Raw genomic sequence first — 72,089 nt, forward strand, 5'->3', positions numbered from 1 at the left:
AATGGAAATCTTTCCTAACAATGAGTAATCTTCCTCTTTGTATTTAAAAGTCCACTTGATTCTTTACTTCGTCATTAGTTGCTTTATTTATTTTTATTTAAATACTCATAGCCAAGCGGCCTTGTATATAAAACATTAAAACACAGGAAAGGAAAAGGAAAGGGATCCGTGACACAATATAAATAAACATAAACACATACCATATAAATCCATGAGCTAAGCGAATAAAACAATCTGAAATCCATCATTTCAAAACAAATCTAAAAATCTCTTTACATTTCCAATAAATTTTACAATGAAATATATAAAATTGAGGTCCTTGCACTCCATAAATGTAGGCCAGATCAAAGATGTATCAGTACAATTCACTTGATTGCTGTACGATTTCATAAACATTTCTCTTAGGGGTGCAAGAAAGACTACTGCAGTTTGTAATGATTTGTTCCAAAGATTCCATTTTATTATCACCACATAGTCTACACATAAGTTTACAATGTGGGATACCAATGTTTCCACCCTTTATTTCTAAGACATCACATACATTAAATTTTAATGAAAGATACTGTCTGATGATGCCACTCCCGGGGAATGCAGTTATGTACGAGGGCTTACAGTTCCAGTCTCTTCTGTAGCAAATAAACAGTCCACTGTTAATCCTCGTAGATAACTGTACAGTATGATTGTCATAGCTATAGTTGCTTAGCTTCTTTTATCACATGGTTGGGGCAAGGTACAGGGAGGTTGTCCTGTCCAACCTGCCATTTATTGTAGAGAGTTATTATCTTTCCCAAGGTCCCCAACGTGTTGCATTTGTCAGTACTTAAAAAGGCCTGAATGTATTTCACCTGTATTGTTCCACTGTTGAGAGCGCGTAAGTTTACCAGACACATAATTGTTCTGGAAACAAATACAGACAGTATCCCAATGAGATCAAATTCAAAATATAGGAATTCAATGGAAAATGCTTGGGGCATTCTAAATAGCTTGCGCAATATTTGTGTCTCCATTTCCATTAGTTCAGCTCCATACGCGTGACCCCATAGCTCTATGCCTTATGTCAAAACAGGCAGTATTGTCGAGGTGTACAAGAGCAGGATGACGTGGACAGAGTAACCATCATTCTTTCCACTAAATGTGCTTATGGTGTTTGCCATTGACATGCATTTTACATTGGTTTTGCGCCAGCGTATGGTCCACTTTAAAGAATCATCCATATATAGGACGAGATATTTATAGGATTTAATAAATTCAAATTTAGCGCCATCCAATACCCATGTGGAACTCATTTTTGATTTCTGCTTACCCGAAAACAGCATGATCTTACTTTTTGCTACATTTACTTTTAGGGCATTTTGGAGTGCGAAAGCTCCAAGAGCACCAATCATAGATTGTAACCCTTTATGGGTATGGTCAAGCCATACAAGATCATCACCATAAGCGAGCCAACTTATAAATTGTGTACAATGGACAATGGTGTATGTAGTATAGGTTGAATAATGTGGCTGCAACAATACAACCCTGCGATACACCTCTACTAGTAGGTATGGGTATGGACAATTGTCCAGCCCCCATCTAGGCGCACCCTGACACTCATATCATTGTGAAGCAGCATGATCATTTTGAAGAACCCATGCAGCATATTCCAAGCCACCAATTTCCGTCATAATTGGTTCCGCATCACAGTATCAAAGGCGGAACTAAAATCTATGAGTGCACAGTATAGAGCTGACTCTCTTCTCGGCAACAGAAGACACCAGGGTAAGAATATTGTAACTTCTTCTTTGTATTTAAAAGTCCACTTTGTTCTTTACTTCATCATTAGTTTCTTTAGGATCTATACATTCGCTTCAGTCAGTATCTCGGGACATCGTGCATACTTTTAATGATGTCACTAGCTTCTTTTCTTTGCTCTTTCTCTTATTCCTTCAGGGAGTTCCTCCCTTAGGTTGTCATTACTTCAGGGATACATTCTGTAAGGTTGTCTCAATGGGTATCTTCTTTCAAACACATGCTGCGGTATTGGCGCACCTGCTGGTGTCAAACACGGCACTGTCTCATGTCTCCAACATATGGGAGGAAGGGGGGCAGGATCTCCTGCAGAGGAATACAGCTGCCCCTCCTTCCTCTGGTCGATGCCTCAACCACTTCCTCAATTCCTCAAGTGTTTATGCATCTTGGCATTTTCTCTTGAAGAAGTTTTTCTTGGGTGTCCATATTTTCATCACTCCCCTCAGAGTGCCTGTTGATTTGACATGTACAGCTATACTCCAGATCATATACTTACATTGTCCATTTGGGGTACAATAGACCCATCATCCTATGTACTTCTTATGATTCTTTGGATACAGAAACCTTGTTCCCTCAGATGCTACAATGCTAGCCTTTATGTATTTTCTGACAGCGTCATCAATCACCTCCTTGCTGTGTGGTCCATCTTTTGCATCAATCATGATCTTTATTCTTAGTACCTTCTTTTCTGTTTTCTTGCATTTGACAATCACCATCCTGACTATACAGAATCCAAACATGACTAGCACCAGTATTACTCCAAGAACCTTGAATAGATTAGCCAACCACTGACGAATCCATGAAAACAAGGAGGTAAACCAACCATCATCTTCAATGTCCTCTGTCTCATCTTCCATCTTTGTAAAGCATATCTGTCAACATCGATATGGCCTCTGCCAGGGTCCCATCCTGGCCATCATGAGAAGGTGTGAATGTGCAACATGATGACCCAATTTTGGCACAAACTCCTCCTTCCATAGCTGTCATGATCATATCAAGGACATATCTATTGTGGAGGGTCATAAATTGTATGGCCCGCAGCTCTTCTTTAATGGCGTTGAATCCCTTCACGGTAGCGTTGATTGTCTGCAGAAGCTACGATCTGGTGATTTGCAACCATTGGGCGTTCGCCACTGTTTGAATTCCAGGAATAAATATAGCTGTCATTATCATAGCAGTCTTAATGAAAACCTTGTGCTCATCAGGAATAGTTTCATATGATGTTATTGATTTGGCTGAGAAATAATGTTCTCTTTTCGTCTGTCGGAGTTCAAGTGATTTTCTTTTTCTCAATTGGTAATCCACGTTTGGAAATTCACCAATGTTTAGATCGCTCTGAGGAATCACTAATGCTGGAACACAGATGAGCACCAGGGAACACACCCCGCCCCAATTCCTGGGCAACTTCATATAGGCTTTAGATCCACTAGACCAATATCGATCCATAAGGATAGCTGTCGCTTTTCTCATTCCGGTAACATCAATTGTGGGATTGCATCCTTTTTAATGTCCCACATGGTTCTTTCCATGGCTTTGGAAACATATATTCAATTTAAACAATGGGATTACAACTACTGGGTGTAAAGCTCACCTGGTATCCACGGGGACATCACTCAGCCTGTTCTGACCTCTTATGACCTCAAACCCTTCCCTGGAGTCTACTCGACTGGAGACTGGGCCTGAAACACAGGATTGGTAGAGTTTAACTCCCTATTGTCTCGGTGTGCTTGAACCCCTTCTTCCCCGGGGTCCAACCCTTCCCTTTGATGCACAGCTCACCTTGTTTTCTTGGAAAGTGTGCTCTCCATCCTGCTTTCAGTGCAGGGGCGCGTTGATTGATGCAGGCTCGTTGCTGCCTAGTTACTTCACTGGCAAGAGTCCGACAGGTAAGTATAATGAGTCTTTTGAACATTTCTCTAACTTCGTTCCTTTCCTTCCTTAGATGATGGCCGGCGTCCGGGGATGGCGACGTGCTGCTGAGATGAGTAGCGCTGAAGGTGAGTGAGAACCCGATGCGCGATGTGGCCCTTTTGTATTTGTATTGAACTGAGTTCTTTTCCTGTGTCTTTTAGGTGCCGCAACGTTTTCAGCGTGGATGCCAGTTTTGAAGAAGAAATGCGGTGAGTAAGAGCGGTATGCAGCGCCTCTAGATGTTGCCACGCTAACCTGGAGTGTCTTTTCCCTCTTGCAGATGGATGAGAAGTTCCGGAGACAGAGTTCCCCCACAACGGCTGGGATTCAGGTAAGCGTTTGAAGCTCGAACAGTCTTTAAAAATAAGCGAAGATTTGCTGAATGCTTACTAATGCCTTTTTTCTGTTCTTTTCCCTTTTCCTTAGGAAGCAGCGTGCCGGGATGGGAATGAAACCACTGAAGATGCCCGCAGAACAGAAGAAGAGATGAATGATGGGTAGAAGCGCTGCAAGGTGAGGCTGTTCCTAACAGTGTTCTTGTTCTTGCAGGAGCTGAGCACAGAAGAAAGATGCAGGCCTACTGGAGACCGATCCGAACACGGTGAGTGTCATGCTGCACGTGCAGAAAACACAAAGCATGTTTCTCAGCCTGGGGCGTGGCTTAAATAGTCTCTGGGTATGCCAGGTGTCTCTGGGCTGAACCACACCCAAAAGACTAGACTGCACATGCAGTTCTGGGAACCAGAATATGTGGGGGCATCCATCTTGTCCCCATCAATGCACTACAAGTCTAATCCCCAATGTTATCCTATGGGAGTGAGTGAGTCTGGTGCCACAAGCGCCAAGTCTGACTCCAAGTGGGTCTTTGGAGGGATGGAGAGGCCCTTGAGGACCATGCAGGTGATCGTGGCCTGGCTCCAGCCTGACATCTTGGAGGGCTGGGGACGTGAGGGGCAGGAATCATGACACTGGGCCTGATTCATCTTCTACCCATGTCAGTAACTTGGAGTGCTTGGCCCATGATTGTAGGCATCCATAATTCACTCTCTGCACTTCTTGTACGTATTCCATTTTCATCAGATGAGCTGCACAGCACATCATTCCATCTTGCCATCCATTCTTGGTATGCACTCATCCATAGACCAACAGTTGTGATTGTTCCCAACATCCAGGCAATCCTACTATTTCCGTTATATCAGAACAGTTAATTCTCTTAATTTCTTCAATGATCACCTCATCCTGTCCTGCAGCAGGATACACAAGCATTGTGTACGTCCATCCAAGCTCCTTCTCCATTCGTATGGTCTTGATATAGTCAGTCTGGCATGGAAACAACCATCTTGATCTCCATTGCAAGGTCGGACAGCTTCCATGGAACTGTCCTCAAGTAGTACATGCTGCAAGATGGCTGAGGCATTTTGCATTGTATGCTGATAGCTCCTTCGAAATAAAAGTCCTTACTGTATTCATGTCATAGGGGATGAGAGAGCAGGCATAGCAACTCTCATCAGATGCTCTTTCTCCCAGATTTTTCATGTGCTGATACCACATGTTATTCCCCAGGTGAACTAAATTATCTAGATAGGTATTTATCCCTTCATTATCTTCATCCGCATCTCCTTTAAGTCTCCTAACATACCCAGAGAGATCAAAGAAATTGTCATCATTTGTACTCATAGTGGGGAAAATCATAGGAACCATTTCTTCGGTAGAATCATTAAGATAATAGAGACTGTGAAAAAAAGGAACAATCATGCAAATATATATCATGCCTAGAAATCTGGACACACAATAAACGTAGAGAGACCAGAGGTATTATTTTTAACGACCACTAGTAAACAGCCCTCTACCGAATATTTTGTTTAACATTACACTATGTTTACAGGGTCACTTGCTTCCCCACAATCATATTGTGATTTTTCCTTTCTTACATATGATTTATACTCATTATATTGTCATATGCCATACCAGTTTGTATCAAAAATATTCATTTATTATTTTTTAGCATATTATTAATAAAAAACTTTTTTTATCTCTTATGTTATACAATTTTTGAAATGTGTCACAAAAAGTATACACAACAAACATCATCTCAATAATATTCAATTTGAATATGCACGTTCAATAACATGTAGTATTTCATTATTTAACAATTGTTTAGAATACAAATTTCATAGGGATCTGTTATTTGCTCTCCTCTCTCATAGAGAAGTACATCCCAGTCCATAAAACATTTCAATCTATGTTCATATCACCCATGCTTACTCTCATACTGCATTCATACCATACTCGACATGTTTCATTCCTTTCACACTTTCATACAACTCACAAGGAAATTCTTCAGGGGTAATAAATCTACCACATTTCATTGACATGCACAATGGTGTTTGTCTTCTTATAGGTTTTTCCAAGGGATCAACTGTCAATGAGGTCCCGTTTATCCTTCCATAAGTTCCAACCATCAAGCGGATAGGTGTGGGAAACAAGTGTGGGATATTCGAATTTTAGTATGCAAATCAACATCCCGGCCGACATTTTTGTTATGTACAACCTGCTACATCAACTAGCAACATCAAGAGTAGAGTATTCTATAGGCTCCTAATTCACATCTATTAAAAACATCATCTCTCCATCTTATTCAGTACAGGTCACTACGCGAAATTTCATTCGTAGCAAGCTTTATATTACTCTTTTTGATTACTCAAAGAGTTATCTCGCCCTATGTATTATCGATATACATTATTGTTTGTCTTGGATGAGTTTACATAAATTACCTTGATCTTGTCCACTTCTTTTTTTTATCTTCTTAGTATAGCCCATCTATTTCTCTGTCAACTTTTGTAGGTTACTCTGTTATGTCGACCTGGGTGCTAACTGCCAATTGCAATCTGAGGGGACCACTATGCTCTTCCCCTGTTTAAAAAAACAGTACTTAATTACCATGGATTTTGTTAGCCCATTTTTCTTTCTTTCTTTACTTCCATCCTACATTAAGTCATTTTGGTATTTCTCATACTGACCTAATATTCTTTTCAATCCGGTTCCTGATTTTAGTAATTGTTTACAGCTCCTGCAGTGTTTCTGTCTACTGGCTGGGCCAGGTTAGATCGTCTAGTCATTCCTTTGTGCGAAGCGCTCCACTTCTGTTTTCCTAAAATAGAAAAGCAAAGCAGGCACAGAGTTTTACTCTTTGGGCGTATGTGCAATCTGGTGCACTTCTAATAGCTTTATTACTAAAGCCGTTCTTACCTTGGCATTGTCTTCATGCTCCTGCTCTTTCCAGGCTCCGGGCATCAGCTTTCATCCCTTCTTTTCGAGCCGTCTCACGGCTGGCGTCTCTATCCGTTTCTGTTGGTAGCCTGCGTTCCTCAATGTTGTCCATCTTTACTTTTTATAGTTTGCCACTGTCCATGTGACTAATTTATCACGTGATCCATGGACGCTACGTAAGTCAATCGCCTTCTTATTTATTCTTTTTTGTGCATCTACTGCCTTTGGCCCCCTGTTCTCCACACTCAAAGGCTCCACAATTCAAGCCAAACGACGCAGCCCAACCTCGCTCTCCAGATAGGCGGCGCGACGCCCGTGTTCACTAAAATCCCTTCACGTGTTTCTTGCTCCGTATGTTATTGTGAACGCTCCTCGTGTTCATTCGTCTTCAGTAATGCCAATAACTATGAGTCTTTAAGTTATACCTGGCTTTGTTCTTGGTCATTCTAAACTCTGCACATAAATGTACCCGAATCGGGTTCCTATGTGAATCGGGTTCCTATGTGAATCATTAATTCATGCTATTTTGCCATCGTTGACATATAATATTCAATTTTCAGTTTACTACTAATTTATATGCTGTGCTTGGTGTACATTTGTATTGACGCTAAAGGAGAGGTTTGTCTTAAATTCTACCCTGCGACACATTAGCAACACTCAGGGAACAAATTAAAAATGCCAACTAATATGTTTCTGATTGGTTTAGCTTCTCTAACCCTCACGGGCTCATTCTATTTGTCGTTTAAGAACGCTTTGTAGTAGTGAACACACTATATATTTCTAATTAGTTTGGCTTCTATAGAAATAACGGGCTCATTATTTTTATCATCTAGAATTGCCTTGGGGTGGTGAAAACACGATTATAACTCACACTGTTATGGGATGATATATTCCTTATTTAGATTCTGTTAGTATCTGACTCCCTTTCCATTATTGTGTATACTTCTTGACACACAATGGTTGCTACTATCCCCATTGTTTCTTTTTCTCGTAGGGTCACTCTGCTGTTTTAATCTATTTTGCTGAGAGACAGATGAATTGTCATTCTGTTTTCTCATTCAAACCCAATTCTGTGCTTTTAGTTAAGAGAATTAGTTCTTTCTCTTTCTGTGCTAGTTTTCTTCTATCAAGGTTTGAGTCATTTGTTTGCCTCATTGAATATACAATCAACCATCTCAAATCTTCCACTTTGTGTACCATCTCTATAAAGTGTTCAACTAGGGGGGGGGGGGCGGAATGCACTCTGTTTTTTATGCAGCTTTTGGTTCTGTGTTACAAGTCTTAATTTACAATTTGTCAGAACTTTTTGTTTCCAAGGATTCTTCAGGCCTAAGTCTATTTCCGTTGTTTTATTGGTTTGTTGACAACACACACAGGATCCGCATGGGTAATGTCCCTCTGGTGCCCGCATCCCCCATGTTTCTGTTAGGGTCAACTGTGGTTTAATCTGCTTAGTGATGTCATTTCTCATGATCTGATCTTTTATAGACCTACTTCTTCGGAATGCCATCAATGGTCTTTGTAATGGTACTTTCCCTTTTTCGAGAATTCTCCAATTACGATGAATAATCTTCTGTATTCTATTTGAGAGGTTGCTATAAGTGTTAACAAACACTATGTTTTCTTTATTTTTATCTCTAGGGTTTTGTTCGAGAATTGGCTCTCTATTATTGTTGTCAGCTCTCTTCATGGCCCTTTTTGTTAGCCTGGTAGGGTAGCATCTTTTATGTAGGTCACTACTCAATCTCTGGGCTCCTTCTTTGTAGTCTGCATTCTTAGTGCTGTCCTTTTTAACAGTAGAAACTGGCCAAAAGGTAAATTATCTCGTGTGTGAATCGGATGAAAACTTGTATAATGTAATAGGGCATTACGATCAGTGGGTTTTTTGTAAGGTTTCACATACAGTTCTCCCATCTCTGGGTCCACTTTGATAGTAACATCAAGGTAATTAAGCTCCACCTTACTTAGATTTTTGGTGAATTTTAGGTGTTGGTTTTGTTGATTAATCCACTCGAAAAACCTGCCAGCGATGTTCTCTTCTCCTCTCCAGATGATCAGTACGTCATCTATATACCTTTTCCATAATAGTATATTATTTTTGTATGGATTGGTATCATTATAGATGCAATGTTTTTCAAAGGCCTCCATGTATAGATTAGCGATACTCGGGGCCAGGATAGCACCCATGGCTGTTCCTTGTATTTTCTTGTAAAAAGTGCCATTGAAATGGAAATAACTTTCCATCAGTGTCATTTCGGCACACCACATTATGAAAGACACTGGGGTGTTGGTATTCATTGTCTCTGTAAGTAATCTTTCTTCCAAAACTTCTAATGATGCTCTCTGTGGTATATTCATGTACAGGGCTATTACATCCAAACTGATCAGGATCTCTGTAGTGTTATCAAATGGTCTGCCTTCAATTTCTTTTATAATCTGTGTGGTATCCTTTACAAAGGACGCCATTTCCCTGACCATTGGTTGCATAAAATGGTCTGCAAATTTGGATAACGGCTCTAAGATTGAGTCACACCCCGACACTATGGGTCTTCCTGGTGGTCTAGTGAGGGACTTTGTATTTTTGGGAGTATGTAGAATTGTGGAATCCTAGGTTTATCTACTATCAGGAAAGCCGCTTCTTTTTTTGTAATCCATCTTCTTTCTTCCGCTTTTGTAACTTTTTGATGGATTAGCCTTTCCAGTTTTTGTGTTGGATTACCTTCCAATTGCTGATAGTTGTTTTTATCACCTAATTGATTCATACACTCACCTATATAGTCTTTCCTATTCAGTACCACCGTGGCCCCACCTTTATCTGCTTTTGAATAATTATCGAATCATTGAATAGCAGTGTCTCCAGGGTGGCTTTTTCTTTCTGATTTAGATTATGAAACGTCTTCTCTGTCTTAGTTTTCTCTTCCAACGCAGCGACTTCTTGTAGTACCCTCTTTCAAAGACCCTGGCTTCTGCCATTTGGGTTTGTGTTGGAGGGCAGAAGTCGAAATATCCTGTGCAGCCGACTGTCTTGTTCTCTAATCTCGAACTTATCTTCGAAAAATTGCTTTAAATCTTTTTTTTCATGAATTCCGAGAACTCTTCTCGGAATTTGAATCGATTGTGTATGTTGGTGGTTATGAACCCTAGGCCTTTATTCAGGGCCTGTGTTTCTTCTGAGTTCAATACATAATCAGATAAATTTACCACAATGTCTTCATGCTGCAGGTCATTCCTCGTTGGTCTGGGTCCCATTCCTGTTGGTCCTGTTCTAAAAAATGTTGTTGTCCGATTGGGTTTCCTTTATTGCTATTCCTCTTCTAAAACCCCTCCTACATGTATTGTAATTGGAAGCTTGTCCCCTTCTACCTATGTTGTTGCCTTCCCCCATGCTATCATCAGTGGAGCTATAGAAGGTTCCTCTGAACCTAACTCGTCTTTTTAGAGTTACCTTACTTTTGTGCTTGTTCTTCCTGTTCCTTAGTGAAATAGTTCTCTTGAACAAACGGGAAGGCTTTCTCATGGGTGAAATGTTGTATGTCTTTTTTTAGACGCCTGATCCTTTCTTTTTTTAGATCTTCTTTAAGTGTCCTCATCTCATTCAACAATTCATCCAATCTTTTTTTATATTGTTCGATAGGGACGATTCTTTTGATTTCTTCCTCCAATTATTTAAGGTCTATGGCTATTTTCTCTGTTGTCTGTTTTGCGGTATCGATTATTAGGATAACCCAATCCCTGTCGCATTTATTACCACTATAACTCCACTGTAGTAAAAACTCCTTATTATCTAAGAATATCCTAGGCTCGTTTCTCACTACAAGTCCCATTGGTAGTGTACTATTTCTGAAATATTCTAACATGATACTATCATGCAGTTCTGATCTGATTAGTCTCGTTTTGATCTGAGTTAATTCATCCCAACTGGTGAGGTTAGATGTATCACCTAATTCACCTCCAAATAGAGTTGAATTACTAAGTAATTCGGTGATGTACTCATCATCATAGCTTTTACACTTTTCGGCAGCCATATTTGTCCCTATATCCTGTATGATCTACGTGACCTGCTCCTTCCAAGTGGAGGATGATGTCCTTCAATAGAAGTGCTAACAATCAATGTGTTTTGTCTCACGGGCATGCAGCCGTGCAAACTCACAACAAACTTAGAGAGACCAGAGGTATTATTTTTAACGACCACTAGTAAATAGCCCTCTACCGAAATGTTTGTTTAACATTACACTATGTTTACAGGGTCACTTGCTTCCCCACAATCCTATTGTGATTTTTCCTTTCTTACATATGATTTACACTCATTATATTGTCATATACCATACCAGTTTGTATCAAAAATATTCATTTATTATTTTTTAGCATATTATTAATAAAAAACTTTTTTTATCTTTTCTGTTATACAATTTTTGAAATTTGTCACAAAATGTATACGCAACAAACATCATCTCAATAATTTTCAATTTGAATATGCACATTCAATAACATGTAGTATTTCATTATTTAACAATTGTTTAGAATAAATATTTCATAGGGATCTGTTATTTGCTCTCCTCTCTCATAGAGAAGTACATCCCAGTCCATAAAACATTTCAATCTATGTTCATATCACCCATGCTTACTCAAATACTGCATTCATACCATACCCAACATGTTTCATTCCTTTCACACTTTCATACAACTCACAAGGAAATTCTTCAGTGGTAAAAAAATCTAACACATTTCATTGACATGCACAATGGTGTTTGTCTTCTTATAGGTTTTTCCTAGGGATCAACTGTCAATGAGGTCCCGTTTATCCTTCCATTAGATCCAACCATCAAGCGGATAGCTGTGGGAAGCAAGTGTGGGATGTTGGAATTTTAGTATTCAAATCAACATCCTGGCTGACATTTTTGTTATGTACAACCTGCTACATTAACTAGCAACAACAAGGAGTAGCTTATTATTCACATCTATTAAAAACATCATCTCTCCATCTTATTCAGTACAGGTCACTCGTCAAAATTTCATTTGTGGCAAGCAAGAAATATGGACAACCATTTCTCGTGCCATCCCACTACTTGCTGAACTTGTGCGCTCTCTATAATCATGTCATCTTCTTCAATAATCATTTTCAATACAATCATTGATTTATTGATTGATATTTTATTTCTATCGCGCTCGTACAAAAGTGTTTCAGAGCGCGACAAGACAAGGGAGGGGAACAGGGGAGAACAAAACAGCGATCTTACTAGGCCCAGTGACATTGAGAAAGCGCAAGTGCATGGGAGAGGGGGGAGGGGAAAAGTGCATGGAAGGGGGAGAGGTGGAAAGTGCGAAGCAGAGGAGAAACAGATAAATAACAATAAATAAATAATAATGGCAACAAACAGCGGTAATGCAGCCAGCAATTTGCAAGTGCTAGGTTTAAGGCAGCAGACAGGGTAGGTCTGATAAGTGCAGGAAGAAAAAGGAGGGGCTGTATGGGTACAGATACAGACCCCAGTGCAAGGGGTGGCCCGGAGGCAGTGCAGGAGGGTGGCAGGATGGGCAGGTACCTGGGCCCAAAAGACAGAGGGTGGCCAGGTACACGGTGCCAAGAGAGAACAGATCAGCAGAGGAGAGGGGGAGCGAAGGCAGAAGAAAAGAGGAAAGTCTTGAGGTGCTTCCGGAACCGGAGATGGTTCTCCTCAAGTTTTAGAGTGGCAGGGAGGATGTTCCAGAGGGAGGCCCCAGCCGAAGACAGAGATCTACCCCCAGCTCGTTTCTTAGAAAAACGACTGACCCTGAGTGAGTTGGAGGCAGAGGAGCGAAGAGCTCGAGAGGGGAGGTATTTGCGGAGGGATAGCTGAAGGTATTTTGGACCCAGGCACCAGAAAGCCTTCTGGACAATGCAGAGGGTTTTGAATTTAATCCTTGCATCCACTGGGAGCCAGTGGAAAGATTTCAGAGCTAGAGAGATGCGATCTGAGGGCTTGAGGCCAAGGACAAGTCTCGCAGTCCTGTTCTGGATTAGTTGCAGAGGGCGGAGAGTAGAGGCAGGTAGATTTAGAAAGAGGCTGTTACAATAGTCCAATCTAGAGAGAATCAGAGCTTGAGATACCATGAGCTTCTGGGTGAAGGAGAGGAAAGGCAGAGTACCTCTGAGGAGGTGCAGTCGGAAATTTGACTTTTTAGAGACCTCAGAGATGTGGGCGGAGAAGGAAAGGGTGGAGTCAAAGATGACCTTGAGGTTCTTAGCCTCACAGGTGGGTGTAGGAGGAGGGCCAAGGGAGGCCGGCCAGAGAGTGAGGGGAAAGGATGGTGAAGGTGTGCCGATGAGGAGGATCTCAGTCTTGCTGGCATTCAGACAAAGATCATTGGCGGCACACCAATCTTGAATGGCAGTTAGGCAATCAGAGATGAGAGAGGGAGAGGAGGTGGCAGAGGGCAGCTTGAAAATAAGTTGAGTGTCGTCAGCGTAGCACTGGAAATTTGAGCAGAAAATGGCAATGCAGAGGGCGAGAGTTGCCAGGTATTGGTTGAAAAGCCAGGGCGAGAGGTTAGACCCCTGGGGAACACCACAGGTAGAGAGGAAGATAGATGAAAGGAAGGACCCAAGTTGGACCTGGGAGGGTCGATCTGAGAGGAAAGAGGTCAGCCAGGCCAGAGCCTGATCAGTGATACCCAGGTTTTCACAGAGACGGTTGAGCAGGATGGTATGGTTGACCGTGTCGAAGGCAGAAGAGAGATCGAGGAGGATGAGGACAGATGGAATGTTAGAGTCAAGGTTGGTGAGCAGATCTTCACGGATGTTTAGGAGAGCAGTTTCCGTGCTTCTGGCAGTTCTGAAGCCAGACTGGTAGTCATGGAGACAGTCAACAGAATTGGAATGAAGGTTAAGCTGAGAGATAGCCAACTTTTCCAGGAGTTTGCCAAGAAAGGGAGTAATGGAAATTGGGCGATAGTTAGCTGGACAAGAAGGATCAGCTGTGGGTTTCTTGAGAAGAGGATGCACAAAGGAGTGATTCAGAGGGGAGGGGAAGGCTCCAGAGGCAAAGGAGTGGTAGCAGGGGCCAGAGCGAGGGTGTCCATGTGGTCCTTGATGGTTTTAGCAGAACAGGGATGAACCTGTTTTGAAGAGGCTTTCATAGATCGGACTTGTCTAGCAACCTTGTCAGGGGTGAAAAGAGGAAAGGACGAGCAGGATGGTGGGAGGGTGGCTAAAGGAGGGTCAGCAAGCACAGATGGAGAGGGAAGAGGAGGAGTGTGGGTGGAGAGGGTGGACAGGATGTCCTGGGTTTTTTAAATGAAGTGAGAGGCAAGGACATTGCAAAGAGCCTGGGAGGCAACAGGAGGAGTAGAGACTGCAGCAGGGTTGGCCAGCTCCGTGCAGATTTTAAAGAGTTTGGCCGAGTTGTTAGATGCCACAGAGACACAAGCTTGAATGTGGACTCTCTTCTTGGTGAGGACAGAGAGTCAGTATTGCCTTTGTAGCAGGCGGCAGGCCAGTTTGTCAGAGGATGAACAGGAAGTCCTCCATTTCCTCTCAGCTGCCCTACACTTATGTTTAAGTGTAGCTAGGTCATACCAGGAATTGCACTTGGCTTTGGACTTCAAATGGCTCCTCATGACAGGGGCAAGAGCATCAAGCGTATCAGAAATTGAAGAGTAGAGCAGAGACAGGGCTGTATCAGGATGAGAGACAGCCAAAGATTAAGGGGGGGAGAGAAAGTGGCAACAAAAAGCCTCAACTGACACACGCTTTAAGGGCCGGATGTCCAAGAAGGTAGGTGGCAGTGTTGGGGTAGGCTTGGCTTGGGGGGAAGAGAGGGAGAGATGAGATGAGAGGAGGGAGTGATCACTCCAGGAGAGAGGAGTGGTCTGAGGGATGGAGAGGGGGAGGTCAGAGGAGAACAAGACATCGAGTGTGTGCCCTGCAGAGTGAGTCGGGCCAGAGGGGAGGATGGACAGGGAGAGGGAGTCGCAGAGGTCACAGAAGAGTACAGATGAGCAAGGAGAGTCTAAATGTATATTTAGGTCACCGAGGAGGAGGAGTTGTGTGGCAGAGGCCAGGAGGGAGGAGGTGAGGTCTGCCCACTCAGAGAGAAATTAGGTGATTTGACCAGGAGGCCGGTAGATGGTAACCACAGTAAGAGAATGGGTAGGCGAGAGAGAAAGCCTACATACAAGGCATTCAAAAGAGAAGTAGGTCTGAGTGGGAATGATAGAGGCAGGAATCCACTCAGGAAAGATCAGGGCTATCCCCCCCACCGGGAGGATCTGGGTGCTGAGAGGATCTTGTAGCCATCAGGGAGGAGAGTGTCAAAGCTCGTGACTGAGCTGGCTGTGAAGCATGTCTCAGTAAGACCAAAGACATCAAGGTCTAGTTCTTCAAGGAGGTGGCAGATGTCACAGGAGTGTTTGACAGCAGAGCGAGAGTTGAGAGTGGCAATATGAAGAAGGTTGTCAGCCTTAAAGACCTTCCGGGGAGGGTACAGATCAGATCAGTACGCCCTGTGGAGGAGAAAGAGCCCTCAGAGGGGCAGAGGAGGAGAAGGAGAGCGAGGGCAAGGTGGCCAAGGGGGGAGAGGAGGGGACAGCAGGAGATGAAAGGAAATTGATGAGGCGAGGGAACCGCCTATCAAAGAGGAGGCGACTGGCCTGAGGGCTTTGGACCATGACCGTGCCATTTAGGTAGACATTAATTATGACTTTAGGGGATTCGAAGGAAGCCATGAGAGCTTCTCAGCGAGTGCCACCATTAATGGGAGAGGAGGAGATAGGGCAGAGCACAGAGACCATATAAGGAGTCCATAGATCTGGCGAAGGAACGACAAAGAGGATGTCGGTAAGGGTCTGTCTGGCGGAAGCATTGGAGTAGGTGTCGGCGATTGGAAGACCAGGATTAGAGGCCAAGATATCCTTTTTGAACTTCTTCCTACCAGACTTAGTTGAAGGGAAGGATAGTCAATGGAGAAGCAGTTGGAGAAGATAGGAGAAACAGAAAGCGCCATTGGGGTGGAAGTAAGGAGAGGATGGAGATACTGGGGGGCTAAGGCAGGTAGGTGTGAGACAAAAGAGAGTGGTGAGGTCACTGGGCTGGCAAGTTACAGAGAAGAAACAGTATACAAGCAAAATACAGAGAATTTCACAATGGGCAGCAAGATATGACTGTGTAGCACAAAGAAAAACAGCAAGATTTGACTTGTTATTACAAAGCAAAAACAGCAAGATTTGACTTTTTCAATCTTGGAATTGGATGTTAGCAAAGGGTTTTAGGAAGCACTGCGCAGCAGGATGACAACATGGGAGCAACAAGCAGAAAGAACAGTGATAGTCAAAGGCAGTAGAAGTGAGTCCATAAGGAGGGAACAAACCCATAGTTCTGGAGGTGGCAAAGTCAAGGCTGTCCGGATTTCTTAGAGGAGTGAGGTGGCAGCATCATTGTGGTTCAGGTGCAGGGAGGACCCCAATTAGCGTTCCGGAAGCGGACAGGGAGCAGACAGGGGCCTTGGAAGTGGGCCTTTGCTGAGAAGACCGGCTGAAGCCTGCCGGTCCCTGATTAGATTTAAGAAAACACTCAGCAACCAATGGGAGTCCAGCACAGGGAGAGGTGATTCAGCACAGCCTGCCTACACAACAAAGAAAACCACGGTGGCCATCTTCGAAGGGCCAATAACAGTCAAATAAGCAGCAATAGTAGGAAAAAACAAGTGGTTTCAAAATAGCAACGCAGCTCCAGGTATTAAAAAGCTCAAAAAATGGCTGCACAATAAAAATGCCAAATAAAACAGTCCTTTCCAACAATATTATGCAAATTTCCTCTATTTTATTTTTTTGCTTGACATTGAGTTCCTTTTACATTTACAACTGTGCAATTTGTTCAATTGTAGCAACGAGGAGTCTTCTCATCACTGGCCCATTTTGAGGATCCTGTAAAAAAGTGTAAATATTAACGTCTCTTCTAACAAGAGCAGGGGACGATTGAAGTATGAACACAAAGACAGCAACCACAAGCCAATGAACGTCACTATTGGTAGGTATAATGTATTTTTATCACTTAAAACAGATATTCTCCATGAAATTAATCTGGATATTGATCTCTCTTCCAATGTCTGAGCAAGAAATTACATTTAGGCATAATTCTAATGCATTATTCACTACATCAATATATTTCTAAAAGTTAATTTCAACCTCTGGAATTTCTCTGCAAGTCCTTGCACTTCCTGCTAAAGTATATAAGGAATGTCTATTGAATTTAATTCCAAATAAAGTATGTGTAAATCACTTGTTGCTTTATCGTCCTTCTTCTTAGTCATTGATCAGGTCTGCACACGTGGACATTCTTCTTCTTGTATTGCCTCTTGATCTGCAATGGTGGGAGGGAGAGTCTCTCCTTTATAAATCTTCATGTCGCTCAGATGCAACCAAGCTCGTCTTCCTGAAACTTTAACAGCAGAACGGGAAACCTCTTCAACAAGGAATGGGCCATTGAATCGAGGCTCATGCCACTTCCGGGTGACGTTTTTAAACCAAATCAGGTACCCAACATATAACTTAGGTGGTGGCAATAGTTCACTTGGATTGGTCGCCAAATTATCTTCTTCCGTGTTCCTAAACGTTCCTCCCTGATGCTTGACTTGATCTCAAATTAAAGGATACTGGAAGTCATAGATTTCAAATCATCATGCATCTCATCACCTTGAGTTTTGGCTGCACTCTGGTCATCACTTCTGATCCTAGGTGGAGGTGTAAGGGGCATTCTAATTCAATGCCCTGTTACTAGCTCATACGGGGTGAGGTGGTGGTCCAAGCTTGCTGATTCTGAAGGGTATATAAAGCCAGGGGTAGTCAATTTAATCTTGGCGATCCTCTCTTTGAGGAGGCTGTTGAGTCTCTCACATATCCCGTTCATTTGTGGGTGATACATAGAAAAGAATGTGTGTTTTATACTTAATAAAAGCCCTATTTGTTTGAATAGCTCATTGACAAAATGTGGCACATGATCGGATCTTAGTACTTCACACACACTCCCCATCTCGGGAAAAACGTGCATACTAAAAACGTTTCTGTGCTAGTGGCGTCAGGGTGTGCACACAGACCTGCTTTAATCCACCTGGAGAAGGGGCACACCAACACTAATATATATCTATATCCATTACATGTCTGCAGCATATCGACATTGTTCATATGTAAATGCTGAAATGGACCATTCGGTCGAGGTATTACTCCTCTAATCGTTTCAATGTATGCCCAGCAGTAAACCTTTGACACAAGATGCAATTCACCATAAACAGTGCAATGTGTTCCAACAAGTTAGGAATGAACCAGTCTTCTGCAATATTGGCAGCAAGACTTTCTCTAGTTACATGCGCCAGGTAATGCAGCTATTCAAGCGTGACTTTCAATAAAGATATTGGCATTACTGGCTTTCCAGTGCGTTCCTGTTGCCATAAGGCTTCCGAGGGGGAAAAAGAACACCCCCTTCTTTTCCATAGCTCTTGCTCTTCCTGTGGTGCTGTTTCCTGAATCTCTATTAATTGGGTTATCCAGCATATTAAACCCCTCCTCTACTATCATGGTTGTGATAGAATTTTCTTTAATATCCTCAGTATCAAAATTCAAAATTTCTGTCGAATATGCAACCCTTTTGGCTTCTACGTCTGTGGCTTCGTTCCTGTAAGAGATAACGTCTGCTCATTTAGTATGCGGTGCTCATTTTATGACTGCTATGGCCACTGGAGTTATAGTGCCTTAATGAGTCTAGCCAATAAGGATGCATGTTTGTTTGTTTATTCATTTATATTGCGCAACCAGACCCAGGGGTATACGAGCGCGAAGGCAGAAAGAGGGTTGTTCAACTTACATGTTGCAGATCATCATGAAATACAGCTTATGGTTACAGTGCTGAAGACATGTAGTGTCAAAGAATCATAAAAGTATATACAGTACATTTACAAGAATGCAGATGTGACAGACAAATAGAACAGAACAAATATACAGAATATACATGAGATCCCAAATGCCATGCGCGTGGGGTTACACATCGTGGTCTTTTAGCCATTGGACACATTTGGATCTGAATTGCTGGTAGGGGAGATCTTCCCTTAGATCAGTTGGAAGGGAGTTCCACAGTTGTGCCGCTTTGAGAGCCACTGGAGAGCCATCTGCGCGGAGGTAGCCCCTCCTCTTATAAACATTACAATCCTGCATGTACGGTTGATGTCACATAGGCGGAGTCACTGTACACTGTCACTTCCTGCCCTTCATGTTTCTCAGGTATGACAATAAGTGCTACTAATTCTGCTGCTTGTGCTGAAAATGAGGCTGTCGCATTGCACACGCCACCAACTCAAATCCTCCATATAATTTTTGTCTTACTGCTGGAGTGCCTGAATGCCTTTCCCCACTAGTTTGGTCAATTTTCGAAGAACCATCAATAAAAATAATCTCTCCTCCCGCCAAAGCATTCTCACACGGGGCATATCATCATAGAATTCAACATAGTTTGCACAGTCACCCACATTATCACCTTCTTCTACTGGCTCAGCTACAAACGTGGCTGGTTTCACTATTTTACATCTTACAATTTTAATTGTTGGGTTAGAAATCATTACCTCATAAGCCAAAGCTCTTTGGGATGTCAATGTGCCCCTGGGTTTCTCTAAAATGGAAAACAAGGCATGCTCAATGTAAAGGGTCATAGAACAGCCTATGACAATATTTGTAGACTTCTCAATTGCAAACACGGCAGCCGCCAAAGATTGTTTGCAAGGGAAGTGTCCTCTCATAACTCGGTCTAAAATCCCACTGTAATATGCCAAAGGTTTATACCACAATGTGGTTCTTTGTGTAAGTACTGCTGTCATGACTGTCACATTTGTATGTGAAAACAAATAAAATTCCTTGCCATAATTGGGAACCCCTAAAACTGGAGCCATACAAATCACTCTTTTTAACTTCTCAAATCCTTCCTACAATTCTTCGGTTCATTCTACTTTTGCCTTACCAACTTGTGCTTTCTTTAATGCTTGCGGAAGTGGCTTTGTGTACGTGCTGTAATCAAACAGACAAGCTATATTATAATTGTACTAACCCAGAAACCCAGAACTGCTACATTTGTCTTACTATGTTCGGTTTTGGTGTTTTCATAATTACCTCAGCCCTTTCAGATGTCACTTTCTTTCCTTCATGTGAAATTCACTGACCTATGTACAGCACCTCTTCTTGACAATACTGTAATTTCTCCTTGTCTACCATGATATTGATATTGATATTGATATTGTATCTCTATCACGCTCAAACACAAGTGTTTATGAGCGTGACAAGGCAAGGGAAGGGGAACAGGGGAGAACAAAAACAACGATCTTACTAGACCCAATGACATTAAGAACATGCAAGTACAGGGTAGAGGGGGAGGGGGAGAAGTGCATGGAAGGGGAAACAAAAGGAGAGTGCAGAGCGAGGAGGAAAAAACTAAAAGTAATAATAAATTAATAAATAAAAAGGCAACCAACAATGGGAGTGCAGCCAGCAAGTGGCAAGTGCTGGGTTTAGGCAGCAGGCCGGGTAGGTCTGAAAGTGCAGGAAGAAAAGGGGAGGGCTGTATGGGTACAGATACAGACCCCAGTGCAAGAGGTGGCTGGGAGGCAATGCGTGAGCGTGGCAAGGTGAGCAGGTACCTGGGCCCGGAGGACAGAGGGTGGCCAGGTGCATGGTTCCAAGGGAGAGTAGAATCCGCAGGGGAGAGGAGGGGAGAAGGTCATGGAGTCATGGGGTACTATTTTGCTTGAGGTAAAATTGCTCCTGGCTTAAGCTTTATTTTAACCTCCTTATCAACATTCTTCGTGGGACCTCCATTTTTTCTATTCTTATTCAGTATGTAATGCTCATGAAGAATACCACTTTGTCATTGCTTCGGTCTTCTGTGAAGATATCATCATTGGACATATCAGTCAGTCTGTACCCTCCTCAAGAGCTCTCACAGTTCTCCATGGTCTACCCTCATCGTCTATCCCTTCGAGCATTGCCATCTCTCTTCGTATTATAGCTGCTTCCAACTTTATAGGAATAGTCTGTCCACCTTCCTCAGCCATAGGTATTTGTGGTCTAAATAAAAACTCATGAGGTATCCTCACATTCTTTCCTACCAGACCAGGTAGCCAGGTCAGAAAAATGCTTACTCCATATAGAAACGGTTTATAGTAATAAAACCGAAAACAAAAATCCCGAATACAATAATCTCGAATCCAAAATCTCGAAAAAAAAAAAGTCGAATTTTTTTTTAATGACGTTTTTTGTTCGAAATGGGGGGGTTCCCCCCCAACCCCCCTTTTTTCTATTTTTTTTTTATTTTAACCCATTTTTTTTACTTACCTGACCCCAAAAAAGCATATAATTAAATAAATAAAAAATTCGACTTTTTTTTTTTCGGGATTTTGGATTCGAGATTATTGTATTTCGAGATTTTTTTTTCGGTCTTTTGACCGACCACCATAGAAACATCTCTGAATCTACTGGGACGCTCCACAGAGCCACTTGCCCTGTGAACACCAGTATGAACTCTCCCATGCTTAAATAGTGAATCGCTTGATCAGTAAATGAAATGGTCATATTACGTTTCATCATTAGATCTCTTCCTAAAATCGTAACTGGTGTCTGTCGTGAATATAACAAAAGGACGGACATGTCAAATTCTCCTATGGAGACCAGTAATTGATCAGTAAAAGGAACTAGATTTGTAGCTCCAGAGAACCCGTGAGCATTCATGGCAATACCTGACATTGTATTCTTTCACTCCTGTATACACGAACAAATTGCCCCAGTAGCTACAAGAAAAGAAAAAGATTTGCCTCCTATCGTCACATTGAACCTTGGTTCCTCTTGGGGGTCTGGTTTCACAGATAGTACTGAACACATCAAGTCACCCTGTGAGCTGTCCTACTTTGGGTACAAGCTCATCCTCATCCTTGTGAAAGGAGTTCCTCCTATCATAGTGACACCTCCTATTCTTGGTGTTAGTACTTGTCCTGTATTCACATACTGCTGTGTCTGCATAGGTGTAACGCTCACCTGAATCCCTCGGAGGCGCAGGTCTGGGCTGGGGGTTCTCGGAGTCTTCTAGGGTCACGCGCAGGCCTCGAATGCCACCCTGGAAAGGCCCTTTCCTCACTGAGATCTTGATCTGAAGGGTGAGGTGTCTGCAATTATGAGAGCAAGGGGTTAATATGGATATATAAGCCTGACTGGGTAAGCTGCCTCCCCTTCCTGGTACTCCCAAGTAGTTCGTAGGCTAAATGTGCTCACCTTATGTAGGTGAAAGCGGAGCTCTCCATCCTGCGTCTGTGCAGGGGCGCCGAAGCCAGTTACTTCACTGGTTAATTGTCCAGCCTCTTGGTTGCAGAGGATGAAGATTTGGAGCTAGGCCGTTGTTAGCAGCACGAACGGCGGTTGCTTGAATATGGAGGTCCGGAGAGCGATGGAATGGCGAAGGTATTGCAGGCAAGTAAGTAGAAAATGTCAATTCGAAGTTAAAAGCACTTCTTAATGTCTCTTTTCCTTTTTCAGGTCGCAGAAACAGCTGGGTAGAAAAATGGATGTCGAGGAATGCACCGAGGAGTGAGAAAGATGAGCGCTGCCCAAAACACGTGCGTATAGATGGAGTTTTGTATTTCTTAATGATGTCCTTTTGTTTTGCAGATGCGAGTAGCAGTGTCGGCGGAGGCGAGAAGAATGCAGCGCAGGTAAGGAAAGTTTCACGGAGGTTTACTAACCAATGTCTTTGCTTCCACAGGGTGCCGGAAAAATGGAAAGCTGCAGCCCGTGGCTTGAGATGCACCGATGGACTGGGTAAGTGCTGCGCTGGTTTTTATCTCGTGCTAACCTGGTGTTCTTTTCCCTTTTCAGATGCTGCTGAAGACGAAGATGGTATTTCGGAAGGTAAGATTGCGGATTTCTCTTCCCCAGATGCAGAAGTTGAAGATTCTCTGGAGCTGACACGGTGAGCGTCCTGCTGCTATTGCAGAATAACGCGAAGCACGTTGCTCTGATCGGGCGTGGTTTAAATAGCTTACTGGAGTGCTTAGGTGTCTCCTTCCACAGCAGCCTCGCCCAGGTAAGAAGTCCCAGCTTCCAGAATAGTTCCAGTATCCAGTCCCAGGGAGTGGTGCTGGCCACACCCAGAAGGTAAAGTAGTTCCAGCCATGGATGGATGAGGATTTCATCCTGCAGGTGAGTGAGCAGCATGGTCTGCAGCAGGTAGGTCCACCCAAGCACCATTCCTTACATCATGAGCCCGGCACGTCCTGTGCCGGGACTGGGTCCCCTTATGAGCCTGGCGCCACTGGCGCCAGGACAAGGTCCATAAGGCCCCTATGGGAGCCGATGGGTGCCTGGAAATGAAGTTGTGACCCAGCTTCCGAGGCAGTTGGGCTAAACCTGACTCCTTGGAGGCTGCGGTCATGACAGCACCCCGCCTCAAGGCCCCTCCCAAGCTTGTCTTTTCCGGAGGTTTTGGCTTATTGGGAAAAGCCCGATTAAATTTTCGGACTAGACGAGGTGCATGTACATATTCTGAGGGTTCCCAAGATCTCTCCTGGGGTCCATATCCCTTCCAATCAATCAGGTAGTATAGTTTTGATTTGGAAATTTTGGAGTCCAAGATGTCTCGAATTTCAAATTCGGATTCCCCGTCAACTTGGATTGGCTCAGGAGGTTTAGTCAAACGGGTTCCGGGTTGCACAGGTTTCAGGAGAGAAACATGGAAGACAGGATGTATCTTCATTCGAGTAGGTAATTCTAGTTTGACAGCCACGGCGGTTAATCACGGCCGTGATCGAGTAGGGTCCTAAATATCTTGGGTTGAAGGTGCGTGGCCCTTTTAAAGATAAATGTTTAGTGGACAGCCAGACTTGATCTCCTTTTTGATATTGAGGAGCCTCTTTTCGATGTTGGTCTGCTCCTTTTTTGTATGATTCTTTAGCTCGTTGAAGGTGAGCTGTGGCTTCTTTAAATGCTTGAGTTATCGTCGAATGCAGATGGTCAACAGCAGGTGTTCCGAGAGCTTGAGGTGGGTCCAGATTTGAGGTTCGAGGATGACTTCCATACAGCAGGAAAAAAGGGGTTTTTCCCGTCCCAGAATGGATTGAATTATTGTAAGCGTATTCAGCAATCCAAAGGACGTCCTTCCAAGTACCCTCGGATTGATGCAACATGCAGCGCAGATATTGTTCTAAAGTTTGGTTAGTTCTCTCAGTCTGCCCGTCGGTTTGAGGGTGATGGCTGGTGGAAAGTCGTACATCAATTTGTGCTAAACGACAACAACTCCGCCAAAAATGGGAAATAAATTGGCTCCCTCGGTCAGAGATTAGTACTGAAGGGAAACCGTGCAGCCGGACAATGTTTTCAAGAAATTCTCGGGCTAGAATGGAAGCTGTAGGTAAACCCTTCAGTGGGATAAAATGAGCCATTTTTGAAAAAAGGTCCACGATCACTAGAATTGTGTTGTATCCGGAGCAAGGGTGTAAATCCGTGATAAAATCCATCGAGAGCGTGTGCCAAGGGCCTGGTGGAATGTCTATTGGACGTAGTAATCCTGCTGGTTTTTCCTTCTGACTCTTGTTTTGTGCGCAGATACCACAAGAAGCCACAAACTCTTTAACATCTTTCCTCCAAGATGGCCACCAAAAATGCCTTTTAATTTTCTCTGAGGTTTTGGCAACTCCAGGATGTCCTTCCATTAGAGAATCATGGTAGCAGGTGATGACCTGTTTTTGTAAGTCAACGCAGGGTAAGAATAGTCTTCCTTGGAAATACAATAGGTTCTGATCTATTGTAAAATCCTTTCCTTTCAATTGCCAATTCGATGAATCTTCGGGAGTTATGAGTTGATTGACCCTTGCTTTAATCTCTTCGAGGGATAGTGTGTTGATTGCTCCTAGTATCTTTTGTTCAGGAATTATTGGCACCGGCTCCGGATTAGCTGTAAGTTCGTCTACCCCTATCCGGGAAAGGGCGTCTGCTTTTCCGTTCCTAACGCCTGGTCGATATGTGATTACAAAATCGAATACTGCGAAGAATAAAGCCCAGCGTAGTTGCCTCGAAGATTGAGCTTTAACTGACTTCAGGTACTGGAGGTTACGGTGATCCGTGATTACAGTTACTGTGTGCCGGGCTCCCAAAAGATAATGCCGCCAGGCCTTAAAGGCGGACTTAATTGCCAAGAGTTCTTTGTCCGTAATTGTGTAGTTGATCTCAGGAGCCGAAAATTTGCGAGACCAAAAGGCTACAGGGTGTAACTGGTGCGTTTCGGGGTCTCTTTGTGACAGCACCGCCCCCATTGCAAGACTGGAAGCGTCTGTCTCGACGATGTAGGGAAGTTCTGGATGGGGATGCCTTAAGACTGGAGCAGAGATAAATTTGGCTTTTAATTCTTGGAAGGCTTGTTCGGCTTCTGGAGTCCACTCGAATTTTTTATTCTTTTTCAGAAGAGCCGTGATAGGTTGGACTACCCGAGAGAATTCAGGAATGAACCTTCGGTAAAAATTAGCGAAGCCCAGCATGCTCTGTACACCTTTCACGGAAGTTGGGGAAGGCCATTTGGTGATAGCATCCACTTTTCTTGAGTCCATGTGAACTCCGTTGGGTGACAAGATGAACCCTAAAAATTCCACTTCCTTTGCGTGAAAGGTGCACTTCTCCAGTTTAGCAAACAAGCGGTGTTGGCGAAGTCTCTGTAAAACCGCTGTGACGTGTCTACGATGATCAGTTTCTGAGGCTGAGTATACCAGGATGTCGTCAATATAAACGACTACGCACACATCAATAAGTTCTCTGAGGACATCATTCATGAAAAACTAGAAAGCGGCCGGTGCGTTACATAGTCCGAAGGGCATTACTTGATACTCAAATAATCCATATTTAGTGCGAAAGGCCGTCTTCCATTCGTCGCCCTCCTTAATGCGTACCAAATGGTAAGCTCCTCTGAGGTCTAACTTTGTGTATATGCAGGCGCCTTTTACCTGGTCCAATAATTCAGGAATCAAGGGCAACGGGTATCGGTTTTTGACTGTAATCTGGTTCAGGGCGCGATAATCGATACAAGTTCTTAGGTCACCTTCCTTTTTCGGGACGAAGAACAAAGCTGAGGAAGCCGGGGATTTCGAGGGGCGGATGAATCCGTTAGCCAAGTACTGGTCCAAGTATTGCCTGAGATGGAGGTTTTCTGGTTCAGTGAGGGCATATATTCTACTGCACGGAGGAGTGGACCCAGGTATTAGGTCTATCTGGCAGTCGTATGACCGATGCGGAGGCAGGGTGTTGGCTTGATCTTTCGGAAAGACGTCGCCGAACTCTTGGTATTCCAGAGGTAATCGGGGGTCCTCGGAAGTGATGGCTGCTAGCTTGATTTCGGGCTGAGGATAACAGGTTGAAGCGCATTCTGGAAACCGAATTACCTTGGCTCGCCAGTCTATCTGAGGATTGTGCTTTTCCAACCAAGGCATTCCCAGAATCACCTGAAACTGCGGGGCCTTGATTACATCAAACACGATCTTCTCCCAATGTCCGTCTTGACATAACAACGTTACCTCCATGGTGGTATGAGAAACTGGTCCGGAAGCTATTTCAGTACCATCCACTGTAGTGATTACGTCCTTTACCATCTTGGGACGTAGGGGAAGATCCATCCTGATAGCCAAGTCTTGGTCCACATAATTACCGATTGCTCCGCTATCAATGTATACTTTGATAGCATGCATGCGATCTGGTCTATTGGGACTTATGAGGACCATAGGCATTACCAAATGCGAGGTCAAGGAACTGGTTTTAACGCTCGGCAAGCGGACCTCTACGCTTGTCGGGCGAGATCGTTTCCCGATTCCAGTTTCTCAGCATTTTTATCAGAAACTCCTACGGTCTTCTTGACCGGTTTCACTGAGCAATCACGAAGGAAATGTCCAGAATTCCCACAGTATAGGCACAGCTGTTTTTGCCTTCTTCTTTCCCCTTCTTTCTGAGTTAATGGTCCTTTTACAACTCCTATTTGCATTGGTTCCACGGAGTCATTCCCTTTAGCGGAGCTCTGAGGTCTTGAATGTACCCGGGTTTCAAATCTGGATCGATCGGTCTTCCTGTTCTGTAGCCGATGATCTAATTGGACTACTAGGTCGATATAATCTGAACAGTCTTGCGGCGGATTAACCACCTGTGCTAAAACGTCTTTAAGTTCCCCACGTAGACCTCTGTAGAAGAGCGTGATTCTCTTATCTTCAGGCCACCTGGTCTCAACCACCAGTCTATTAAAGGACGCTATGTAAGCCAGGAGATCCTGATTACCTTGTCTGAGTGACAGGAGTTCATTGTCCAAGGCCTGCCCCTGTGAATGTCTTGCGAACAACTTTTCCATACTGGTCTGAAAGTCTTGAAAGTTATAGAGGAGCGGGTCATCCTGTGTCACGAGAGGAATGGACCAATCTGCAGCACTACCGCTAAGATAGGAAAGTACAAACGCTACCTTGGCTTGGTCCGTTGGGAATGCGACTGGTCTACACAGAAAGTGCAAGCGGCATTGATTGATGAATACTGCATATCGCTTTGGATCACCGGAAAAACGTTCAGGCGGGGCCAAAGGCACATTCCCTGGCAGATTAATTTGCACCGGATTACTTGAGGTTGTAGGAGTGCCGTCCCCTCCATAGGGAGGCAGTGGCGTGTGTCCCGCTTCAGCCTGTAGCAACTGTCTGGCCAGATCATCCGTCCGTTCCTTGGCAATGATCAACTCCCTTCGTAAAGCGTTTGTTTCTTGGCGAGATGCGTTTACTTCTGCCCTTAGTTCCCCAAGCAATTGAGCCAGTTGATCTGTGTCCGAGGTTTCCATTGCGCCTGGGTGGGAAAATTGCGGTAGGCTTCGCGTTCTGTAACGCTCACCTGAATCCCTCGGAGGCGCAGGTCTGGGCTGGGGGTTCTCGGAGTCTTCTAGGGTCACGCGCAGGCCTCGAATGCCACCCTGGAAAGGCCCTTTCCTCACTGAGATCTTGATCTGAAGGGTGAGGTGTCTGCAATTATGAGAGCAAGGGGTTAATATGGATATATAAGCCTGACTGGGTAAGCTGCCTCCCCTTCCTGGTACTCCCAAGTAGTTCGTAGGCTAAATGTGCTCACCTTATGTAGGTGAAAGCGGAGCTCTCCATCCTGCGTCTGTGCAGGGGCGCCGAAGCCAGTTACTTCACTGGTTAATTGTCCAGCCTCTTGGTTGCAGAGGATGAAGATTTGGAGCTAGGCCGTTGTTAGCAGCACGAACGGCGGTTGCTTGAATATGGAGGTCCGGAGAGCGATGGAATGGCGAAGGTATTGCAGGCAAGTGAGTAGAAAATGTCAATTCGAAGTTAAAAGCACTTCTTAATGTCTCTTTTCCTTTTTCAGGTCGCAGAAGCAGCTGGGTAGAAAAATGGATGTCGAGGAATGCACCGAGGAGTGAGAAAGATGAGCGCTGCCCAAAACACGTGCGTATAGATGGAGTTTTGTATTTCTTAATGATGTCCTTTTGTTTTGCAGATGCGAGTAGCAGCGTCGGCGGAGGCGAGAAGAATGCAGCGCAGGTAAGGAAAGTTTCACGGAGGTTTACTAACCAATGTCTTTGCTTCCACAGGGTGCCGGAAAAATGGAAAGCTGCAGCCCGTGGCTTGAGATGCACCGATGGACTGGGTAAGTGCTGCGCTGGTTTTTATCTCGTGCTAACCTGGTGTTCTTTTCCCTTTTCAGATGCTGCTGAAGACGAAGATGGTATTTCGGAAGGTAAGATTGCGGATTTCTCTTCCCCAGATGCAGAAGTTGAAGATTCTCTGGAGCTGACACGGTGAGCGTCCTGCTGCTATTGCAGAATAACACGAAGCACGTTGCTCTGATCGGGCGTGGTTTAAATAGCTTACTGGAGTGCTTAGGTGTCTCCTTCCACAGCAGCCTCGCCCAGGTAAGAAGTCCCAGCTTCCAGAATAGTTCCAGTATCCAGTCCCAGGGAGTGGTGCTGGCCACACCCAGAAGGTAAAGTAGTTCCAGCCATGGATGGATGAGGATTTCATCCTGCAGGTGAGTGAGCAGCATGGTCTGCAGCAGGTAGGTCCACCCAAGCACCATTCCTTACATCATGAGCCCGGCACGTCCTGTGCCGGGACTGGGTCCCCTTATGAGCCTGGCGCCACTGGCGCCAGGACAAGGTCCATAAGGCCCCTATGGGAGCCGATGGGTGCCTGGAAATGAAGTTGTGACCCAGCTTCCGAGGCAGTTGGGCTAAACCTGACTCCTTGGAGGCTGCGGTCATGACAATAGGAGCCTGTTGCGACTGCCCTGAGGTGGATTAATTTGTGCTTGTCCCTGCTGTGTCACCTGCTGTACTTGTGGTGCTTGTGCCTGATAAGATGTGTGATCTTGGGCAAAGTGCTCTCTGGTCTGTGTGCTGTATGATGGTGGATAAGCTGTCCTCCCCTCTGTAAAACTGGCTGTTTTGTACACTCCCTTGGCTCTCGCATATTCATGCAGTATGTCCTGTCATTCCACAATTCAAACATACTAGGGGAGCCCTTCTTATAAACCCTCCTTGGTTATATCCTCCCTGAGCACTTTGGTTCTTGTTCTGTGTGTTTTGAAACCCACCTTGGTTATTCTGAAATCTGCCTCCTCTTCCCCTATAACCCATAGCTCTGCCTCGTGGCGTAAACCCATACCCACCTTGGTCTAGCAGATCATTTGCTAAAATGCAATTACCACCAGCGGTATTACCAATAGGGAATGGGGACTTACATTTAACACCCAACCCGTGATCGGGCAGTAATACTGCCGGATGAGTAGGCGCTAACGTTAATAAAGTTGGGCAGTATCCCAGCCAGAATACCACCCAAATCATGATCAGGCCCAAATTCTCAGGAGGGGTGAGTATGATCGGAAGACCAGAATGAGCACACACAGCAAAATTCCACAGAATTCGCTTAGACAAGTTTATATAAAAAATACATATACATTTATTATAGGACTTCATAATTATTCACGAATACACCAAAGTAATATCAAACAGTTACCACATACGTCTTTCACTGTTTATCATATATACAATTACGTTTCGCCTAATGTGGTAAAGGGGAAAACACCACCACAATCTTCAAAGAAAGGTATGTTAACAAAAAAAGAGCATTGGGCAGTTCTTCAGAGTCGATCCCTAACTTAAGCAGTACAGCCCTACGAAGTGGGGAGCCTTATGCTCAAAAGTACAGCAGTGGGTTGAAAACACGCGATCGTGTGTTATGAGTGAAATCGTGCCCTCTTCAGGGAGCTGTAGCAGCTAAAGAAGGGGCTTGAGGTGATGAAGAACAGTGTCTTAGTATTCGAGGAGGGTCTTGAGTTTCGGGGAAAGCTAAGGAGTGCAGGTTAGCCCAGGTAAGGTGACTATCTTTTCAGGGTTTCTTGTACGTAAAGAACAATGGCTGTGCCGGGGAGCCACTGATAAGTAATGCAAGTACTCAACGTCCCTCAAAACAGTCCAGGCCAATCTTTGCCAGTATAGGATGGGTCGCTTGTAGGTTCAACCCCTGCAGTTACACGTTGCTCTGGCTCTCAGCAGCTGCAAGACAGGATGCTCGTCCGTGATGGAACAGTAGCATTTTCTCAGCTCTTTATGAAGAAAAGAGGACAGTTCCAGTGCAGCACGTCTCAGTGCACGGGGGGGGACAGGTATGCAAGGCTCCTATAACAACCATCACCACAGCAGGGCGACACAGGGAACGCAAATGCTCGCATGGTGCACACTCTCTTAAATCGCGACAGAGAGGAGCTAGGACTACGAAATTTGTCTGGAGAGGGCACAGGACCACAAGCTTGTGATTCCTTAAGTCACAAGTGTCAACTCAGCGCTCCTAGGCGATACCCCGAGTTCGAGCTGGTCAGTACACTGGATGGCTCAGGAACACATCCGAAGAGGCTCCAATGGAGGATTTTCAGGAGATGCTGAGAGTAGTTGTTCCCGCTACTCCAAAGGCTAGAAGCACCCTTGCAGGCCTTCAGTGATTGATGCAAAAACAGCAGTGTGACAGGACAACAGCGGGCTCAGGGTGCCAAAGCTTCCAGCACGTCTCTGGTGGTTCCACAGGTCTGCTTTAGCATTTCAGGATACTTGGCTCCTTCTGTAGTTCGAAGTGAACTTCAGGGGTTCGACCTGGAATGGGTGCAGAGCCCCTTCTCTTATCCAAGATTCTTTTCATACTCAAATCTGGGATAACTGTTGTGAAGTGCTTGTTGGTGAATGGGTATTACCCAAATTGTTCGTTTACAATTGTTTGAATGAACAATTGACCGAATTTAAAGGGTCACACTTGACCTTTTCACAATTGACCATGTATATATATATATATATATATGAGTTTTGGGGGGTTTGGCGTTGGGTGTGGGTTGTGGGAGGTTCCCCCCACATATATGTTACAATTGACCTTCACAATTCGGTCAATTGTGAAAAGGTCAATTGTAATTCGAACAGTTGTAAAACGAACAATTTGTATACAACCGGTGAATGTTGTGTGGTTGTGCGTCATTGGAAAGGAAGGAGATGTGTTGCGAAGTACTTGCTTGTGAATGAGAGACCCTGGGATGTCATGTGGAATGTTGATGTGTGAATGCTGTATGAGTGTTCTACCTGAGGTCATTTAAGCCTGGCTGATGGGACCCAGTGGTTATCCTTATATGTAGCTTAATGTAACTATGTAATAAAGTATATGTAAGAAGCCCAAGAAGACCCCTGAAGTTACATTATTACACTGGCGACGAGGATTACTGAAACAAAGAACCTGAGCAAAGAAGAAGACTGCGGAGGGGGGAGCAGCAGAGGAAGGCAAGGAACCACTGCCCCGAAAGATAAAACGTAAGTCCCATCACCCAGGGGTACAGAGCGCAAGGGGCATAGAAGTAAAGAAAGCCAGCGTAGGCCCAGGGCTCAAATAAAGAAGAAGGGGCAGTCCTGCACAGAAGCAGAGGGGTTGATAAGTAAAGAAAGCCCCAGCACAGGCCCAGGGCACAAGTAAAGAGGAAGGGGCAACCCACCGCAGAAGCAAAGGGATTGAGAAGTAAAGAAAGCCCCGGCGCAGGCCCAGGACACAAGTAAAGAGGAATGGGCAGCCCAAGGCAAAAGCAGAGAGGTTAGGTCTTGAAGTGAAGCCCCAAATAGTAAAGCAGACCCCAAGGAGACGTTTTGAAGCTTGAAGCAGAAGCTGCAGCAAAGTGACCGGGGAAGTGAAGCACCAATAGCGAAGCCGGCCCCAAATGTGTGAATTGTGAAGCAGAGGCAGGGTGCAGTGTTATGAAGATAAGCACCTGCGCTGTGATATTTTGAAGTAGAAGCAGGCTCCAAAGAGCAGTTTCCAGGGGGGTGTAAAGTGGAGAAAACCTAGCATGGGCCCCATGGTGCAGCGTGATGAAGATAAGCACCTGCGCTGTGATATCTTGAAGCAGAAGCAAGTGTAATAATGTAACTTCAGGGGGTCTTCTTGGGCTTCTTACATACACTTTATTGCATAGTTACATTAAGCTACATATAAGGATAACCACTGGGACCTATCACCCAGGCTTAACTGACCACAGGTAGAACACTCATAGAGCATTCACACATCAACATCCCACATGACATCACAGGGTCTCTCATTCACAAGCAAGCACTTCAGAACACATCTCCTTCCTTTCCAATGACGCACAACCACATGACATTCACCAACAAGCACTTCACAACACACCTCCTTCCTTTCCCACACCACACCAATGAACACATCACAACACATCCTTTTCCTTTTTACAACCACCACTGGCCTGGGAAACACAACACAATACAGGGTACTCATACAGGACATCCACACCATGCATTTTTTATAGAGAGATGCAACTCTAAAGGAAATATCTCAGGGACGCTATCCCCCTACTGCTGCAAGACGCTATCCCTACTCTGCTCAGTGACGCTATCCCTACTCTGCTACGAGACGCTATCCCTACTCATCACTTCACTTCATGTTGAAAGGGATGCTATCTCTACACTTCACTTCAGGTTGAAAGGGACACTATGCCTACACTTCACTTCTCATAGAAGGCGCTACCATACTATATTGGGAACTCTATCCCGACACGTCACTTAGAATTGGGCTGCTACCTTCCTATATAGGGAACGCTATCCCTATACTTCACTGCTGATTGGAGGCACTACCCTCCTCCATTGGGGACGCTATCCCTACTCTTCACTTCACACTTCACTAAAAAGGGAAGGCGCTACCTTCCTTTTTTTTTTCCTTTACAAAAGGGAAAGATGCTTTATTTACTTCTTAGTTCCATAGATACAGTTGGGAAGAATGAGAGCGAAGGCTACATGCATCTGTCCTGGTCCCTTGCCCAGCTCCCAGTCGTCCTTACCTGCACCATACCAAATAGCACCATGGCTATGTCGAATCTTAGTGGCCCATCCTTGTTTATGGCCACTCCAGGACCAATAAAAATCAAATGGGCACAGTGGAAGAAGGGTTTCATGCACTATTTGAAAGCAGCTGGCGGAAATTCGTTTTCCAATGACAGTAAACTTGCTTTTTTAATACACCACTCAGGTTATGAAGGACAGAGAATTGTTGAGACTTTGCCACAGGTTGCAAGTGATGGTGAGGGAGACAACATCTCTGATCTGGAAAGTGCATTTGCGAAGTTGGATTTGCATTTTAACCCGAGGACAAGCACTATACTGGAAAGCTATAACTTTCGCATGAGAGTACAGGAGTCTGGTGAATCAGTTGAAGAATAGATAACTGCACCCCGACAGTTAGCATCCTCATGCAAGTTTCTTGGAGCATATGATGAGCATCTGCGTGACAAATTCAGGACTCACTGCAACTCTGATCGCATACGTGAGGATTTATGGCTCAAAGATGAGGCCACGTTGGATGAATTAATAACCATTGCTAAAAGAGATGAACATTCTTTGGCATGCTGTCATGTCCTCGGGTAGTTCCTACGACCTTGTCTCGATACCCAGTCCAGTGTCCTACCCCTCCCATTCACCTGTCTCCCGGGGCTCACGTAGGCAACCCCGATTGGCTCGCGCGCTGGCCAAACAAACGCCATACACCCTGCAGTCACGATTGCGGCCGTTTCTCCATTGGCAGTTGCCTTGGAGATTAGGCCACCGCTCGAGCCGTAACACACTCGCTCGTGCTGTTGTGGCCCGATCACGTGACCCGAGGAAACGGTCACGTGCCCCGGTTTCGCGGTCACGTGACTCCGGTTGACATCATGTGACCAGGAAGTGGACGATATTTAAGCAGTGCAGTGCCGGTAACCTACGCTTCACAGCTGGTTTACCAGGAGTACTCTGTTTGACTTTCGTTCCTGTATTGCTTACCTGGCTTCCTTGGACTTGGCTTATGTTTACTGGACTTCTTGTGGATCACGTTTGGATTTGGCTACATCGGCTTTTTTGCTCATCACGGCTCCTGACCCCGGACTGAACTACGGACTTCCTCTGGATCTCGTTCTTGTTTATCCCTTTGGTGTAAACTGCTCTTCCTGGCTTCAGACCTTCGTCTGCAACGGATCTCTGTTGGGCCTCCCTGATTGCACCTCTACACGGGGAATCTCACTCTTCAATTGGTGGCTGCCACCTGATTACCTGGGGCCCTCTTCAATAACACTCTCCAGGTGGAGACTGGCGAGGTACATCTAGACCTATCCCGCAGGGTGGGTCTTTTGCCTACGTGAGTCCCGGAACCATCCTCCCATTCAGGTTTTCCATCCCGTTCATCAGATCCCCGGTAAGACTCTGACTGTATTCGGATTATTGTATGTAGTGTCCTGACTGCTTGGTATCTAATCATTGCCTTTTTCCACAGCTGCCTTGGGGTTCCTAGTACTTCGGTTCCGGCTTCGGATTATCTCCACCTGTGGCCGCAAAGGTTGCACAGGGAGTGATTTAGTGATTCTCCCTGTGCGGCACTTGGGGACAGAGGTCTCCTATATCTTCACGACTCTCAACACAAGACAGACTGTGAAGCCTTGTCGTGCAAGATATGGAGGGTGCCGCCGAAGACCCCCTGGCTGCTGTCATCCAAGCAATCACGTTACTACGAGCCGATATGGTGGCGGCTAATACCGCGGTCCATCAGCGTCCTGACCTGTTACAAAGCACCCAACACCCCTTACCCTTGGACCCGGAGCTCGGAGACGCCCCTCCAGCATCGATACCCCTTGTACACCCAATCCCGACTCCCTCGGCTCCTGTTCCGGTGGTTTTGCCTTCACCCTTTCCTTTGGCTGCCCCAGAAAAGTTCCATGGGGACCCAAGAAGGTTTAGGACTTTCCTTAACCAGTGTAAGTTGCACTTCTTGTGTCGACCCCTTGTTTTTCCGGATCCTACCACCAAGGCGGCATTCACTCTCTCTCACCTAGCCGGCACGGCTGCTGCTTGGGCAAACCCGCTGTTAGAAACCAACCATCCTGCCCTCTATGATTTTGATCAGCTAGTATTGGAAATGTCCAGAGTGTTCGACACCAGGTATAAAGCACAATCCCATGATCTAGAACTACTGGACCTGTCCCAGGGGAAGGGCTCTCTTATTGAATACATCACAAGATTTAACCAACTGGCAGCAGAGACCTCCTGGCCTGAAAGTAAGAGATCGGTGGTATTCTATAGAGGACTAAGCAGTCCTATGAAAGACGCCTTGGCTATGGTACCGTCTCTGCCAGTCCAGTTCCCGGCCCTGGTGGACCTGGCTCTCCAAGTAGACGCACGACGCTCCGAACGCAGGGCTGAGGCCGGGTTTTCCCAAACGGCCAGCTCTGCTATTCCGTCGTCGTCCTCTGAAGCCACCGGTGAGCCGATGCAAATAGGAGGTGTTAGGAGTCCCATCACCTCGAGAGAGAGGGAGCGCAGAAGGGCTGAGAATGCCTGCTTTTATTGCGGCTTAGGGGGGCATTTTGTGAAGGAGTGTCCCCGGAGACCCAGACCCAAGAAGCAGGTTTTTCATCCAGCTCGATCCTAGATACGGGGGTAGGATCGAGCTCCCCATGCCCTTCCCCGAAAATCGTTCCATCATTTGGTCAGATTAGGCCCATTCAGGTAGATGCCACCATACAACCTGCCCCTGGGATTATCCACCCCGTGCGGATCATTATCGATTCCGGGGCCTCTGGGAACTATATTGATATCGCTCTGGCTCGGACATTGAACCTACCCCTGATCAATAAACCCCGACCCGAACCGGTTCAAGCAGTTGATGGGACGGAACTCGCTTCTGGTCCCATTAAGCAACAGACCACCCCCCTCGTCCTCACTATCCTGTCAGTCCATAGAGAAACCCTCCATTTTGATCTAATATCCACGCCTCAGTTCGGCGTCATAGTAGGCATCCCCTGGTTACGAGAACATAACCCGCATATAGATTGGGGTACGGGACACGTCCATTTCGAATCTGAACTCTGTCAGAACTACTGCCTCCCCGTGGACAGTGAAACAGACACACCAGCATTAGCACTCGGTGCTGTCGCCCATCTCACGATACTGGGCGACGACATTCCTCCTGCCTCACACATAGTGGGTTTAGTCACCGCTCCCATCCCTGTGGCTTATCAGGATTACACTTTGTTATTCGATCAGGGCTCCTCTGAAGTACTCCCTCCTCACCGCTCCTATGACTGTCCGATCGACCTTGTGCCTGGGTCCTTGGTACCTTCAGGCCGCATCTATTCTTTGTCCCTATCGGAAGACCTGACTCTTAAGGAGTACATTGATAAGGCGCTGCGTTTGGGTCACATTCGTCCTTCCAAGTCGGCTGCAGCCAGTCCCATATTCTTCGTGCCCAAAAAAGAAGGCGACCTTCGTCCCTGTGTGGATTACCGTCGGCTTAACGCCGTCACGGTGAAGAACCGTTATCCGATTCCACTCATCTCTCCCCTCCTGGACCGGTTAACCCACGCCTCCATTTATACCAAGCTGGATTTGCGGGGGGCATATAACCTCGTCCGCATCCGAAAGGGTGACGAATGGAAGACCGCCTTCTGTACGCGGTATGGCCTTTATGAATATACGGTCATGCCCTTCGGCCTGTGTAACGCCCCTGCCACCTTCCAACATTTCATGAACGACATCTTCTCGGACATATTAGACACGTTTGTGGTGGTGTATCTTGATGACATTCTCGTCTTCTCTCACACCCTGGAAGAACACATACAACACGTACGAGAAGTATTGTCCCGACTGCAAGAACACTCATTGTTTATCAAACCCGAAAAATGTCTGTTCCATGTGTCTAACGTGGAGTTTCTGGGGTTTAACATCACGCCTGGTGGTCTGGCCATGAATCATGCCAAGGTTCGAGCTATCCTCGATTGGCCAACACCAAAGACCCTAAAGGCTTTGCAATCTTTCTTGGGTTTCGCCAATTTCTATCGGCGCTTTATCTCTGGGTTCTCTTCTCTCGTGTCGCCTCTTAGGTCCCTTACCAGTCCTCTTGTTCCTTTCGAATGGCAGGAGATACACCAGCAGGCCTTCGAGGCGTTGAAGAACGCTTTTACCACTGCCCCGGTGCTCCAACACCCCGATCCCGAACAACCGTACGTCGTTGAGGCCGATGCCTCTTCCTTTGCATTGGGGGCGATTCTGTCACAGGTTTGTTCCACTACAGGGCGGTTGCATCCTGTGGCCTTCCATTCGCGTAAGTTCAGCCCCGCAGAGTCCCACTATACTGTAACCGAAAAAGAGCTACTGGCGGTAATGGACGCCTTCCGAACTTGGCGTCACCACCTGTTGGGGGCCAAACATAAGGTTACGGTATACACAGATCACAGGAACCTGCAAGACCTGGCAGCCTTGAAATGTGTAAACAGTAGACAGGTCAGGTGGTATCTGTTCTTCGCCGCTTTCGACTTTCAGATTAAGCACCGCTCTGGTACAGAACATAGCAAGGCGGACGCTTTGTCTCGCTCCCCTGGGGGGGTTTCGTTACCGGTGTTTCCCGACACACTCATACCCCGGGGACATGTTGTCTGTACTTGCACACCCCCTCTGGCACTACTAGAAGACATTCGTTCTTGGGTTCAAAGGCACCCCGATCAGCTGTCAGAATGGGATCCCACCTATCACAACGGTTTGCCATATGTACAGGACCGTCTAGTACTCCCTACCACTGACACCAGAAACCTAGCCCTAGAGTGGTCCCATGACGCCCCGATCAATGGTCACCCGGGCCAGGCCCGCACCTTGGATCTCCTGAAACGATGGTGTTGGTGGCCGTCCATGAGGCACGACGTGGGCTGTTACGTCAACACATGCTCAGTCTGTGCTCAGGGCAAACATCGTAGGGGTCGTCCATTGGGGCTACTGCGACCCTTACCCGTGCCACCAAAACCCTGGCACACCCTGAGCATGGATTTCGTAACCGATTTACCCAAGATCCAGGGTTACGACACCATATGGGTAGTGGTCGATGTCTTCACCAAGATGGCTCAATTCATCCCTTGTCATGGTATCCCGTCTGCCCCTGCCTTGGCCAAGTTATTCTTTGACAACGTTTTCTCCCGCTACGGCCTTCCCTCTGTCCTGGTGTCCGATCGAGGCTCTCAGTTCACGTCCCGTTTTTGGCGTGCTTTGACTGCTCTTCTAGGTATCGATGCCTGGTTCTCCTCCGCTTATCACCCGGAAACCGATGGCCAGACCGAGAGAACAAATCAGTCCATGGAGCAATATCTGCGTTGTTTGATGCTACAACAACAATCAACCTGGTTCCAGAACATACATTACGCTGAGTTCGCCTACAACAACGCTACTCACTCCTCCACGGGTCTTTCTCCATTTTACGCCATGTATGGCCAGCATCCCAGGGTCCTCCCTATCCCCGACTTTTCTCCCACCGAGAACCCTGCAGCAGTAGCCTGCGTTCGAGACATGTCAGCCCTCCATACCCAGGTCCTCGTTCATCTGCAGGAGGCACAGGCATCCATGAAGGCCTCCGCAGACGCTAGGCGTACCATGGCCCCGTTGTATCCCGTTGGTTCCCGGGTTTGGCTGTCCTCCCGTCATCTCCACTTGAAGGGCTGCCGCAAACTCATGCCCCTTTTTGTGGGTCCTTATGTTGTTTCCCATGTCATCAACCCGGTGGCCTATCGCCTGGTTCTCCCCTCCTCTTGGCGGGTACATCCTGTGTTTCACACCTCCCTCCTCAAGCCCTGCCCATCCTCGACGCGTCTTCGCCCTTCTCCTGCCCCCGTGTCCCTGGATGCACCTGATGTTTTCGAGGTCTCGGGCATATTGGGGTCCCGTTTCCTTCGGGGTCGCCTGCAGTACCTTGTTGACTGGTTGGGTTATGGTCCGGAGGAACGCACCTGGGTCCCCGCCTCGGATGTCCATGCCCCTCGATTGATCTCCCGGTTTCATAGGGAACATCCTTCCTGCCCACGGGGTCGTGGGCCTTTGAGGGGGGGCTCTGTCATGTCCTCGGGTAGTTCCTACGACCTTGTCTCGATACCCAGTCCAGTGTCCTACCCCTCCCATTCACCTGTCTCCCGGGGCTCACGTAGGCAACCCCGATTGGCTCGCGCGCTGGCCAAACAAACGCCATACACCCTGCAGTCACGATTGCGGCCGTTTCTCCATTGGCAGTTGCCTTGGAGATTAGGCCACCGCTCGAGCCGTAACACACTCGCTCGTGCTGTTGTGGCCCGATCACGTGACCCGAGGAAACGGTCACGTGCCCCGGTTTCGCGGTCACGTGACTCCGGTTGACATCATGTGACCAGGAAGTGGACGATATTTAAGCAGTGCAGTGCCGGTATCCTACGCTTCACAGCTGGTTTACCAGGAGTACTCTGTTTGACTTTCGTTCCTGTATTGCTTACCTGGCTTCCTTGGACTTGGCTTATGTTTACTGGACTTCTTGTGGATCACGTTTGGATTTGGCTACATCGGCTTTTTTGCTCATCACGGCTCCTGACCCCGGACTGAACTACGGACTTCCTCTGGATCTCGTTCTTGTTTATCCCTTTGGTGTAAACTGCTCTTCCTGGCTTCAGACCTTCGTCTGCAACGGATCTCTGTTGGGCCTCCCTGATTGCACCTCTACACGGGGAATCTCACTCTTCAATTGGTGGCTGCCACCTGATTACCTGGGGCCCTCTTCAATAACACTCTCCAGGTGGAGACTGGCGAGGTACATCTAGACCTATCCCGCAGGGTGGGTCTTTTGCCTACGTGAGTCCCGGAACCATCCTCCCATTCAGGTTTTCCATCCCGTTCATCAGATCCCCGGTAAGACTCTGACTGTATTTGGATTATTGTATGTAGTGTCCTGACTGCTTGGTATCTAATCATTGCCTTTTTCCACAGCTGCCTTGGGGATCCTAGTACTTCGGTTCCGGCTTCGGATTATCTCCACCTGTGGCCGCAAAGGTTGCACAGGGAGTGATTTAGTGATTCTCCCTGTGCGGCACTTGGGGACAGAGGTCTCCTATATCTTCACGACTCTCAACACAAGACACATGCCTTGCTACGCTGGCAAAGAGAGATACAAAAGAGGTGAAGCAAGAGACATTGAATGTGAATGAACACAAGAATGAAAAGAAATACACTCTCACATTTGGAGGACCAGACAATGTGTTATGGTGTAGCTTTCATGAGACATATATATATATATATACATATATATATATATATATATAATTCAATTAAGATGTAGTTTCAAGATATAGAAATATAAGCAAGTTAAATGTTGTGTTCAATAACAATGGAAAGCAAGTATTGCCATGGAAAGAATACAGCCCTGTCTATTCAATGTAGCCTGCAATGGAGGTATGTCATACTGTAAGAGAACATTCCATTTTGCTATGATGCTGCTGTTTACTTTTGTTGGCATTCCAAGTGAATCTGTTGCTGCTTTCCTATGTGCCTGGTTGTAGTGTTATGCAGCTGGAGGTTCTTTCATTATAAATATAACTTAAAATAAACAGTTCCTTTAACTTGTGGTTGTCCGGATGTTCATACTTAAAATTGGCGAAGAGAATGGGATTCGAACCCAAGTGTGCAAAGCACAATGGATTAGCAATCCATCAAATCTTGTTAAGAAAAGGGAGTATCCCTGTGGTTGCAAAATTGAGGCCAGTACCTTTGGCAATTAGAGAAGGAGTTAAAGAGGAGCTGGCGAAATTGTTGAAACTAGGTGTTATTGAAAGAACAGGAGGGGTAGACTGGACTTCTCCACTAGTGGTGGTTAAGAAAACCTCAGGTGAGCTCTGCTTGTGTGTAGACTTACATCAACTCAAGAAGTGTGTGTTGGTAGATCGCCATCCTCTACCTAATCTGTCAGAGATACTTTCGAGAATTGGGCAAGGAAAGGTATTCTCGAAATTATACATGGCTTCTGCTTACCATCAAGTAGAATTGGAAGAACGATGCAGAAAGTTCACAGCATTTGTCACCCATGAGGGAGTTTTCCCGTTCAAACGCATGCCTTTTGGACTTGTATCTACTGCTGCAGTTTTTCAAAAGGTTATGGATAGATTAGTTGGAAAAATCAGAGGTGTATATTGTTTTTCGGATGATGTTTTGATTTGTGGGAAGAGCGAAGAGGAACACAATAACACACTGCATAGAGTTTTGGAGATATTTGAAAAGAATGACGTAGTGTTAAGGGACGGAAAATGTAAGTTTGGTGTTTCTAAAGTTGAATATTTAGGCCATGAAATATCGGCAGATTGTTTAAAGCCAAAATAGAGTTTGGTAAGTGCCATAAAAGATGTCAAAAGCCCAGAGGACAAAGCACAATTGAGATCATTCCTAGGGATGACTGAATTTTATCATAAGTTTGTACACAACTATGCTAGTAAGGTGACTGAATTGAGAAAACTGCTGAAGAAAGGAAGTGAGTTTGTCTGGTCGTCAAAATGTGAGAGTGAATTTGTCAGATTGAAGAAGGAAATAGATTTAGCACGATCATTAGGACAGTTCGATATGTACCGACAGAGTAAAGTCACTGTTGATGCATCCAAAATGGGGATTGGTGCAGTGTTGTCTCAAGTGGATGATCAGGGAAAGGAAGAGATTATAGCACATGCATCTCGAGGGTTAAGAGGAGCTGAATTTAGGTATTCTGTCCTTGAAAAAGAGGCTTTAGCCTGTCATTGGGCCATGGAGAAATTCAGAAATTTTATACGGGGAACATATTTTATGTTGTGCACTGATCATAAACCACTTAAAGAAATTTTAGAGAATAAAGGCCTAGATAAGGTGTCTAGGAGGGTTGCCGGATGGATTACCCGCATTCAATGTCACAGTGTCATGGTTAAAGTAATTCCGGGTAAAGAAAACATCATCACCCCCATGACGGTTGGCAATCAGGAGATACAACAGGTTCCCGAGTAAGATAGAAAATGATGATGTCACTGTGTTGAGCGGGAATAGCACTGCTCATTTGGGACTGATACTTGCGGGTACAAGGGAAATTGTAAGTCGACAGAGGAAGCAACCTAATTGTGCCTCCACTGATATAAGAAGTAAGAATGCCCAGATGTAAAGATCTCGTTTGTAGAGGGTACAGGCTTCTTTTGTCCAAGCCATGGAAAATGAATGTATCCTTTTCCAGATGTACTGCTTTCCGTGTAGAAGGGAAAGCATTGTTGGTATTAATTAGAGCCAATGTAGATGAACCCAGAAATATGCAAATGTTATGATGCTACAATAGATGTATGAGGTTAACATAACATGTAGTATGTGTATTGAGTATGAATGCACTGAGTGACATGTGAGCATGAAAGCCAGTTATGGATGGTCTATATATATTGAAATAAGAATATATATATATATATATATATATATATATATATATATATATATATATATATATATATATATATATATATATATATATAAGAATGGTGTTTGCGTCCATGAGAGAGTGTTTGAGTCCATGACAGTGTTCTGTCAGTTATCAATGATCTTGAAGAATGTCAGGATCATGTTGCCCAGTGGCGACAAGCACTTTTAAGAAGCTGAAAGGAATGAGCAAGGTGTAAAATTAGGCTGCCAGAGGGCAGCATGGACTTTTAAGGCTCCATATGTTGGCAGTTTTACAGTTATAAGAAGATGTATATGCAAAATGTCCTATGGATGTGGTAAGAAGTTGTTGAAGTACTAAAGGGGAGATAGCTTCTTCCCAGTGTCCTTGGTGTGCTCAAAGAGTTGAGTTGGGTAGAGGTAGCTGCCTAATGAGGTAGTCGGAGGGCGACGCAAGTAGGGGAGGGCAGCGCCTTCCCATAGTTCGCTTAGTTTGAAGTTGTGTAGGTATATCTTCTAGTGTATGGGGGAGATTTCGTAGGGATTCCATCCCAGTGTAGTGGGAGGGTAGGGTCTTCCCATAATAAGTGTGAAGACTATGTAGGGATCCCAGTATAGTGGTAGGGTAGCGCCTTCCCATATCTATTAAGTGTGAAGAAAGTGTAGGGATTACGTCCCGGTGCAATGAAGCCTAAGTCCTCTCATAGCAATTAAGTAGGTGGTATGAAGTCTGTAGAGGGATCCCATCCCAGTATAGTGGGAGGTTAGCACCTTACCAGTGCATATAGGTTTGAAGCATGTGTAGGGATTCTGTCCCAGAGTAGTATCGTAAAGAGGTGAAGTGATGCATTAATAGTTGTATAGAGGTTTCCCGTTGAAGTGAAGCAGGAAGTTTCCTCAGTAGGATATTCGAAGTCTGAAGTATGCCTAGTTATTTCTTTAAGTTGCATCTCTCCAAAAGATGCCTGGCATTATGACACGTATGGTTGTGTTTGACCTCTCTTGTTTGGGTCATCATTGGAAAGGGAGGAGATGTGTTATAATGTACTGATTGCCAGTGCATGACTGCAGGAATGCTGCTGTGCCCTAGCTTGGAACGCTGTGTGAGCCTGCGGAATGTTTGGCTATGAATCCAGCCCCGGGGTTCCAGCCTGGTCAGTTGAGCCTGGGTAATGGGACCCGGTGGTCTCTCCTAGTTAACAGCTTATGTAACTTATAATAAAGTGCTTATAAATAACCCTAAGAAGACTACAGAAGCTGCTTTATAATATGGGCGACGAGGATGATATTGGCGACGCTGTGATATTTTGAAGTAGAAGCAGGCTCCAAAGGGCAGTGTCCAGGGGGATGTAAAGTGGATAAAGCCCCAGCATGAAGCAGAAGCAGGCTACAAAGGACAGAAGTAGAAGCAAAGCAAAGGGAGAACTAAAATGAGGAAGAAGGTCCCCAAAAGGAAGATTTGGGAAAGCACATGCAGCGTGGTAACCAAAGGTGTGAAGAAGTCTCTGCAGTGTTGAGCCCAGTGAAGTTCCTATAGTGAAGGGAGGAAAAAATAAGTGGGAAGGACCTTTGAGCAATGAGAAATGATTGTTTTGTTTTGGCAGAAACGCTATAGAGCGAAGTGAAACCAAATGACTTTGGGGGATTTGGTGCAGTATAACTTCCCCAAACTTTCTCAGGCCAGACTGAAAGAGGTGATGGGCATGAAGAAGGAGCGCCATTATATGAGGCGTCATCATATGCATGTATCCTTTAAAGTTATGAACTTTACGGATGATTTGTATTTCAGTAGAGTCATGTTATTAAGGCTACATTAATGCAAGAAGATACTGTATTCTTATGAGGATGCAAATGATAGTGAGGATATGCATATGTGGTCTACAATTATTGGAGTTTAAAAGTTACTGATTGAAGCCTAACCTTTTGAGGGTTTGCAGCTATAAATGGACTTTTATGTACTGTATAGAGTACAGTTATTGTCTTAGGTGAGAAAGTTGGAGGTGCATGATGCATGCCTAGAGTTGCAAGAAAGAGAGCCTGAGTGGGCTAAAAGTAACCTTTTGAGGCATTTCAGGGTTATGTTATCTAGTGCAACATGGACTTATATTACAGGTATGCACATAAAGCAAAAGTAGGCTGCATGGAGGCGCAATGGACTTTTAGAGATTTATAGATTTGCAGATTTTACTGTAATAAGATATTGAAATTCAAAATGTCCTATTTTAGAAGTGGGTCACCATTGTTGAAGGTTGGTATGAAGTGCAAATATACCAGAAGCGTGATAGTGCAAATATATCAGAAGTGTGATAGTTGAAGTAAAGTGTAGGGATAACTTTCCCAATAGAGGAAGGTAACGCCTTCCCTTTTTAGTGAAGTGTGGAGTGAAGAGTAGGGATAGCGTCCCCAACGTAGGAGGGTAGTGCCTCCAATCAGCAGTGAAGTATAGGGATAGCGTTCCCAATATAGGAAGGTAGCACCCCAATCCTAAGTGAAGTGTAGGGATAGCGTTCCCAATATAGGAAGGTGGCGCCTTCTATGAGAAGTGAAGTGTAGGGATAGCGTCCCTTTCAATGTGAAGTGAAGTGATGAGTAGGGATAGCGTCCTGCAGTAGAGTAGGGATAGTGTCCAGCAGGGGAGGGATAGCGTCCCGCAGCAGAGTAGGGATAGCGTCCCGCAGCAGAGTAGAGATAGCATCCCGCAGCAGAGTAGGCATAGTGTCCCGAGGCAGAGTAGGATTAGCATCCGCAGCAGAGTAGGGATAGTGTCCCACGTCAGAGTAGGGATAGCGCCCCGCATCAGAGTAAGGGATAGCGTCCCTCATCAGAGTAGGGGTAGCGCCCTGGACCGGTATAGGGATAGCGTCCCTGAGTAGAGTGGGTATAGTGTCCCTCATCAGAGTAGGGGTAGTGCCCCGCAACAATATAGGGATAGCGTCTCGCATCAGAGTAGGGATAGCGTCCCTGAGTAGAGTGGGGATAGCGTCCCTCATCAGAGTAGGGGTAGCGCCCCGCACTATTATAGGGATAGCGTCTCGCATCAGAGTAGGGATAGCATCCCTGAGCAGAGTAGGGATAGCATCCCGCAGCAGAATGGGGATAGCGTCCCTGAGATGTTTTCTTTAGAGTTGCATCTCTCTATAAAAAGATGCATGGTGTGGATGTCCTGTATGAGTACCCTGTATTGTGTTGTGTTTCCCAGGCCAGTGGTGGTTGTAAAAAGGAAAGGGATGTGTTTTGATGTGTTCGTTGGTGTGGTGTGGGAAAGGAAGGAGGTGTGTTGTGAAGTGCTTGTTGGTGAATGTTGTGTGGTTGTGCGTCATTGGAAAGGAATGAGATTTGTTGTGAAGTGCTTGCTTGTGAATGAGAGACCCTGTGATGTCATGTGGAATGTTGATGTGTGAATGCTGTATGAGTGTTCTACCTGAGGTCATTTAAGCCTGGGTGATGGGTCCCAGTGTATATCCTTATATGTAGCTTAATGTAACTATGTAATAAAGTATATGTAAGAAGCCCAAAAAGACCCCTGAAGTTACATTATTACAATAACCAATTGAAGATCTGCTCTCTTGTATTCACATCAGGCATGGGCCAATCACGGCCCATGGTGGTTCCAGTCATTCAGGCAAACCAGGCATACTGGCACCAGTTGTTTGGATTGGGACCAGACACTCCCAACCCCTTCTGAGGCGGTTTTCATGGTAGGCTGCATGCCCAAATAATGAATACCTGGGTCACTTGACCTGGGGGAAGGCAAAGGGACAAAATGGCCAAAGGACAGAACAAAAGACTTTGTGGAACGCCCATTTTCGGCACTGGCCACAGTCTTGAGCCAAATGCGGTAAATGCATTTTGTTTCATTAAAAAGAACTAAAGTAAACTACTGCCACCAGTTTGTCCGAGGCACACTTGTACAATCACCAACATATCCTTATAGGGTGTATAGGGCCATAAAACAAAAGGACCCCTATGCGCGGTTCTGTAAGGTACTTGACACATAGATAGAAAAATTACCAAGCAATGGCAACATAGTGAAAGACTAAGGTAAACATTGTTTCCCAGTACTGACAGTCTGAAGGATGTGCCAGTTGCCCCATTACAGATGAGGAAAAGCCCAGAGGAGCGCAGCTGAAGGATGCACTCCACTGAAACAGCCAGGTTATTTCAGCCAAACAAAAGCAAAAAGTTTGAGGGGGTCCATAAATGGAGGGAAAATTGCACCTGAAGGAAATCTTTCCTAGCAGCTTCTTTTTGATCGTCCTGTGTTAGGGACACTTCAGACCACGCCCTTCAATTACGCCACACACCCTCAGTAACAGCAACCCTCGATTTCACATGTCACTTAAAGCACTGCTAATAACAAAGAAACATCTTAAAAAAGTAATTTTACAGGTTTTCAAAATCAATACCAGCTCCATCAAAGGACACCAATGGTAACAGGTGAATCCCTAATAAGGGAAAACAGTGATCCGTGCCTGGTATGCTGACAGCACAGTTGATGCATATTTGTCTTTCCTTTTGTTCTGCAGGGTGGGCCCTGAAGGAGACATTATGGGCACTGCGAGTGGTGGGGAGATGCCGCTGCTTTCCTCAGCAAAGGTTGCAGAATCTTAGTCCTTTAAATTGCAATAAAGTGAAATGAAAAGCTTTAATTTTCACCTCACAACATAGTCGGGTACCGGTACTCTCTTTCAGATGTTGAGAAGTGCAGGTACTGAAATGCTCAACAATATGAAATGCAGGTACTGAGGGCCAGGTATGGGCAACCCATTAAAAGCACTGCGTATACTAGACTTATTTACCCCTGGGGATCCCCACACTTTGCACGGCATGTCACTCCTGCATGTCCATGGCTATGTGTAGCCATCCTACAATGGACCTGTCATACTGATAATGAAACGTAAACTGTTATGCCATGCACTACTCCAAAAAAAAGCTTCGCTAAAATACTCAGAGAGGATCACCATAAACAATGGAGCAAACAGATTACGCATGAATGCACCTCAATTGGCTATGTTGAAAACTAGCTTCGCCAATGCAAACTCAAATACCTCAAGGATAAACTATACACTGTTACTTCATCAATTCATAGTAAGGAGCAATACCAAAATGGGGAACAATGTTGAAGCAAAACACAATTTTAATCCAATAATAAGACGAGAAAAGCAAAAACTTCGGGACGATATAAGGCTCCTAAAAAAAGATATCTCACGTAGTGACAGCAAGCAAATCCAAAAACGAAGACAGCGCTACCGAAATTGGGTGAAATCATTTAATTTGAGTCGGGTACAGGACCAAGCCGAACATATGCTTAAACTAATTCTGCAAAAAGACAGCAGACATATATGGGAGATCATCAATACTGGTAGCGTCAAACACACTTACTCAATGTCAAATTGAGTAAATGGGGCAAGCTGGGTGGAGCACTTTACGAATATATTTGACGACTTCAACTACATTGAGGTCTCTCCTTTATCTCTAACTGATGCAAGATGGAATGTGGCAGACGCAGCTGAATATATTGAACGAGCGATTCAGAAGTTAAAGTCCTCAAGGGCAGCCGGCCCTTATGGCATATCAAATGTCATGTTGAAAACTCACAGCTCGGAATGGGCCAATTTGATGAGTATCCTTTTTGAAAGAATTGCACTGGAAAGAAAACTGCTTGAATCCTGGTCTAAGGCAGTAGTCGTACCGATATTTAAAAAGGGTAATCGGGATGATCCCAACAATTATCGCCCGATTGCCCTTTTGGATACTATCGGAAAGGTATTTGGTTCGTTTCTCCAGAAGCGACTTGCACGTTGGGCCGAAGAGGTCTCAGCGACTGACCAACGACAAACCGGTTTTACAAAAGGAGTGGGGGTTGAGCTTAACCTAGTCCTTCTGAATTGCCTAAAACTGGATACGCTGAGGCGGAAAAGAAAACTGTACATCGCATTTATTGACTTGAGTCAGGCATTCGACAGTATCAACCGTAATCTCCTGTGGAAGAAACTTCACGGTTGGAAGTGTCCAAGCGAGTTGCTGTCACCACTGATTGCATTACACTCTAAGACATCCATCAGAGTTCGGCTAAATGAGCAAGGCGAATTATCTGACGAGATTCCTACAAAATGAGGAGTGAAGCAAGGTTGCCCCTTGGCAGCCCAATTATTCAAGCTTTTCATTTCCGACCTGCCACTATCATTGAACAATCTAAGGGTCTTCCCCCGTTAGTAAATGGGCAAAAGATAAGCTGGGCTATCTATGCCGATGATATCGTTCTTATGGACTCCACACCAATTGGATTACAGAGACTGCTGAATGCGCTACAATATTACTGTATGAAAAATGACCTACAAATCAATATCAAAAAGTCAAAAATTGTCGTGGTTGGTCAAAGCAAACTAAAGAGATCAAGCAAATTTTCCTGGAAGATAAACTATGAACCTCTCGAGACAACAGAGAGTATCAGATACTTAGGTGTTATGTTTAATACCTCAATACGAGAGTGGGACTGGTCACAAGACTTGGTGGCCCGTATGAAAATGTTTGCACTGCAAGGGGCAAAACTGCATGCAGCATATGGAAAATTTACCTTGAAGCCAGTCCTGACATTCTACCTGCAAAAAGTAGTTCCTGCGATAACCTTTGGATGCGAAACTAGCTGGAACATCCCACAAGATCTGTGGGACAAGCTTGAAGGGAAATTCTGGCGCAAAGTCTTGAGATTACCAAATAGCTCACCAATGGCAGCGGTGCGCTACGAGTTATGTATTGAGTCCCTCTACGGATCTGTTCTGTGGAAATCAATTTCCATCTTAAGGAAAATGCGGCTGGAGACAGATGTAAAACCATGCGAAATCTTACAATCTGCACCAGAGCACCCATCTGCCATTTTATGGAAGGAGTGGGAGAAAAAACTACGTCTCTTATTAGACAATGCCGACGTCTCTTTTGAGACAGTACCACTACGACCTCAAGTTGCAAAAAAGAAAATCCGACTACAAAATTGGATAAGAAAGGAAGAACGCCGAAACAAACTGGCATCCTCTTTGGACCTTGGAAGTGCTTTAAACAAACTTGACGCAATCCCCAAATACTTGGAGAAATTTCCATCATGCTATCATCGGAACATGTTCCTGCGACTCTGACTCAACCTATATAAAACAAGGGAAATACAGCTGCTGAGGCGCGAACCGCTTGTACAGACGGATCCATGTCGGTTTTGCAAGCATGGGATGGAATCTGTGAAGCATCTAATTCTGGATTGGGAAGCAATCTCAGCACAGCGTAGTCTACATCTAGCACGCTTCGCACCCTTGTCGGGAAACATGGATGCATGGTGGTGTTACCTAATTGCAGGATCCAACACTCAGTTGACTTGTGCAATAATGAACTTTATGGACGCTCTGAAGTTAAACAACATGGAGTGACATTTTTTGAACTCATTTAATGAAGGAAGGATTTTAGAATTGGAATTGGAAATGTAACAAAAAGTTTTTCTTTCTTTTGAATTAAACTAATGTTACAATAAAAAAAAAAAGTTGTATTTTCAGAGAGAATGTATAAACAGTTTAAAAAAATGTTTTTAGCATATTTAAGTTAAAGAAGCTTGAAGTAGAGAAGATTTAAGGGACGAGTAAGGGAGTGGAGGGAGGGGCGGTGGAGGTAAGCATTTGCCTTGAGCAGCAAGTCCACATTCTGCCTTCATAGATGCTGGGTGGCCCAGTGTCACCTTCAGCTAGTGCCCGCTTTGCTCTTTGCCTACGTGGACATCTCATTTGATTTTTCACATTAAAAGTATAGTTCTGCAAGTGTGAGCTTGCAAAGTGAGGAAAGCTGAAGGCGCGCCAGATGCCAAGGAGTCAATTGGCAGCCAGATGTATGCGTTTCCGGTTACCTGTTCTGGGTCACATGCCATGCAATGTCATTTCGCAATGTCTTCCTAAACACTATCTTTGAAACACAGAAGTTTGGCAATTAAAGATAGAATAGACATGTATCCAATATGAATGAAAAGCAAAATGTAGAAAACCATTATAACCGGGCAGAGCAGAGTAGCCCTTTCCAGTGACCACCAGTAACGTGTAAATTACACCGTTGAGAGCTCATTTAGAGTGTGGCATAAAGAGCGCAATAGGTCCTCCGACAAAGACTTTCTCCATCCACCGACGGAGAATGACAGAGTACTGCCAGATCACGATCACGACCATTGCGCTCCCGCCGTGGTATTGCAGCATAAACCACGACAGCAGAGCAGACATACCAATCCAAAAGATGGAAGCCCACCACCGCCGGCGGAAGTGACATCAAACACCTTCTGGTGTCGGTCAGGCAGCCGGCGGAAGTGACGTCCAACACCTGCTAGCATCGGCCACACCATCAATGGAGATCACGCTGCCACTGCCAGATAACTCCAGCAAAAAGCCCCTGAAGGGAAGTGATACAGCCCACTGCTGCAGAGTGGAGAGCCCACACAAAGGCAATACTAGTAATCAAGCATGCCAGGTGCAAGGGACACACGTTTCACACACAGAAAACTGCAGGTATTGGTTTACAATATGATGCCAGTGAGGCACAACTCTCAGTGCACAGATACACACATTAAGTGTCAGTGAAAAGAGGTACATGTGTATGGCATTGGGCATTGGGCAATGCAGTGTCTACTGTGCCATGGGAGAAAGATGATCAATGTAAGAGGTGGAATGACCTCAAGCATGCCATGTGCATCAAAGGCCCAGGAAGCCAAAGACTGCAATAGTGAGTGGGGGCCTGACATGAAGGCATGGGCCATATGGAAGCAGAAGGTGCTCCCACTGATTGAACATTCAGACATACATAACTAAACCATGCGCACACTGTTATGCACATTGACAAAAATATATAGATACAGGAGCAACATGGACCCATGTCAACGACATATGCCCCACACCCAGCGCACAGCCACCTACTCCCTACAACACCCATTAGACAAACACATACATGTAGAGTAATGCCAAACACAGAGATACCAACATACTGCCTGATCACAAGATGATGCTATGTATATGTATGCTTTGCCCCATGCTGGCAACACATCACAGCATTCCAGAAGGCATGAAGCTGCACATGCTAAACAGCAGAGAAGGAGTGGAAAGAAGCAGTATGCTGCAACGGCAAGACACCCTAGCACCTCAGGAGACACCACACATGACAGTGACAGCAATGCAGACCCATTTGCCATTGACACACCCACATCCACCGCGGACCTTGGTAGCAGCACTGGTTCCACACAGAAAACCCCAGCAGCCTCAACCCACATTGCAGTATCCATCTCTAAGTAGGGAGCAGTTGAGCAGGAAGAAGATGTGCCACGTGATGATCTTGTGGGCCAGGAGCCTATGCAGGAGGGAGATGATGAAAACCAACATGGAGAAATGCAACATTTCTCAGATGAGCCCCCTGGCAGAGGCCCACCTTTCTGCCACAGACATCTACCACCAGCAAACACCTACTGCACACAACGTTGTTGAGAAACAGGATCAGATAGCCCTGTTAGTAGCAGACCAATGTGACATTGGTCACGAGGCCATACGGCAGTCCAATGCAGCAGAACAACAGCTGCACCTCCAGGAGAGGATCTGCAACAGCTTAAGAACCTCAACCACCTCCTCACACGGCAGAATGAAATCCAGGCATCCCTGAAGGAATCCCTAGACATGCACACATCAGCCATCACGAGTGTTACACTCCATGTAAAGCAGGAGGAGGCTGCAGCAAAGCAATGCTGGACTACCAGCATCAAACAGGTGATTCACCCGTGCTGTGTAAACCATTGGTATCCTGCAGTGTGGCCTGCACCTTGACATGGTTCACTGTATGTAGGCCTCCAACAGGGTGCAAGAGCATCTGACAACTGTGCTTGACTACAGGACCATTCACTGCAAAAGGCCCTTCTAAATCTGCAGCTGCACAGTCGTCCACACCTAATCTGTCCAGCATGACATCCCATGCAAAACGGAACTGCATGATTTTTCCATCACGGAAAAGTTTGCATGAGAAATGTGCAAACCACAAAAGGTTTGCACATTTCCCAAGTGAACACGCATTCAACACCCCTACATACCCACACCCCCACCCCCAACATACCCACAACACTCCCACACCCACACCCTCAACACTCCCCCACCTACACCCTCAACATAAACAAACCCTACTTACCTTTTTTATACGCTGAGTCCCTGCAGCACCAGTTCCCTTTCACTCCCGTGAATGGGAACCAGTGCCACAGGGTCCTTTTCTTTATTTGTTTTTGTTGTGCTGCAGGGGTGTCCCCCGCAACACCCCACTCACTATACCACACAGTATAGTGAGCGGGTGTTGCGGGTGACACCCCTGCAGCCCCCGTTTCCTTATTTTTTTGGGTGTGCTGCGTGGGTGTCCCCCGCAACACCCCGCTCAATATACCACACAGTATAGTGAGCGGGGTGTTGCTGGGGACACCCCCCAGTCTTTTTTTTATACTTACCTACAATGCTACCACCAAAGGTTCGAACGTTTGGTGTTCGAACCTTTGGTGGTAGCATTTTTCGGACTTTTTGTACGCCTGACCTTTTTTTTGGTCCGATCGTACAATTCCATGCAAAACGACCCTTACATTCAGCTGCTCCACTCCCACACCCCGTCAGAAGGTATATCAGAGGGCCTTATGGCCACCTGCAAAGAAAAGATGCAGAAAGCCGAGCACAGGATACTCTATAAGTATGCTCTGTTATGTACTCAAGGACATTATCAAAGCACACACATAGTGCTACATGTAGCAATCGCCACAGTTGGGCCATATTGACAGCCGTACAGATGCAGCACGTGACGGAACGTGCATGTGGTGCTGACAAGCTCACAATATTGGATGTACAAAGATGTCACTCCTGATGGGGAGTATGCAACCTGAAGAGGTACGTTGTCAAAGTTTGGACCATTGTCCTCTGTCCTTCTGATTGCCCTCATATGGAGCTACTGATGGGCACATGAAATGCATTTTTGTACACATAACCCCCTACTGGGCAGTGGCACTGGGAGGGGATAGCAATGTTGAGTGTCCATAGATGATTTGTGGTAGTGTGGCTCCGCTTGTGTTCTAAGTCATTCTACGCTATGAAATAAATGATGAACGTGAATCATTTGTGGAATGGAAAAGTCCCAGGTGTGTGCTGTATTCTGTGCCACTATACTGTGATGAATCCTTGGATGTCAGCACTTCTCCCAAGGGGGAGCCCCTTTCCATGAGGCCAGGGAGGTGAGGACGCTACCCCATAGTATCCCTGTGGGAGACTCCCCCTCTGAGATCTGGCCCGATCATCCAAGGGAGACACGGTATTCCCATACTACATCACACCATCCCTCACCCTCCCATCATACACAGGTCACTTCTGCACCCTGCACTTCTATTTAAGTGTGTAAGATAGGAAATCCAACCTCCTTCCTGAGAAGTACTAAGAGGAGAAAGAATAGGGACTACCCACTTGACATTGACTCAATGACTGGGACGAAGAAGAAGTAATGTAAGGGTAATACTTAAGGTGAGGGGGACAAAATGGGACTGTGGGGGCCTCTGCCCCACATATATTTGTGGTCAAATGGCTTAAAAGAAAACATATTTAGATGGATTTGGTTTCAACCAAATCTCCTCTATCCAATCACATAGAACCAAACTGCCCAGACCAAGCAACAAGGTACGCGGATGGTGCCCGGAAAGGCGCTGAGGAACTCTGAGGGCTATGGTCAATCGAGGGAGGAAGAGTGGAGAGATCTTCCTTGTCCCAGCAGGACAAACCAAATCCTGAAGAATGAAAGATACTGGGTGAGAGGTCATCACAGCGAAAAGCTACTGAGAGAAACCAACCATACTTGGCAGGAGAGTAAACCAATTTGGTGGAACTTGGAGAAGGAGAAATACTCCAAGAACTTGAGGGGAAAAGGGAAGCCAGAAGGAAGTAAAGATTCCCTTGGGTTATGCGAACTGTGTCATATGAGGGTGGCCCCAAAACTTGAAGAGAAACTTTTGTTCGGGTCTAACCATACTTGGCACGCGAGTGAACCAAGCTGGTAACGTTTGGGGAGAAGGAAAATACCTCAAGTCCCTGAGAGAAGATGCAAAAAGCTAGAGGAAGGGAGAGATTCCCTCTGGTCCTGTGAGTTGTAATACGAAGCTGTAGGAAGGCCATGGGAAGGGAGGCATTCCCCTGGCTGTTGCGAATTGCAATAAGAAGCCAAAGAAAGGATGTGGGGAGGGATACATTCCTCCTGGTGTGCTGAAATGTGAGAGTAAAAACCCAGAAGGGGTGAGAAAAACGCCAATGAAGACCAGGGGAAGGGAGTCATTTCCGTGGTCTTGTGAAAATGTGGAGCCAAAAGAGAGTGCACGGTAAGGGAGTTGTTCCTCTGGAAGTGTGAAAGTACTGAGATCAAGATACTTGGAGAGGCATTTTCCAGGAATCCAATAGTGAAGAAAACTATGGACAACAAGGAATGATGTTTGAGTTGGAGCTGGAACATTGCTACTTAATGACCTTTCAACCTGAAACTTTGTTTTATACCTTGTGAAGGGATTGAAACCTGGGGAAAGAAGGCAATCCCTCAGGCCAAGGTTTGGTCTACAAGAGGAACTGTGATCCATTGTCCTGAAGAAGAGAGTCATTCTTCTGGACTGAGAGGATCCACTACCTCTTTGGTTTAGTTATAAGTGTAAGGGAGGGACAGAAGTAGGGTTTTGACACAGGGCGTTGGACATTTGAGTTGCGCAGACATCCTGACTAAATCCTTAGTATTATGTTGAGGCAGGGAAACCCCTCTTAGAATTAGGGCAATATAGGTTTTCTTTAGATTTGTAAGACAAATAAAGGTTTATGCCAACAAGCATGCCACCTGTGTGTCAGTCTGCTTCGTCTGCATCTTTACAATACTTACCTCTAGATGTAATCAATGATCAGTGCCTGTCGCTTGGCTGTTTATTCATCTGAGTGTGGTGGTAAACCCTCCTTTGCTGTGTCTTCTCTGTTGCCTGCTTCATCCTCGCAATCTGCATCCTTTGGCTGGGGTACCAGCCTATGTATTGAAATTTTTTGTAGGATGCAGCAGACCAGGATAATGCTGCACACTTTCCAGGGGCATACATGAGCGTGCCTCCAGTACAGTGCACGAAGTGTCATCGGTTCTTGAGCACTAAAAAGTCAAATGCAATCACATTGCATTTCCCTGTGTGTGATTTATGATAATGTTGGTCTGCGGTGTTTGTGGATTGTGCAAAGATGTATGGAGCCATGGTCTGCATGGCTAGGCAGCATCACCAGCAGAAAATGGAGACGCACATTTGCATGTCATGTAAGATGTGTGTGGCAAGCTCTTAGACAATACATACAGGCATGGGCTGCTTATGTGTTTCAACAGTTACTGATCAGTCACATTCTCCTGTTTGCCATGCTATGCATCATGGAACACTACTGTGCTACCTTGCAATGGTGTCATGTGTGGATACTAGAATCTTTGCACATATATGAGAAAATATCATGTTTGCATCACACACTGCCTGCACTTTGCTGCTATGGAAACCTTCAGTTTCCGGTACATGCGTTCACGTGACTTGGGGGTATGAAGGCAACATGTGTTCCATCGATTACACCTACAAGTAGGAATGCCACAGTATAGAATTCTGTCTTAATGGTGTTGATGGTGGGGGCATCTGTTGGGAATATGATGTGCTCCTCCATACGTGAGATGATGTCGTCCACCACCTGTGTCAGGATGCTACTGTATGCCGGCTGTGAGAGACCAGCTACACATCCCATAGGGTCTGGAAAGATCCACTGGCACAGAAATGTAAGACACTCATCACTTTCAGGATTAGCGGAATGGCTGTGACAATGTTGATCTGCACCTCTAGGACTGCTACTATAATATCTTTCAGGTCCATAATGGTTCTCTGGTCGAGTCTGTAGCTGATGAGTGTATGCTCTGCTGACATCACCGGGAGACATGCCATTGACAGATGCCGTCTCTGCACAATGCTGGATGTCAGTAATCAGTGTGCATTTCATCCTTTTAATGCACACCCCATTTATAGCACGTCCCAGATACACCTGTATATAAGATGGCCATGCAGTCCTTGGTGTAGCACATGGATGGGTGTATAGTTGGTGACATGTTGTACCTAACATAGAACAAAGGGGGGTAGAGTAATGCCAGCCTGTAATGTTGAGCAGGTATTGTCAAACAACGAGTGGTTTATCAAAAAATACTTTTATTTTTTTCTCGTTCAAACAGTGACATGTAAAATATCCATAAACTAAAGAGTTGTTTTATGGATAACTGTAATAATACAGTAATTAATACAGCACTTATAATCAATAATAGAAATCTTTAAAACAAGTGACTCTTATCCTAGCCAGTATCCATCACACTTCTGAATAGTAGTACAGGTAATTCTCAAGACATATACAATTTATGTTCTTCAATAGCGTTTTATTGACTCTGCAATTAGTATTAGGACACATATATATTGTCTAAGCTGTTCAGCCTACGCATTTTTCTGTTCTATTCCTTTAAATGATGAACATTCGTCAGGAGATGATAAGCTTAGTGGTCACTCTTAGGGAACACACACACGAGTGGGACTCTAAAATGTGGTGTCCTGTAGGTCCTTGCTCAAACAATGAGTAATAGCTGCTGTTGCATTGCAGGCTGTAGATAAAACAAAAGACATTAGAAGCTAATAGTGCTGTGTCTAAAGTCTGAGATTAACAGTATCTCGAAGCCAATCTCTATCGAGCAATATGTCCTCGATTGGTTGGTGGGGGTGGGGGACTGCCTGTGTAAGTCTTGTAGTTAGACCCACTCTTGGGTACACTCTGTAAACACACAAAGGTTGTGTATTAAGACCTCTACCTGCAGTGCATACTTGCTCATTCACTTATCTAGACTGTTAGGAGTTAATGGTAGACCACATTTACCAGATAAATGTAGAGGTAAAAAGTCTGGCCATTGATAGTCAATCTGCTACTGGATTCTGCCCAATACTGTTGCTTGTAGTGTGCTAAATATAAATAAATGAAGAACGTTGTGATAATCTACGTCCTAGGTGTAAGTCTTTAGTGAGAGCGAAAGATCAGTAAAAAATACTTACCATTTGATTGTGGGGTAGTGTGAAGTCACTGTCTATGTTCTGGTGTTGAAACCTCCTCAATAGGTGGGTTCCTAGTGAGGGAGAATATATCTAGTTAGAATTTTGTCTATTATGCTACATTCGAGCTGTTAGTATAAAGCTCTTAAACAAAAATTAGCACTGAGGATAAATCTAAATGTGGATACAGTACTGATTAGTTTGTTCCCATATCTATTGTGTTTGGGCACTTCTCATTGGTGCTTGGGCTAATTACTGTTAACTGCATATGTAGCACTCTATCCGCGCACTGCCGCACCACGCGACTGAGGTTTTGTAGCGGGACTTTGGTTGCGTGATATGGCCATGTAGCTATGCATTAGTCTTCTGTAAGCAGCTATAGTGATAGTGGCTCAGTATTAAGTTGGAAGTAAACTGTAGATCTATAAAATGAGCCTTTGCAGTCGTCCGTATTTCATTTTGGATGTGGTATTTGGACAAATAATATAGCCATGTTAAGTGACTAATTTGAACAGTATGGCTGGTGATCAGGGTATAAACACTCCCGTTGTGCAATGTAGGCCGCTTATATTTCTGTCTGCCAATGTTGAATTGGCTATAGCTTGGTGTATCTCTGTGAAAAAAGAAGAAGGAGGAGAATGTCTTACCTCCAGTTGCTCGGCTGATGTGAAGCTATCCAGTTCGGTCAGCAAGATTAAGTGTTGTGACCGTTGCAATGGTGTTTAGTAGTAATGACGGTTGTGTGTGGAGAAATGCACAGCTATTTTATAAAGTACAATTAGTGACTAGAGTAGATGGATGAACGCTAACTATGTTGTAGTTGTCAATACGGTACATCACTCTGTGGAAATTAATAAGTGCTGCGGTCTCTATTACAGGCCAGTTGTGCACTCTAGGTAGTGAAAATAGAACATGGTTCCACACATTAAAAACTCACAATTAGCAACGGGAATTTAGTGTGAGTGGAAGGCTAGGGAATACATCAGATAGTGTTAACTCAACTTTCTGGTGCTTATCTAATTTTGTGCCATTCCACGGCCTCAATGAGGCCTTTTTTTATCTCTTTTGCTAAGGAAAATCAGTTCTTGTTCTCTTTTGAGCAGCTACTCTTCCTTCATAATTTGATTAGTGCCTTTAATGACTTGAATTGTAGTCCATTTGAAGTCTTCCCAATCACGGTTCTTGTTAATGAAGTGCTTAACCATGGGTGCCTGCTCAATTACATTTTTAAGGCAACTTCTGTGTTCAAAGATTCTGGTTTTTATTTTTCTGTTGGTTTTACAAATGTATTTCAGATCAAATGGACAAGTATTCATGTAAATGTCGTGGTCTGTGTTACAATTAGAAAAGGGATTCTGTTTTCAAGCTTTGATGAGTCCTATATCTACCTCTTTAGATTTTGTAGTGAGCTTAAATATCATGTATTTCCAAATGGGTATTGCCTTATTATATGATTAAGGCCCCCATTTGCAAGTCAATCTTTTGATATTAACGGTCCTGATTTGTAGTCTACTTTTGCTCACACAATTCCTATGGAGGTGCTGTTTTTATACGCAAAGATTGGTTGTGCCTTGTTGCCGTCTTTTTATTTGGATGTAAGCTCTTCTAATAGAGCTTCTCTGTTGTTGTTAAAAGCTCTTTTGGCTGCTCTTTTTAGCAATGTTTTGGGGGTAACCTCTATTTCTCTGTTTTTTAGATAAAGAGTGAGCTTCCTCTTCAAATGCTTCTTTTGACTGCTATTTCTCTTCAATCTGAGAAATTGGCCAAAAACGAAGGTTGTTTCTTAAATGCTTTACATGATGGCTGTAGTTACAGTCTGTTGGTTTGTGAAAGGGATTTACTAAGAGGTAATAATTATCATGAAAGATAGTGATATCTAAGAAATTTGAGGATTCATTGCTCTTACTCATCGTGAATTTAAGATGACGATTATATCTGTCTAGCCATTCATAAAATGGATCTGCTGTTTCACCTGACCTTTCCCAGATGATAAGGATACCATCTATATATTGAGTCCACTTTATTATATGTTCTCAGGGGGATTAGTGGGAGCATATATGGTTGCTTTCTCTAACATTTCACTGAATAAATTGCCCAGGCTGGGGGCCATTGTGGCTCCCAATGCTGTGCCTTTCATTTGTTGATAAAACACTCCCATAAACTCGAAGTAGTTTTTGTGATGGCCATTTCTAAGCACCACATGATGAAAGAATTAGGGACTGGATCTTGGTTGTTTCTGTTGTGAAGTACTTCCTCTATGGTCTCTAGTGTAGATTGTTGGGGAATGTTAGTGTATATGGACACTAAATCTAGCCCTATCAGTAGATTAGCTTCAGGGTCAAAATCTACATGTTCAAATTTTCTGATAGCATCAGTGGTATTTTTTAAGTATGACGCCATGTTGGTGACAAAACCTTTAAGATAATGGTCCGCAAATTTGGAAAGCAGTTCCAGTGCGGAGTTAATGCCTGCCACTCTAGGGCATCCCGGTGGTGTTGTAAGGGTTTTGTGTATTTTGGCAAGACAATAGAAGGTAGGGATTGAGGATTTCTAATTAATGAGAGATGTGACTTCTTCTTTGCTTATCCACCCTCTCCCTTCTGCTTTGGTTACTTTTAGTTGAATAGTTTTAAGCAATTCTTGAGAAGGATCCATTGTGAGGACTTTGTAATTGTCTACCTTCCGTAATTGATTCGGACATTTGTTTATATTGTCTGCTCTATTGATCAGGATATTCTTGTTGTTAGCAAGGGATTTCATTGCTGTATTTTCTGCATTGCTATGGTTTTGGAATGCTTTGATCTTTTTAGATTCAGGTTTTCCTACGTCAGCTAGAACTTTGCGTTCGAACACTATTGATTCTGATGAATGTGTATTGGTAGGGGGATAAAAACTTGACGGTTCCTGTAGCCCTGTACAATTAGTAGATATGGGAGTGTCGTTGTTAGTGAAAAATTCTTTGATGTGCATTTTTCTCATTAATTTGTAAAATTCACTTTGTAAACTCAAACGGGTCATGTTCTTTTGTGTACAAAAAATCCCAAGTCTTTATTCAAGGTCTGTTCCTCCATGGGGTTAAGAGTATAGTCAGCTAGATTGACTATGAGCGATTCCCACTGCATGTTTGTCTCCGGTCCTCTTCCCAGCCTCCCCTGTTTGGTCCTCTGTATAAAAAAGGCCTTGTTGATGTATTCCTACCACCGCTAGATTTCTGTCTCATGATTGGCTGGATGTGGTCTCCCCCGGCCTGGGACCCAGTTTAGTTCTCAACCCTCTGTGCACCTCTTCAAGGTGATGTGAAATGACTATGTCTCTCAATTCTATCTGGTAGTAGACCGCATTTTGCCTATGAGAGTGCGCTCCCCGTTGCAAAATGTGTTTCACTTGCCATCTGGGCTGCTGAGAACAGCTTGTCTTCCCACCACGGGTGAATGCTCATTGTCTAGTATGGCTGCATCACGTGGTTGTGGACCACAAAATTGAGCTCTTTGGGTCTGCATTTGTGAGGATTTTTCTGTTTTTCTGCAGCAGGTCCCTTTGTCATCTGGAGCTTGGAATGTGCTTGTTTGATCTCTAACCTTGGCTGTGAGCTCGGCCTTTTCACTCTGTGCATCTTGAGCCTTCTTCCCTTGTCTGGTGTCCTGTAGCTGAAGGATTCTGTAATTTTCCTTAGACTTATAATGAGATTCCTACATGCTCGTACTGTGCTATGTTTCCTATAGATTAGTCATAGGTGGTCCTACTGAGCTCCATATATGCTCCTGTAGTCCCATAGGGTAAATTGCCATAAGCATCTGCAAGCTTGCTCAGGATCTCTTGTTGCCTTGCGTTTCAGCGTAACTGCATTTGGCTAATGATAAAAATAATAAAATGTTTGACAGTATGTATATGTACCCGTCCTCTATCTACAGAACTGTATAAGCATGTTCTTCATGTATGTGTGTATTTATGTAATGTTGTGCAGGGCTGCGAGTATTCTTCATGACTAACACTGCTACGTCGTGGTGTCACTAGTGATGTCAGCACAGTGGCTTCTTAGTGCTTAGCCGATGCAGTCCATTATAGTGTTTGGATCCACGATCTCCATCGGGTTCTCTGGATCTGGGAGGATATGCACTGGGTATGGTTGGAATGGCTGTCTGAGGGGATACATCTCTGCATACGAGTCAGGCATTGGTACACTGGGGGATCATGCGGAAAATGAGTGACTTCGAGCATTCTTGATTCTTTGGCCTGCTATGCTCATGGGGGTGAGGGGTACGATTCCTAGGACCCTCTCTTCACAGCTGCAGCCTGTGTTGTTATATGCTCCACTTCAAGGGTCCTGTATTATGTGTTTATCACAGCATGCAGGAGAAGTTCATTAAGGGCTAAGCTTGAGGATACAGGTGTCTTTGACTCTGATTGCACTTTACCAGTATTGAAGCTGGAGGAGCCATGGAAATGAAGGGCAGGGCTGAGCCATGGGTCCTGGCCTGGCTCTATAGGCCAAAAACTAGACAAGCCAAGAGGGGGTCCGCGTAAAAAAAGGGATGTTGCAGTTTACAAAACACAGACACATTTGTACAGACCTAGTACTGGGAAGGTATGCAATGTAATGTATGTAATGTAATTTCATTTGTCAAGTGCCTTTTCCCATTAGTATAGCCTCAAAGTGCTGTATGTGAACGCCTTCATGGGACCGAAGTCCAAGGTATATGAAATTCGTCAGTGGAGTTTAGAATGCGTGTGTGCATTTGAGTGAATACGAAGGTAGGTAGGGGTGGCTAAGTCCCAGCTAGCTTCCCATGTCGAGCTGGCAAGTGAATGGGTGCTGAGTGGTGGTCTGTAGAGTATGAAAGAGCAGGAGACTCATGAGGTGTGCAGTTAGACCGAATTTTTGTTGTGGGGGGATAGCTGCATTCTTGTGGCAGACGTGTTGTGCGACGTGTCTTAAAGTAGTGTATGATAGCAGAGGCGCACAGGCAGGTGGCCGTGCCTTTGTCTAACTTCCATAAATATGGAGTGTGATACATACCAGTGTGTCCTGGCTGGTTTCTTGTTTTCTAAAATGTGGCATGGATTCTGTTCTGTGGTCTGCTGGAGTGAATTCTCTCTGTCACTCATTTGATGGTGGGTTCTTTGCTGCCCCGGCCTAACTGATAGGTAGTTAAATAACCTGAGGTGAGGCAAGGGTTTGTCAGGATGAAGGGTGGGGGGGGAGAACCCAGGCATGGTGAAAAGAATTAGGCTGGCTCAAATCCCAGCTTTACTACTTTGCCAAATTGTGTGATCCTATGAAATCATTTAGGGGGTAATTCATAGACATCAGTGCACAAGTGGCACACGCAGCTGGCGCACAGTGTGCACATGCAGCAGTCTGCACCAGCCGCGTGCGCCAAAACCCATTTCAGCGCAAAGCGTATTCATGGATTTCAAAATCCAGAACCAGCCGTGGCACAGAGTGGCGCTGCGACCCTGCAGCAGCACCAGTTACGCCCCCAACCCCGCCCTGTGCGCCATGAACAGCGCACAAATCCCGTACATGGCGCACAGGCCAGTGGACCAGCAAACAGCCCCCCAACCACGAAAACGCATGTAAACCTCCCCGCGCACCCCTAAGAATGCACGTACCCCTCTCGCGCTAGCGAATTCACGTGTAAAACTCCCCGCATACCCCCAGAATACATGTACCCCTCTCGCACTAGTGAATTCATGTGTAAAACTCCCAGTGCACCCCTTCGAATACACGTACCCCTCTCGCAGTAGCGAATTCGCGTGTCAAACTCCCCACGCACCTCAGGAATACACGTACTCCGCTCGCCCTAGCAAAATCGTGTGTAAAACTCCACCCTGTGGTGTGGGCAGCCTGTGGGCCATGCACTGGGGTGATGGGCTGCCTGTGGTGAATGTTGAGGGTGCATGGGCTGCATGCGTGTATTCCGAGGGGTGCGCGTGGATTTTTACACGCAATTTCACTGTCCGAGTGGGGTACGTGTATTCGGAGGGGTGCGCGGGGAGTTTAACACACGATTACGCTTGGCGAGCAGGGTACGTGTATTCCTGAAGTGCGCAGGGAGTTTTACATGCGAATCTGCTAGCGCGAGAGGGGTACGTATATTCCGAAGGGTGCGCGGGGAGTTTTACACGCGATTTTCCTGTCCGAGCGGGGTACATGTATTCTGGGGGTGCGCGGGGAGTTTTACACGCGAATTCGCTGGCGCGGGAGGGGTACATGTATTCTGAGGGGTGCGCGGGGAGTAGCACATGTGAATTGGCAGTGTGGGTCCTCCCAGGTGTGCCCTCTTCCCCCTCCCCAGGCCCTGCAGGCATCCCACACCACAGGGGACTACCCTGCACCCCTGCCCATGCCCCGCAGGCAGCCCATACACCCTGGCCATGCCCCGCATCCAGCACACATGGCACCTTGCACTATTGAGCACTGACTCATGTCGCCCTGCACCTCCACCCCCCCAGCATTGACGGGCACCTGCCAGCAGGCCCCGACTCATGTCCCCCTGCACCCCCACACCCCCAGCATTGACGGGCACCTGCCAGCAGGCCCCGACTCATGTCCCCCTGCACCCCCACGCCCCCAGCATTGACAAGCACCTGCCAGCAGGCCCCGACTCATGTCATCACAATCCACAATCATGGGCCTTATGGCCACCCAAATCACACCCCACGCCACCCCTGTCCAAACACCCAACCAAGTATTCCATCGACCCCACATAGAAATGCCAATTACATTATACAACCCAAATGGGAAGTATGCACATCAACACATGTCTGTCACACACACAATGGGTGCAAGTGAATGAGAAAACACACATTGTGACATGCATGAAACCAATGACAGAAAACCATGCATTGAAGTAAGAAATAAAATATGTATTGAACACAAAAGCAAGGGGATTAAATGAAATCACACAACAATGGAAATAATAAAGAAAAAGCAGCATGTCCCAAAAAAAAAAATCATGAAAGCACAATCCAAATAAATCCAAATGAATATGGGTCCAAAGTGTCCGTCCAGCAAACCAAATCCAAAAAACAAATATAAGAATAATACATTGCTCCATGGTGAACCAAAAAAAAATGATGAGAAATGCAGTTGCCAACTATATACAAAGATCAAATCCAGGGTCCATAAACCCAACTATAGAAAGGAAACCTACAAAAAACCCTATCTAATAAAAAACTATCTACAAAAAGGTGGGGCATAGTCCAAGCGCCCCAAATGAAAGAAAAACATAAATGAAACCTAACACTAACTAACTATATACAATGGCGGTGGGTAAGTCCTATGGCTCGCTAATTGATTTCCCGGGCCAGGGCATCATCGAACTCCTGTTCAAAGTCCTGGAGGCAGGCCTGTTCCTGGCCCCGAGGTCTCGCAGGGATAATGCCATGTCCACCTCCAACTCCCTGCGAATTCCCTCGAGGCACTCAGCCCGCCTCAGTGCCCTGCACATGGAGTTCTCCGCCCTGACCATTGTGAGCCATGCATCCTCCGCCTGCCGCCGCTCTGCATCTATCCGCTGGCCCAACCTCTGTCACATGGAAGACACTCCCATTCCAGGGTCCTCCTGCCCTCCGGCCGATGCCTGCCCCTCTGATGTTGATGGCCCGAGCCATGATGCCTCCCACGTTGAGCCTGCCACTGCCTCCGGCGCAACTGCCTCTGCCAGCACAACGGCATCCAGGCTGATGGAATCCACTGACGCCGTTGTGCATGTGCCCTGCCCGATGCTGCCGGCACATCCTCCAACTGTGGGGTCCAGTTGCTGGGGTTCCACCCCTGCTGGACCTCCAACTCCCGATTGTGGCAGGGATGGGATCTACAGCGAGCTGGCTGCATTAGTCAGGGCAGGTCCACAGGGGGCCCTGGTGGCATCTGGGCCGGAAGACGGCATGGAGAACGACTGGCGCATAGTCTCCACAGAGGAGGAAAGGGCCGCCAGAGTGCCCGCCACATGTACGAAACCCCCGACCAAGGCCCCTCCCAACTGGGCCACGTTGGCACGCAGCTCTTTGGGCGTGCTCCCCCCAGGAAGCACGCACATCATCATGAATGTCACATGTGCGCAACGCGACACCAATCAGGACAGTCTCCATATGGTCACGGGTCCCCTCGTCCGCAGGTAGAGGAGTGTCAGATGATGTGGACCTCCCCCCTACCTGCAGACGGGTCTGGGATGGGGCATCCCTGCTGGTGCATGGTGGTGCAGTCACAGTGTCAGGGACAGTGACATGCACAGGCCCCTCCACGGCGACCTATGCTGCCTCCTGCCCCTGGACTGCACAACTTGCTCCAGTGGTACCACCCCTACCAGGCCCATGTGCGGCTCAGTCGCAGCCTCCTCCTCCTCTGTGGAAACCACCAACCTGGATGGCTCCACACCGTCTTCCGCCGTCGCAAGCCCCTGTGGGGCTGCAGCCGTAGTGGCAGATGCGGCACCAGTCCCTTCGCTCCCGGATGATGGTAATTCCTGGGAGGGTGATTGGGCCTTGCGTCACCGGCCGGTGGAGGCATCCCCGCTGCTTTGCTCCACAGCGCCGTCTCCACCCTCTTCTTCACTCGCCGCTGTGTAGAGGGAGACATAGAACACAAGCATAAGGCTACTGTACAATAGCCCCCTAGACAGGAAGCAATAGCACATGAGTGGTACTGTCAAACGTCACTTCCATCATGTACCTCCACAACACATGGGTCAGTGCAGTCAACACACATGCAGAAACAGGCATTGCGCATGCAAAAAACATTTGCATACATGTCCAAGGAACTGTTCAAACATACGATGGTGGTTCGAAACTCACGTATCATGGCTCATACTGATCACATGCACACACATCACCGTAGTTTCATCCATCTGGCCTCGTACACCCCAGACACAGTGGAGACAAGGATGACTAGGCTGCATCAGTGAATCGGAACATTGTCACGGACATGTGTCATGCATCCATGGCGTATACAAGTCACACACATGCTACTCAGACACATAGACATGTACACCATACAGCAGCACCCATCTCTCACACCCCATCCATGTCCAACAACAGAGACAGGCATGCATTCATGTGTCCATTCCGCATGTTGCCCCACATGTTGCATTGTAACACATGCACCATCCATGTGGTTCACGCATGACTGGTCTCACATGCAGCACCATGATGTCCCTGCACACACACATCCATACATGGCCAATGTCACACATACAGGCAAGTAGCTGACTACCAGCACACTGCAACATGCCCTGTTTCACACAGCAATGCATGGCCACTTACCGCTCGACTCCAGATGGGCCTGCATCCTGAGGATCTGGTGGTGAAGCATTGGGTGAATGCGCTCCAGGACCCTCATCTGCTGGTTGGTAAGCTGGCACTGGCGCCCCACTGCATCCTCTGCCTCTAAGAGGCGCCGGGCCTTTTTGAGGGTCCTGGACTTGTAGGCCTCCCAGCGCTTCGGACGTGTTTCATGTTGCGGGGTGCCACCCCCTCCGCGTTGATGGCACCCACTATGTCCGTCCAGATCCTCCTCCGTCCTTCCTTGTCGGCGCGCGATGGTGTGAAGAGGGCATCATACTGCCCCAGGACTTGCTCCACCAGGATGCCAACTTCTTCGGAGGTGAAGCTGGCAGCCCTCTGCCTCTCTGGCTGGGGGTTGCCACTGGTGCCGGAAGGTGTTGTGTTGGACATGGCAAGCCCCAAGGCAGGTGTGGGTGGTCAACTGGGTCCTGGGGCTGGGCTGTGGAGTGATGGAACACCAGTCGGGAGTCTTCTGTTCCAGCAGGGGTGGTCACTGCAACTGGACCCCTGCAGAGAGCAGATGTGCAGGCACCAAAGGGAAGGGCACGGTGGCAGCAGACAGGCAGGCAGGCAGCAGCAGATGGCTTGTGGGAGGCTGCTCGGGGCTCTGGGGGCAAGGAAAATGGCCTTCTGGGCAGGAGCGTGCTCTTCCGTGTGTTGTCGCATGGCCAGCTTGATACGGAGTGATTTGGCACATGAAAAAACTGCACGTCAGCGTGTAATTTGAGGAAAGGCCCTTAGCGCGTAAGCGCATCTGTGACGTTACGCGCACAGACATTCCCCACATGACGGGTGCGTAGTGAATCAGCACGTGAAAAAATACACGTCTGCGTGTGAATGCGTGTGATCCGAGGAAAGGGCCTAATCGCGTAAGAGAAGTGACGAGCACGTGTGTCGCTCAGCACGGGGTAAAGGTGAGCGGGTCCCAGAAGTTCGCTGTATGTGCCTTTCGTGGAGACCGACGTGTGTGTTGCTACTTCGTGTTGTTTCGCGTGCCATCACAACCTCACAGCGGATAAAGGACATATCTCTTCTTTTGGCGGGGGTATTGGCTACGCGTGTTTTTCATTATCACGCTAGTCTGACAGTGAGTAGCATGCTATTTTTCCCACTGCGGGTGCCCCTGTGTATCGCGTACCCATTTTCGAGGTCATAGTAGCCTGCGTGTCCCACAAGTATGTGTTTTTCGTGTCCCTGGGTGCCACCGTGTACTGCGGGAGGTTAATTCCACACACGTGGGCTACTGGGGGTTGCGTGCACGGTTTTATAGCAGTTTTGGGGTGCCTGAGCGTTGCGTGACCCCTCACTTCATCACCGGGGTCACATATAGTCTTGCAGGTGCATGGGTCCTGTTAACATCTTGTATCCCACCCCCTTCACCCAGGACAATTGTCGTGTACACCTCCTATTGGCACTACTCCATCTGTGCCGGCACTACTCCATCTGTGCCATGGCTGGGAGGCCACGTAAGGTGAGGGGTGACTCAGCTGGGCGTACTCCACATGGAGAGTATGGTCAGGGACGTGGCCGGGGTGAGTACTCCAGGGTGTCCAGGGTGGCTGCAGAGGGGGGAAGAGGCAGGGGTGCGCCAGATTGGCACGATGTTGTGCCATATGTTGGTGCAGTCATGCCACCACCCACTGTGGCTCCAGGAGATGCAGTTCTTGCATCCGACACTGGCACCCATGTGACCCGGCAGTCCGTTTCATCGACTGCCACGGGCCCAAGGGTAGTGGCAGCTGCAGGTGCAGCTGTGGACACCACCACCCAGGCTCAGGGTTTGCCAGCGCAGGCTGCGTTGGCACTTGAAGAGTCCATGGAAGATTTCCAGGTGGCCAGGAGGCACACCGTAGGTGCACGCAGAGCTGCCCTGACCGAGGCACGTGTCCCTGGGGCAGTAATGTCATCTGCTGCCCCGACCAGCCGGGTGTGGGCAAGTGCAGGGGCAGATGCAGCCGACACCACCCCGGTTGTGAGTCTACCAACCAGGACAGTCCTGGTCAATGACCCTGGCACAGCGGATGTTGCTGTGCAGGGTCCATTCCAGGGCACCCAGCAGCCACTGACACAAGTCAGGGGTTCACTCCATGTTCCACCTGCCACTCCCTCGGCTCATTCCACCAGCGCCACTGCCCATACTGATCAGGGCGGCATTTGACAGCCAGGGTCCGGACCAGCGTCCAAGAGGAGGAAGGTTGCACCAGCAGTAGAGGCTGGGACCCCAGACACATCTACGGCCTCCGGCACGTCGAGGAAGAAGCCTTTCTGCAAGCAGGAACTGGACTTCCTTGTGGACTATGTGCGGGAACACAACTGTGACATGCTAGTGGCGCCGAATTGTCAAACTACGGCTGCCCCTCGTAATACCCACTCGAAGCAAGTTGCGGATGACGTGAGTGCATTAGGCCATGAGGTGCGCACAGCACAAGAGTGCAAAAAGTGTTGGAATGACCTCAAACGCAGCACTAAGGCAAAGCGTGTCTCTAATTACAATATGACTCTGGTGACAGGCGGTGGGCCACCACCTGAGGAGGAAGACCTCACTCTGCACGAGGCACTCGTTGCTGAGTTCATACCAACAGAATTGGTGGAAGGAGTGGGAGAGATGACAGATTTTGAGGTCGCGTCCAGTGAGTGTTGTTGCCTCTTGGTCGACGACATGTGTGTTTTGCTTGTGTGATGTGTTGTGCTGGACTGCCACAGTATGTCATGTGTACATGGTTCTCATGTACAAGTAATGCAATGCTTCTATGATACGTGCCTCATTGTGCAGGATAGTGGACATGTAGAGCAGACTGGGACTGTCCTCACCGCCACACTTGCACCCTAATCACATGCTAGTCACCCAGCTGCCCCTACAGTCCATGTTCCAGCTCAATGGCTCTTCTGCATGTAGCCTGGGATGTGTTTCCTCTCAGCACTGGGACTATGTCATTGCATGACTAACGTGCATGTGTCCTCTGCATGCATGCGGGTACTCCACGTAGGCATACTCCCTTGCCCCTCCACCAACCCTGCGCCCCAATTTCAACATTGCACAGGTGTGCATCAAGTTGGCGTACTGCAATGGCCTGTTCAAGACTCTTGTGTACATGCAAACTTCCACCAGCCAACCTGCCAGACACATGCAGTGGTGTGCATCCTCTGCACTTCATGCAGGTTGTCTCACTTGGACTGTACAGATGGCAGATGTTCCGCTGGGACATGAGTTCCCATTCATGCTCCATGTGTATTCCATACATGTCCCTATGTGTCCTTGACTGGATGATCATTGTAGTACGTGTCCAGGATGACCTACATTTCTTTGCTTTTGATCATCCATTCCATGCCCACTCTGGCTCAGTCCTGCACCACACACATGTTTAGGGTGTCACAGTCTGTGCAGGGCACAGGCCTCCCCCTGTTTCAGGCCCACTGACTCTCTTCAACTGGTGTAGGAGCTTCTGCACACATGGCTGTACTACTGAGGGGTCATCATATGTCCTGCTTTCTGTCCCATCATCATCTGCTGTGTTGTCAGTTGACTCAGATGATGCAATTGATGATAGCCAGCACTGTCTGCCAATACACAGGTCTCTGGTCGCAATGCATCCCTACATTTTCACTTGGGGGGGTTGCTTGTAGCCATGCAACACATTGCAGGCACGTTGCACATGATGCCTTGGCTTGCCCTTGCACTGCCTTCAAGACAATTGATACACATCATGATGTACTTGTTCATGTAGATAGTGGATAACGTACACATGTCCTGCACTGCATCAACCCACTTCTGAACCTTGTTACATCGTTCTACATGCCTAGTCCCTGATGCTATGTCAAAGTGACCTTGCATGCATGCCAGGTTCACATTTGTGTGTGACATGTGTGCTTCATGTGTTGTCAGTCTGTGTGATGTCTATGGGTGTGTGTGTTATGTGCTTCTGACATGTGTACTAATGTAAATTTTCTCCACTTTCCAGATGATGACGCAGTGGAGCCAGAGGATGGTGTTGTCATGTCAGACACAGGTTTGCTATCACACCAGCAACCCGGCACAAGTGGGGGTTATGGGGTGGTAGACCACGAAAACCCACATGTGTTACAGACCATCTTGTCTGTGGATGGCAATGAGTCAAGCCCGGACGATCACTCTAACGACAATGTCGAGTTGGATGTGCATCGGGTCCATTCGTGTGGGCTGAGTGATTCTGATGTGGGCGTGCCTCTGTCCGCGACACCTGCACTGAGGGGCCAGATGGTGGTGGGACCTCCGCCTGTGGTGGATCGGGACGCAGGGTCACCCTCCACACCAGTCGCTGATGTGCCTGGGACATCACGTCGACAGGGGAATGTAGTCCTGCAGCCGCGGGCAGTGCCAACCCGACAAGGATGGCCGGTCCTTGGGACTTGCAGGTGTCAAACCCAGCAACTCGGTGGCCGCGCGCCACAGAAGTATACTGAGTGGGAGCAAGACATGACTGCCGATTCAGAACACCAGGGGGCAGCAATTGATAACATTGCTGTGAGCATGGAGCGTGTGGCCCAATCTGTGCTCCCCCCTGCTAGGCAGATGCTTCTCCAGCAGCGGGCGGCACAGTCCACAACCTGCTCGCTCAGGCTGGGCATGCCAGGCTGAATTGTTGTCTTTGCGTCAAGCAATTGCTGCTCATGCAGAGGCACACATGGAGGCCCTGAGGGCCGAGTATGAATCCCTCAGATCCACTCTGGGTGTCCTCTTGATGTCCCAGAGGGAGCGGTCCGAGGAGAGGTTTGCGCAGCCAACCGTCTTGGCTGAGCTACATGCTTGCCGGGAGGTGCATCAGTTGCTCAGCCAGGCCACGCAGGAAGAACTCCGTGTTACATGTGCTACCTTGCAAGAGGAAGCACGCGTATATCACAAGAGGTTCTGCATGCTGACCTACGTGTCAT

This window comes from Ambystoma mexicanum, chromosome 3p (assembly GCF_040938575.1).
Source record: "Ambystoma mexicanum isolate Mex_15411 chromosome 3p, UKY_AmexF1_1, whole genome shotgun sequence".
Classification (NCBI taxonomy): Eukaryota; Metazoa; Chordata; class Amphibia; order Caudata; family Ambystomatidae; genus Ambystoma; species Ambystoma mexicanum.